Raw genomic sequence first — 71,782 nt, 5'->3', positions numbered from 1 at the left:
CTGGCTTTAGAGTCCGGCATTGAGAACTGGGGCAGGGTCCCTGCTCTTGGTTGTACCCCATCCTTCATTTCAGATCTGGCTGATGCAGTTATTGAAGCACTTCCGACGGCATCCCTTATTTCATCATCTGCAAATGATACAAGCAGTGAAACAGAGACCGACCCATTGCGGTATGTGATCAATTTGTTTTTCGGATCAATACTAGCCTTTTTGCTGCTTTTGACTCCCAAGTTTATCTCTGCATTTAGGAATTTTCTTGTCTAGCTGATGTGAGTATATGTAAAGTTTTCTCCAGAAAGGAAACCTGAATAATCTAATAATAATGCACAAAGCTGTCAGAGGAACAGAAATACATACAAAAAAGAGTTATACAAGAACAACAATTTTCATCTAATTTTTTTTTCTTTATTTTAATTTAATTTTTATCAACATTGCTTTGATGAGTTATTTTTTGAGTTCATTTCACTCTTGGCCATAAATGTTCGCACTTTATAATATTGTGTCTACAAATTTTTTTTGGTAACACAAAAGCCACTTAACTTTTTTCATGTTGTATGTGTGACCATAATACCTTGTTTTAAGGTGTTCTTCGCCGTCATGTCAGCAAATTTGCCGAAAACTGTATTAAAATAGGTCATTATGGCCACATGTGCAACCGAAGAAAAGTTAATGGTTTTTGTGTTACAAAAAAAATTTTGTGGTCATAGTGATATAAATTATAAACATTTGTGGTTATGAGTAAAATGAAATTGTTATTTTTGTCACATGCTTCTCGAGGATATTGTATGTTTGTTATTACAACTGATTGAAGCAATGCTAGGAATTCTTTAATGATGTGTATTTCTCTTTGCATGTTGGTTCATAAAACTTTAATTTATTTATTTTTTTATATTGCGGACACACTAAATAGTCGATCATGTTTTGGGAGAAAGTCGAACTTTCGGCTTCATGTATATTTTGTTTTACATGATTTATGAGACTATTAACTAGCCACCACTACTCAAATCCATATGGGTGTATTTATGGTTCAAATCCATATGGGTGTATTTATGGTTCAATGGTGTTCAAGTGAGTGTTAAATTATTTATGAATTGTGAATATTAATGAATTCTAATTTTGAAAGCCTATAATTAAGAATCATAATATTGATATTTTACACATGAGTAATGATATTTTTATAAAATAAGTTTACTGAATAGATTTTTCGAATGATGTGGATGTCAAGTCAATATGTCTATTGGTAGCTATATTATTTTATTTTTTTAAAATTAATTATTTATTATTTAAATTATAAATTTAAATCTTTGCAAGGAGTGGAGAGAATTAGAAGAGGAATAAAAATGAGAGGAGTGGGAATAAAAAAATGTATGTGATTGGTAAGGCACAAGAGAGTAATACATTGGAATGAGAAAAGTAAAAGAAAAAAAAAATGATAAGAAAATTTTTATATTTTTAATACAAGTTAATATGGAAAATTTGTTAGGTTTGATAATAACTTTTATAATAAATAATAATAATATTTTAATTATAAAATATTTTGATTATTGTTATTTGCATGCAACTAAATATTTCACCTTAATTATTATTTTTATAAAAAATATATTTTTTTAATTATTTTTTGAATTAGATTATTATCATTAATTATTAGTTATTATTATTTCACATTAATTATTAATTATTATTAAAATTATTTATTTAATTATTATTTAAACTGGATTATTATCTTTACTTATTTGTTATTATTATTTCACAATAATTATTATGTAAATTAAATTATTATTTTATTTATTAGTTATTATTATTTGACTTTAATCATTATTTATTATTAAAATTATCTATTTAATTATTGTTGAATTAAATTATTAATTATTAAATAAGGGGTAACTTTGATATCTCAGTGAGCAAAGAATGAATAATCCTCTCATTTTTTTGGAGTATTGCTCACTCTTCACTCATTAGTCACCTGTTCCTCTCTCACTTCCATACATTGTCATTCAAACAAGTTATTGAAATCACAAAAAAATGATTCCCATTCAATGGCTTAAGACCAAACATCTCTTATTGCTTAGTATTTAGGGTTTAAGTTAGGGTTAAGGGTTTAGTACTGAGGAGTGATGTATTGGGGGTCACTCTCTCTTTTGGTATTTACCCATGTTTGAATATGCATCAAATTACTTGGGAAAAACCAAAAACATAGGGAGGAGTAGATACCACCCAAACCCTTATATATGCCCGTGCCGTAGAGTTATAATTTGCCGAAATTTCACCCGTAAAAATTGTTGATCAATTTGCCATTCCCTTGCATATTTTTCAATATAATAATGGATTAACTTATTTTAAATTTTAATTATAAATATCTCAAATAAGTATTTTAAATGGATAATATTTATGATCGATTTAGAAATTTTTGTTCGTTCTTAATTTGATAATTAATTTTTATATGAAAATAATTAATCTGTTGTTGAGATATATCTCAAGTAATAAATATTTCAATTTAATAATATTTACAATGAATTAAAATATTTTATCAGTTGTTAAATTGATAATTATATATTATATAAAAAATTATTAAACTTTAATTATAAATATCTCAAATAATAAATATTTCAAATGGATAATATTTGTAATGAATTTATAAATTTTATTATTTTTAAATTGATAATTATTTTTTATTTAAAATTGAAGTGTTTTTTTAAACAAAAATATTGTAGGGTGCAAAAATCATTTAATCACATCTTCCCTTCTTTGACTTTCTATTTAATATAAATGTATTAATATTAAAATAATTAATATCTAATTATAATAATCATATAACAATTATATTAAATAAATATTGAAATTTAATATAGATGTATAAATATTAACATAATTAATATCTAATTATAATAATCATTAATAACTATATTAAATAAATATTTATTTCAAATATAAGTCATAAAATAATTGATAAGTAATTTAAATAATTAATTATAATATTTAAAATTTATTTAAAATATCTATAAACAACAAAATTTGTTTCTTTATATTAAGGTCATAAAAGTAATTTTACATTATATCTTTTTATTATTTTTTCAATTCACAATAAATTACTTTTTTTTTTTCCTATTTCTAATGAATTGCCTCTCTAATAAAACATTTTTTTTTTATTACCATCCCCTACCCATTATTTCTCTTTTTATTAATAGAACGAAAGTAGTGTTTGGTTGGAAGGAATGTGAATAAGAATAGAGGAGGGTACAGGAGAAAATTTTAATATAATTACCTTTGTACCCTCTAATATTTTAATTAAATAATATATCTTAATTGTAAAATAAACAATTATTAGATGGCTCCAATTTCTATAAATTTTCGATGTATTTATTTTCTAAATAAAATTTTAAATTTATACATTTTAATTGATTAATACAATTTGATTATTTTTATTTAAAATAAATAAATTTCCAATATTAATTATTTTTAAATCATTAAAATTTTAATAAATCTAATATTTTAAAAATAAATACAAACCACAAAGAGATTTTTAATTTCCATCCAAAACATTATTCAGAAATTAAAAATTCCTCTAAAATACTAAATCCCCTCCCAAAAAAAATTTCGATTTCTCTTGCAATTCCAACTCTCCCAAACTAGGTAAAAAATTCACTTTTATGGGATTCATCTCTTTTTATTTTCGCATGGATTTAGAGTTTTGTTTATTTTACTGTACTCTCCCTCAATGTTGGTTGATAGCTATTCGTGAGTCGGCTCTCCTCCGCACATCAGGTAGAACTTTTTATACCTTAATCAAATTTTGTTCTATTTTGGCAGGTTTGATTCGTGCCAAGGCATGGATGCGTTGGGTTGCAGGGTTTCCAACACTAATCTCTCCGCATTTTGTCATCTATACTCAAAATTTTAAAAACATAAACTTTAAATACAAAACCCCCGTTTGGTTGGAGGGAATGGGAATATGGGGATGGGGATGAGGATGGGGAAGGGAATGGGGATGGGGATAAAAATAGTGAAAGAGATTGAGGATGAAAACAAAAGTAATGTTTGGTTGGAAGGAATGGGGACATGAATAGGAGAGGGTATAGAAATTTTTTTTAATAAAATTACTTTTATACCCTCTATTATTTTAATCAAATAATATATATTAAGTTATTGATGTATTTATTTTTGTACCTCCATAATAAAGATTATGTATATGAAATATTTTTAATTAAATATTTAACCTAAGTAATTGATGTATTTATAATTAAATATTTTTAAAATTTATAAATTTTAATTGAATAATATAATTTAAGTATTTTTACTTAAAATAAACAAATGTCCAATATTTATTTGTTAGGGGTATATTAGTAACTTTTTTACCAAGGTTTGTTCAAACCCACCGAAATGAGGGGAACCAACATGCTGGGTTTGAGGGGCATATATCCCCCCTCTTTCTTTTCCCATGCCATCTTGTACATGCCCAAACATGGGCTTGTACATGCCACAAGGAGTGATCCTCAAGGATTGGGGATCACTCCTTGCATCCAAACGGGGCTTAAATCCTAACCACTAAACCCTAGATAGTAAAATGCGAAATCCTAAACTCTAAACAATAAACTGCGAATTACTATATAGGGTATAGGGAAGGAGGTTTCAAGTTTAACGTTTACGATTAAGGGTTCGGATAATAAAGAAAAATTAATTTTTTTAAATAGAGAAAGAATGACGTGGATACTGAATACGACATCTATTAATAAGCCTATCTATCAAGACTAAATATCATTACTGTAATTATAATAATAACAGTTTAATATATTATTACTATTACTATTATTATTACTAGACGATTTCCCCGGCTTCGCATCGGAGATTTTAAAAATTTTGTGAGGAGTTTTGAGGCAATATCATATATAAAATAATACAATTAAACAACTCTTACCATGAAAACTATTTTATATTTTGGATTTCAAAAGTTTTATGGGCATTTATTACATAAATAATTAGGTGTAATTAATGTTTTTCAATTATTAATATTATAAGTAATATAAATAAAAGCTTAAATATTATTAAAAAATTAAAATTGTTTCTTGAAACGTTCTCAAAGTAGATTATACATATAATATGTATAGATTTTATTATTATCCATATATATATATTTTAAAAGGGTGCTCGGTTAAAATCTATATTTTTATCCGCAATAATAATAATAATAATAATAATAATAATAATAATAATTTATTATTATTATTATTTCAGAAATATTTTTTATTATCCTCAAAAATCATAATCAGAATAACAAACCCTAATAAGCTTAATCCTTCAGAACTTCAACACTGAATCATGGCGAAGGAGAAGAAGCCGCAATCCTCCAATGTCCAGAGAGAGAACACAACTGCCAATGCCATGGAGGATGATGACCTAATGGCCTCACCCAAAGAGGTTTGAGTTTGATATCGCTTTTTTGATCACCTTGTAAACCTTAATTTCTCTTTCTCTCACTCTCTTTTTGGTATTGAAGGAAGAGGAGATCGAACGGGTTCTTGCTGATATCCCTCTTGGAGAACTTCAGAAGGCACGGGCTGATGGATCCCATGCTCCTCGATCGAAGGCTCACATCAAAAGGCAGCAGAAGCCTGGGCGTGCTCATAAGAACATGTTTGTTTATTTATTTTCTTGGTTGATTTGAGATGATTGATTTGTTTCTTGGTTTTATTTTTTGTTTTTATTTATTTGTTGTGAATTTGAAGGCCAATGGAGATGAGCAGCAAAGTGCCTGTTGCAAAGTTTAGGGAGGTCATTCAAACTCCCAAAAAAGTGGGTTTTTCCTGATTTGTGTGTGTGTGTTTTAATTTCTTGGTAATTGTTTCCATTTTTATTACAAAGTAATGAAGAAAACGCTCAAAAAAGTGGGGTTTTTTTTCTGATTTGTGTGTGTGTGTGTTTTTTTTAATTTCTTGGTAATTGTTTCCATTTTTATTACAAAGAAATGAAGAAAAAGGGTTACTAGGACGAATTGCAATAGAAATTTTATTTTTCATTTTGGTTAGTTTCTTATATTTCTTTTGTGAACCGTTGTCACCTATCAAGTGTTTGGTTTGCTTTTCATGGCAGGTTACACGAGATCCCCGGTTTGAATCTTTATGTGGAACTCTTGACACAAATGGGTATGTCTAGCTTTCTTATCATTGTGATATATTTTTTTGCTGTAAATGTGCATATAAATGTAAATGTGTCACACTGTTGTTTATGAAATTTGATATTAGTTTTATGCTTTGTACACAATGTGCCGCGTATTTAATCTATAGTTGTTTATGTTTGGTCTATAATTTGTTTATGTTACGGATGACAAATGGGTTGGCCTATAATTTATTTATGTCTTGCTTAATTATGTTTTTATATTTGTATCAAGTGGTGGCCCTTCCTCATTTGAATGTGTTTTTCCACCATAAATTCTTATTGTTGTTAACCAGGAAAAATGAATTGTCAAATAGAACTGTAGCGAATTGAATAGAGAGTGGGATAAGATGAATAGCTCTAGGTTTGCGCCAGCTTGAGTTTTGATATAATTATACAGCCATGGGTAGTTCTGTGAACACTAAAATATTCAAGTAGGCTATGACCTTATGGTGGAAAGGTGGAATGCATTAAAGTGGTATATTTATATTTGTTTGTTTTAAACCTTGAAAGATATTAAATTTGAGGGTTTGAACTGACATTTGGGTACAGGAGCTAGTTATGTGCATTTGTGTTGGTCCAAATAAATAAATAAATAAATAAATAAATAAATAAATAAAGCTTAAAATGCCTTTGTCATGGTCTTTCTTTGTTTTTTTTAAAAGATACTGTAGTATTGGGCTCGGATGAGAGCCGTGAGGGATTAAGTCACTCCTGTGTTTTCTAAATATCTTTATTTTATTTTTTTATTTTTTTGCTAAGGTCATCTATTTGAAAGGCGGTATATGTGGCATTTTTTTGGGCTAAAGTTCTATATCTCAAGAATTTTTATCATGTTTCCATCTTAAATTTGAAAAATAAGAGCATCTGCTGTTTTCATTGCGAAACATTAGACTAATCGCTGTTGGGTTATAGGCTTAAGTCATTTTATCTTTTACTTAAGCAAATGTTTTATTATTTGTCACATTCTAGGAAAGCTATCCTTTGGCAAGAAACAATGGGTCAGTATTTCCACAGCGTTAAAAGTATTCAATGGGAAAATCATTGTTTTGATTTTTCTATCATGTTGGGGATAAGTTGGATATGAATTTTTGCTTCCTTCAATCTAATAAAGCCTTTCTCTTTCTGGTGTTTGAGTTATTTGATTCGAGTGTCTTAGGTTCTCTAACATATTTTTAAATTGTCATTGACGCTGATGCTATTTTTCATTAGCAATAAGCTTTTATGCACCATTGGAAAGTGTATGACTGTATTCATTGCATTCTCCTGGAAATGCAGGTTTCACAAAAGATATGACTTCCTGTTTCAGGTTGAGCTTCCTGCAGAGAAGGAGGTTATTCCTATCCTATTTTGATGGTTATCTTTATATATCTTTAGCATTTAAGTTCTTCCATTGTTTTGCTATGTTGAATAACTTTTGTTAGTGTTACGCCTTGACAGAAACTTCATAAGTTAATTAAGAAGGAGAGAGACCCAACTGTCATGAAGGAATTAAAGGAACACCTTTGTTGGATTGTAAGTTGTTGCAAGCCGGAAGTAACATACCATTTTAATATTGTTTTTGTTTGTATGCCTTTTAATATGGTTTCTATGGAAAAATTGATTTTACTTTTTTATAACATGTAAGGCTATTTGACTTACTGAGCAATTGTAGTCTCTTCAGATCTATGAACCTGATTGTTAAGCTATTTCCTATATTAAAACATTGAAGAGAAAGACTGCATATTTCTTGTTTGTCTTTCAATGTCACATGTTCAAAAATATTGATTGGCATTGAATATTGAAAAAGCACACCATTCATTTTTAGGCAGTGCAATATAATTATATAAGAGTGAATAATTACTTATCATGGAATTAGGAGTACACTTGTACAACCTCTTCAGTTTATTTATTTGCGTAGCATACGATACAGTTTTTATCCTTACTATGGCTGTCATTGTTCTTATCCAATATGATACTCTAGTGTGAGATTTTCCATTTTAATAATTTGATCTTTTTCAAGAAATTGGGATTCTCATTTGATTGGAAAATCCACGTTCTTTTTTAACCTGTAGTTGGTCCAAAACCTGGAGAATGGTCTTTCTGTTTTAGGAGGTATATAAGTGTAAAATCAGAAATTGTTTAAGATTGTTGTTAACAAATATAAGAGTAAAACTACAAACAGTTTAAGGTTGATGTTGACAAATAGTTCACTAAAACTAAGGACCATTAAGTTTTGAGTTTAAAAAATTGTTGACTATTTGTAGTTTACTACAAGTATTATTTTTGTTGTTATCATGTTCTTGCTTACTTGATGTACAATATTGTTGATTCATCAATTGGTCTGTTCTTATTTGCCTTGCCTTGCATATTCAGGACAAGCAGTTGCAATCTGCACAACAGAAGAAAGTTGGATCTCGTGTCTTATCTGAACATATAAAGAAAGAAAAGGAAGCCGCAAAACAAGGGAAACGACCATATTACCTTAAAAAATGTTTGCTCGCTCATACCCTCACTTATTATTTTATCAGCTGATTATGATTATCCATGAACATGAAGCCTTCCTGTTTCTTCACTGTTGCAAGCATTTGCAGTTCCATTTAATGGTTTTTCATGTTCTTGTTGCAGCGGAAATCTGTCACGGGGAGCTAGTAAAGAAGTATGAGGGTTTAAAGGTTTGAACAAGCCCTAAAAAACATGAATCTGTATTAGCTATTTAAAACTATGTTTGCTGTGTGCTTCATTTTTGGGATTCATTAATTTATAGGCTGCTGGGAAGCTTGACTCCTTCATTGAGAAGAGGAGGAAGAGAAATGCTTTGAAAGATATCCGCTACATGCCATACCGGAGAACTAACAAAGATGTGTGATGGTATAGATGCTGAATGTATTGGTTCTGCATGGTGACCTTTCTTTCTCAATTAGAACGCAAATTCTTCCCTTATTTATTTATTTATTTTTCTTATGTATCTTAACAGTGACTTGTAATAGGAATCACAGAAGGTTCACTGAAAATTTCTAAGATGAATTATGAAGTATAATCATATCTTAACAGTGACATGTAATAGGAATCACAGAAGGTTCACTGAAAATTTCTAGGATGAATTATGAAGCATAATCATATATAACATCCCATTATGGATGTAGCTTCCCATAAGGCAATCTCCACAATGATTGCATAATTTCTTTCAACTGTAGAAACAGAACGCCAATTGTCATGCTTGTCTGGGGAGGTGGGTGAATGAAGCTTGTGTCCTTTTTGTTTAGATTTAGTGTCTGATGCATATTTTGTGGCAATTCACAGTGGTAAATGAGCTTGTAAAATTCAGTTGTTTTTTTTTTTTCTCAGGGTCTTAGTAAGAATGGAAACTTCAAGTAGTTACACAATGGGTTGTTGGATGAGTTTAAACTACTCTACTCTGTTGTAAAGCTAGCAGGATCACAAGGCATGCCTTTTGTCTTCTCGTACGTCATTTCCTCAGATGAATTCCTGACTTTTTGATGGAATTTTCCGTGTTAATGTTGTCAATTTTGCTGTTGAGATAGACTTGCCATGCAGCAGAAACTTTTTTTTCCAATCTGTACTGATTTCATTAATGTATCATATATTTTTTTCCTCATCTTTTTTTCTTGCCTTGCTTGATTACATCCTCTTCTACTGATGACTGACCTGAGCATCTCAGTATCCGACTGGTTTTTATTTCTATGGACTGTCGTAGGCCAAACAGTTATTTTAGGTGTGCATATATCCAAAACACAATGACTGATTGAATTGCTACAGTTCTTGAAACTTTTCCTCTCAAAAGTTCTTCATGCTTGCCATTGTATTGCTTGACAGGATAAGCTCATCTTCTCATTATTAGTATATGCCCTATTGCCCCTGCAGTCATATTTGTTGCATAATATGAATATTTTTTTTTCTTTTTTTTTGGTACATCAAGATCAACTGGCTCACTTAGTTGGCTGTTTACATCATGCTTTATGATACTTAATGAATAGTAATGATCAAGCATAATTATGCCACTGCCCTAAAAACATCCTTGCCACTATTTTATGCAAGCATGCCAATTATAATTCACTAGTCTGCTGTCCTTGCAGGTCTTTGAAGTTAACAATGTCTTTATACTAACAAGTTAGCTCTTAATCTTCGTATTATGGTTTGATCTTTTTTCTTCTTTTTTTTTTTTACTATTATGCATTGATCAGCGATTTCTGTTTAATTTTATCGACACAAGATGCTAATCTAACAGCATGGTGTAATGCACCTTTTGTGGGTAAAATTTTATTGAATGCTTGTATTGATTTCTGGATGTTCTGATGTTGGTTCAAAGTTTGAATATGTGTGTGTATTTTTTTCTTTTTCTCCATTTGACCAGTGCTTTGAACTTTGCATGGGTCCAGTTTGTGATCATTTTTATCATAACTTGTTTCTTGCTTTTGGTAAAAGCAAATGATACCAATTGAGTGCCATCCTGTCTTGCTCTCAAGCATCTTTGATAGTTAGATATAAACATGTATATATATCTGCTAATGAATTTCCCTTTTTTTCCATATATTTTTTTTTCTGATTGAATATACAAATGTATTTATATTTCAGGGATTAAATGTGCATTTTCATTTTGAATATTGAAGACAATATCAGTACTTCCATCATAATTGTTATTGTCCTCCCTTATGTGAGTCGGCAGAATTCCATGTATTATATCAACACATTAGAATATATTTTTCTTTGTTATTATTATTATTATTATTATTATTATTATTATTAGGAAAAGTTATTTATTAATCCTTGTAATTTTTCAAATATTCTTTCTGACATTTTAATTTCTCATGCAGTTTTTTTTTTAGTTTACTTATTTTTCAATTCTTGCATTAGTTTATTTTATTTAAAAATTCAATTTTGCCTCACTTACGAAATAAATTTGTTTTTATTAAATATATTTTTTATTTAACATTGTGTGTCTTTGTGTAATTATATATTTATTTTTGATGTTTAATATCTGAGTTTCTTGTTCAATATTTTGTATTTTTGTTTAAAATTGATGAGGTGTATTTTTGACAAAAGTATTAAAAAATAAACTGTCTGTTGTCAGAAAGGTTTTTTTGAAAATATAAAATAGTTTTTTTATCAAGTGGAAAATTGGAGATAATATGTTTAATAATAATAATAATAATTCCTTATTATTATTATTAGTATTATATTTTAAAGATAGCACAGCAATCACATGTTTTTTTTATAAAATATTATTATTATTATTTTATAAAGCTATTGGTGGTTGTGAAGCAAAGAGCCATGGCTAGTTTTGGTCCCTTAAACAATTTTTTTATTTGTTTTAGATTATTAAATTTAAGAGATGCGTTTGTTTTGGTCATACTGATTGGTAAGATTAATGTATTTAATGAGTTGCTTTATTTCTCTCATTGAATTATTTATAGTACCAAAATTAAAATCTCTGAAATTTTATATTAGTTCTCAAATCAATGTTTTCTAATTCTCACCGCGGTCACTGGAACGCTCACTCACCAAACTTTATAAAAGTACTTCCAAGGAAATGTTATATTTATAAACAAGTCCTTCCTTCACCTCTTCATTTAATAAAAAAAAATAATAATTAAAAAATATATATCATATATATTTTTAAAGATATATAATAATAAGGTGAGAAGATAAACAATACTTTGATTTCTTTATTTAGAATAATACTCCATGAACAAGACATTGGTTTCATATATATGATAAATATTTCTTTATATATATATATATATATTTAATTATAACTTTAGTTTGTCTCAACTTGTTCATATTATATACAATTATGTTTTAGTCTAATTCATGATGGAATATTTTAATACACTATTCTTATAATTATAATAATAATAATTATTATTATATTTTGGCGAGGAAAAGGATCGGCCTCATCATTCAGAAGGTTCACATTCCATTCATCGATGAATAAATTTTTATTATTAATTTAATAAAATATTGATTAAGACGAATACTACTATGAAACTTTAATAATAAATTAATTTTTAAAATATTCGAGCTTATTTGAATAAAAAAATGAGTTAAATACAATATTCAACAATTCAAGGGGGTTATTGCAAAAGAGACCCCACATTATAAACGAGATGTTTCGGTTCATCAATATCTAAAGATGTTTCGGTGAACCCGCGAGACATCGTATTATTGTTATCTCGGCTCAGCGGTAAGCTTACCGCCGCCTCGTCCCTCGTGAAATCTCGCGTATTCTGCGCTTTGGGGCAAAGCTCTCGCCTTTGGAGCAGAAACCCTAGCTGGTGGATCCCGCCGCGTCCGTCGCCGTTGCCGGATCTCACCGCCCGGCTCTTTGTCAGAGTCTTGCTGACCTCCCCGGGGATCTCCTCGCAGCTTGTGTAAGGTTTGGATTTTGATTCTTGTCTTTAATTGGTAACTGACCAAGATGGTAAACTAAGCAGAATCCTTCTAAATTTGCTGAAATTTGAAGATGTTTTGTTCTATGTTCTTGTTATAGCATGGATCTGTGGATTAATTTTGTTCTCAATCTCAATTCTTGCCCTATCTGTGAACCCTAATTGTAATCGCCCTTGTTTTGGTTCTCTTTTTTCCTTTTCTTTAGAATGAGGATGTGATGCTTGATGGCACAAGCCCTGTTTTTTCTTATTTTATAATTTCCGATTTTGCTTTTTCTATAATGTTGAATCATGTTCAAAGATCATGACTAGATTTTGAATGGAAAATTCTTTTTGTTGTTTTGGATATTTATAGAACCTAAAAGTAGCTAATTTAGCACTCCCTCGTTTTGATTCGTGTAAAAGAGAGATTTTTGGAGTAAACAGTAGGGTTTGGATTTCAAGGCCTTATCTTTCCGTGCTATGGGATAAACTGTGTTATATTATGATTTTTTGATTTCTGTGTTTAATTGTGCCTTGGAGTAGGGTTTTGGATGTTTTCTTTCTTTTTTTCGCAAGTGCAGGTGTAGGAGTCTGAATTAATTCTAAGTTTATACTTTGTGATGTGCTGTGGACTGATTTGCAGTTTTATGCTTTATTGAAATCAAAAGGGGGTGGGTGATCAGGTGCTTGAAGATATTCACCTCTTTCAACACCTTTGTAGATCATCTCTTTAGCACTTAACAAAGAGGTTGAACTGTGGATTTGGATCAGTTGTCTTTAGGCTTGTCTGGTAGCTCTGGCGCTGGAGAGCTATCTGGATTCTAGTTGCCAGCTGGGGCCCACCCCTTCGGTGGCCCAATCACGGGTCGCTGGTGGTGGAGGCCCGACCCTGTCATCCTCTAACTCTGGGATTTTCTTTCAAAGTGATGGCCAGAGCCCTGCTCCAGTGAGTTCCTTATCAGTTTCTTCTCGGTCAGGCCCTGTCCCTACTTGCGACATGAATCGCATGGTTCCCAACAGTGCAGCAAATTCCTCTGGTCCAAGTGTTGGCGCTAGTTCACTGGTCACTGATGCTAATTCTGCACTTTCAGGCGGCCCTCAATTGCAACGAAGTGCTAGCATTAATACAGAGTCCTACACACGTCTTCCTGCCTCGCCAATGTCCTTCTCATCGAATAACATCTCAGGTTCTCCTATGGATGGATCCTCCCTTGTGCAGCAGAGCTCACATCAGGAACCGATGCCAAAACAAGGGGCATCCAGTGTGACTTCTCAGTTGACTGGACAGGAGCATCTGGGAAACCTACTGCATGCCCAGAAGAAGCCGAGGATTGACATGAGGCAAGATGATGTTCACCAGCATGTCATCCAACAGTTGCTGCAGCGTCAAGACTCAATGCAGCTTCAGGGGCATCCCAGCCCACAATTGCAGGCCATGATTCAGCAGCAAAGGTTAGCACAGCGCCAACAACAGCAGCAACAGTTGTTGCAGTTCTTGCCACAGATGCAGCGTGCTCAGATCCAACAACACCAACAGCAAATGCGGAATACCTTTCAGCAGCAGGCATTCCTTGAGAAACAGCCTATTGAGAGTGGTATTTGTGCCCGGCGGCTAATGCAATACATATATCACCAACGCCACTGTCCACAGGTAATGAAGTTCTAACTGATGTTATCATTTCTATTTTGTTGGTGCTGATTTGTATAATGCTAATTTGTGATACACCATGTGAGTTATTGTAGGATGATTCTATATTATACTGGAGGAAAGTTGTGGTGCAATATTTTGCTCCCCGTGCCAGGAAAAGATGGTGTTTGTCTATGTATGATAATGTCGGCAATCATGCTGCCCTTGGTGCTTTTCCTCGTAGTTCTACGGTTAGTTTCTCTTCAGGAGATGTCTGAACTTATTAAAATATTGCTGGTTATATATATTCTATTTGAGATGTAATCCCTTGGCTTGTCTTCATTCCTAGAAATATATATATATATATATATATATATATATTTATATCCATCCTAATTCTTTTTAAGTTGCGTATGTGAATTTCTTGAAAACTTACTAAGAAACTTAAATTGTTATATCTTGTGCAGGAAGCTTGGCAATGTGGTATATGTGGTTCTAAATCTGGAAAAGGATTTGGTAGGCGGGCCTCCATTTTTAACTTTTTATTATATTTTTGTTTGGGTTATGAGTCATTATTAAAGTCTTTCACGTTCATTAACTCGATAACTTGTGGTTGCCTTAGACTAACCTACCTTTTGTGTGCCAGGCTTTGCTTTAAGTAAGGCCTGCTTATTCTGGAATGTATATTTTAAGGGGTTGCAAATTGTATGTTTATTTGGGAAATGCCATCATCAGGTATCTCAGGTTCCTAGAGTTTCATGTTCAAGTATTTTGGATTGAGAAGAAGATGCAAGAAGAGAAAGCTCGAAACATTAAAAATGGAAGTAATGTTCATGATGGCTATGCTGAATTAGGTGTTTTCTATTTGATATAGGATGGCATAGACAATCACACTTAGAGTGTCTGGGTGATCACATCCAGAAAATTTAAATGATCACACGCAGAAGAAAAAGGCAAAGGAAAATATATTTGTTCATTGATTTGATTTCCTTGTAGGATATGTTTCTCCTTTCTAAAGATATGGGATTTTACCTTACAAACTATCAGTAGGATAGATGTTATCTAAGCCAATGCTTGTGAAGATTTCCAGTCTTTTTCATAAAACTCAATTTAGAATTTAGAATACAATTTATAATGAGGTCACCGTATTTGGCAAATTCTTGAATTGCAAAAATCTGAAATGACCAAACTTCACTTTGACATTTAAACCCATGAAACCTAATTCTCAGACAAGTTGAGTTGAAACTATGTCAAATATTATTGTAGACAATAATCTTTATATTCTGCATCACTATTTCGATGAGAGAATACCTTATTACTTTCTCATGCCTTGTTACTGTATTTCAGACCAAAGTGGTATTTTCTCATAGCTGCAGTTTAATTGAGTGCTGCTGCTTGTTTGTGGTATCAGACAAGACAAACAAAGATGCACTTTCTTATAGTTAGGAGACATCTAGAATGTATATTCTAAGGGGTAAAAATATTATTTTTACCCCTTAAGAATTATCATTGGGAATCTTGAGGTTCCAATTCATCATATTCAAGTACTTCTGTTTTAAGAACAGGGTACAAGAAAAGAAAGTTCTTTTTGTGACATAAATATGAATGCCCATTTATGTCTGTTATCCTTAACCTTGGATTGGTTGAGGAAGGGTGACTATGTAAGTGGAAGTAACAATTTTGATGCTATATGAAATTATTTTGTCTGTTTCTTTGAGAGCATATCTTATTGCTATATTTCAAACTGCATTTCCTCATAGCTGGGCTGTTATCTGAGTGTGGTTGTTTCTTGTTTATTATATCAAACATGACAAATAATGAAGCACTTCTTATGTGAAGTCTCCTATTTTACCTCCTTTGTTATATATATTATATTTTCATCTTTTATGCGTCTCCATTTTTTGAACGTCATCACCTCCGTATCTGCTATCTATTCAGCGATACCATCATTGTCTAATGGCTGACACACACTACTAATTTTGCCATATGCACTGGAATTTATTTCCCTTAAACCTCTGAATTTAAGCTATTGTGAAGGACTGTACCAACTATTGTTTGGCTTTTCCCAGACTAATATAGCCATGATCATCAATGGGCATTTTTTTATTGCAGAGGCTACTTTTGAAGTTCTTCCAAGGCTTAATCAGATTAAGTTTGACCGTGGAGTCCTTGATGAGCTCCTTTTTGTTGACATGCCCCATGAGTACCGCCTGCCTTCCGGAGCCATGGTGTTGGAGTATGCGAAAGCTGTTCAAGAGACTGTATATGAGCAGCTACGAGTTGTTCGTGAGGGCCAACTCCGGATCATATTCTCTCAAGAACTTAAGGTATTTAATTCATTTTTTTGTTTGTCCATCTTTGCTGTTTTTCATGAGAGTGAGATCTTTTGTGACCTTTCTATCAGATATTATTATGGGAGTTTTGTGCTCGTCGGCATGAGGAATTTCTTCCACGTAGATTGGTTGCACCTCAGGTATACCTAGTTTCCATTTGTGTGATATGATAGGAATTATATGTTTTGTGTATTTTTCATGTCTATGTTGATGAATATACTTAGCAGATATGCATAGGCAATGAACTTAGATCTTCTTCAAAATTTTCTTTTATGCCATGTGGGATTAAAAAACATGATCAATATGTAAACTGATCTTTTTGGTGTTTCTGCAAGTGAATTTCCATTCAGTTTAACCTTATCATTGTTTGCTTTTTTTTTTTTTAGTGAAAAGGCCATGTGTCCCCATTATATCTGAATGTTAATTACTTTCATATAAAAGAAGTTATGGTTGTATTCACCTTCCTATTATGGAATATCAGAGGTTGTTGTCTGTAATTTATCAAATATCTTAACTTTACCTGTTGTAGAAATTATTTTGGTCAGCTGTTAATGAACTAATGCAACAAATTAACAGTTGATATTAGTATTCTGCTATATTGGAAAACAATACTTGGATGTTGACGCATGCCTTTGGACCTATTAGTTTGAATATTTTTGTTATTTCATATGGATTTGTATTTCAGTAAACACAATTTATAACTCATTTTGTGCCCATATATATATATATATATATATATATATATCAACATGCATGTTCTCACATTAATTATGTAGATTCAGCAAAGTGTTTTGTAGGGACAGAGGCCGAAGCTAGCCTCTTAGTCGGATTTTTTGTTAAAGCTTTATCGTGGTCAACTTTCTGATTTATTGTACTTTTTCTGACTGTATTTTCATGTGCTGACTTTCTATCATAGGCAACACTACCCTTATTCCAGATGTACATGAATAATATGGTTCACTGACTTATTTGATAATTTAACTCTGGGCACTATGCCTTGGTTTTTTTTATTAAACATGTCTGGGTTAAAGGCTGCTGTGATTTGAGTAACTTATTTTTATTTGATGTATATTGGCTGGCTCAGTAGGCAATTGTCCGTGCAATGGTATATTTAAGACTTGAAAATAGCTGCACATTTATCTCATATATAAATCTTTGGCATGCTTTTGGTTTTGGGATTGCTATGTACTTTCCAAGTCAAAGTCTGTGCCATAAGAAATATTGGATTATTATGCCATTTCTTTAGGGTGACTGCTAGATTATGCATTATGATTTTAATATAGAATTGATGATAAAGAGAATGTGCTCGGGAGTCTTCCAAATTTCCTATTTAGTCGTTTGTCGTAGGTTAGTCAACCGTTAGGTAAAGCTAGTGTTTTAGTTGCAAATGAGCACTCTATTTTGCATCCAATGCAAGCTCTGAGCTTTGACCTTGTATAGTCTGAGTTATTATTTTTATTCTTGATAATCTTGTGTTTTAGCTGACTGGATGCTGTTTTACTTTCCAGGTTAATCAACTGTTGCAGGTTGCACAGAAAATTCAGAGTACAGTTTCTGAAACTGGATCTACAGGGGTTTCATCCCAAGAAATGCAAAAAGCTAGCTGCGACATGTGGGTGAACTGACTAAATACTGTTTTCACCATCATAGAAGTTTTTGTCATTCTTGTGCTTGTTAAATTTTTTTTTAATGCCAATGCCAATGTTGTAAAACAAACTAGTAATTTCTGAGGAAGTGATGGGTGTTATATAGAAAAAGTGAGAAATGTCATGCCACCTTGCTACAATAGGTCTTGGTGATGAGTAGGTGGTGTTGCTGATCTCAACTCCACAATTGGGATACTGAACACTTAAGTACACCTTTCTTGACAAGACTTCTACTCAGTATAAGGCTAGACTTGGTGATTAAAATGATTTTTGATCATCCTTCAGCATGGCGCATATTAAAAAATTATTGCGGTTAGAAAATAATTTCAGTTTTGAAAATGATATTGCAGTTTCTTGTGGCAGGATGATTTTATTGGATGTTTAGGCATCTCTTTAGAAGCTATGATTGCATTGTTATGGGTTTTCAAAGAAGTCAGCCCATTACTATAATGCTATGATACTTTTAAAGCCCGTCTATTTTCTTACATTGAGTACAGCAACAAGGTAAGCCAATTTTATATTTGCTCATGACCTTTAAGGTGAATAGTGACAGTAGCTATCTGGCAATTTGGTACAGATACACTTGAAATTGTATCAATATATGCGTTAGTTCAGATTGTATTATGATTGCATATTGATTATTTGGCTATGCATTGGTGTACAACTAATTGATCTCATATTTTAATCTTGGTTGAGGACCTATGCCATGGTCTGCATTTTCACGTAAGTTGGAATTTAGGCTGGAGAATGAGGGCAATAACCTATGACATTTTATCAAAAGCTTTCAGGATTGTTTGTACTGTGCTATATGTAGTTGTAAATGGAAAAGTAGGTGTGGTGTTCAATGTATTCCTCTAAAACTGTACACCATGCTTTTGATTGAATGATTTACTTGTTAAGCTTTAAAACGGTTTATGTTTGCATGCACTTCATGTACTGTCTATTTATGTCTCTGCTTTGAACTTGGCATGGTTATTAACCTATGTTGTTTATATAAATCTGTGTTTCCAACCTACATTAATGTCATTCACTTGCATTTGTCAGGTTTGTTACAGCAGGTCGTCAGCTGGCAAGAAGCATTGAGTTACAGTCTTTGAATGACTTGGGATTTTCCAAAAGATATGTGCGATGTTTGCAGGCATGTGATTGTACTGGCACTATTAAATTTTCTATCAATATCTAGTTAGGGCCTCCATATGTTTAACATTTCTTTGCGGTTTTCATCATTGCTATGATTATATTTGTCATAGATTGCTGAGGTGGTCAGTAGCATGAAAGACTTGATCGAATTTAGCCAAGAACACAAGACTGGACCAATAGGTACCATTTTATCATGAATTTTTAATTCTTAATATTTATTAGACACTGGTCTGATATACTATTTTATATGTTGCTTTCGTTGAAACTTGGTTGTTCCGAACCGCATTCATTGATCTTTGATAGAGATATCACATCGTTACAGAATCCATGGGTTCTGATTCTTGATGATTTGGCTTTGCAGAAAGTTTGAAGAATTATGCTCGGCAAGCTTCAGCTAAGCACCAATCACAAAAAATGCAAGAGATAGAACAACTTGTGAATGCTCAATGTCTTCCAGCTGATCAGAATGCCCTGAACAAAATCTTGGCTAATCATCCGGGGCTAACCACGCATTTGAACAACTGCCACTCTGGAAATCGAATCTTGAATAACAATGCTCAGGCTGCCGTATCACTGAATAGCTACCAGAACTTGCTGAGGAACTCCATAAATCCAAACCAAAACACAATTCAGACTGATGCGTCATGTTCCATGGGCGGTCCTACCCAGGCGCCGCAAGTGCAATTCCCTGGCCCCATGACTTCGATCCTATCGAACCCTTCTGTCAACAGTTTATCAGGGCCTCAGCAACAGCAGCAGCCGCAGCCGCAGCCGCCACAACTGACTGGTCTCCCCCAGCAGAATAACATGCCGTCCTCTCAGGCAAATCAAAATTTGCAGCAACATGTAATTCAACAGATGCTGCAAGATATTATGAACAACAACCGGGGAATGCCGCAGCAATCCCTTGGGGGACCTAATGTTATAGGGAATGTAGCAGCTGATGTCATTGGTGCTCCTGGAAACTTGACACCCAGGATGAATAACACAGGGCCAGCGAGAAGTGGGTCAATGCTGGGGAATGTCACAGCCGGCATGCCGAACCATCCCTTAGGTGCAGGCCCGACCAGGAGCAATAGCTTTAAATCGGTGACAAACACTAGTGCAATCAGCGGTAACAGCTTTAATTCGAGGCAAGACTTACCTCAGAACTTGCATCTGCCGGAACTGGACCACGACATCGCCCAGGAATTTGCAGACAACGGGATCTTCAACGGTGAGCCAACTGACATGGGTTATGACTGGAAGATGTGAAAAAATTTATTATATAGGATAGACTTTCCCTGATTTCCTAAAGTATCAGCATAGTATCGTAATTGTATAGAATGTTCGAATTGGTGTCTCGGTTTATCGTCTCTCAAAATGTATGTCTTGCTTTATTATAAGTTACCCAAGGCTGGCAGTTTTTGAGCTTTGCCATTTCTAACTGTATTTCACTATCCGCCTGCTGAACAAAACAAGATCAATGAACATCTCTGTTCTCTCCCTTGGTTCATTGTTTTCAGCTGATTGATTTGATACTCACTGGTTTGAGTTTGCTATTTAGGGTTTTGCAATTGTTATGTAGTAGTTAAACACTAACAATACTCTCACATAGGAATTGCAAAACAAGCACATAAACTTTGTTCTTGATATTTCAGTAAATCAGAATGACATCAAAACATGATTGCAAACCAAACAGACAAACAAACATTCATTGGAACAATTTCTAAAAAACTAAGGAATTTTAAAATCTAATAGCAATGTCATACTCATACAATTGTGTGTTCCCAATCCCCAAATCCTAGAAAACAGCTTCAAAATTAGGGCAATACTATATATTACACAGGAGGAGAAAAACAAACAGAGACCAAACACTCCCCCCTCCTTAATCTAAAATCCAAAGGAAAGGAATTGCACAGAGTGCTCTCATGCTCCATGGCTGGTGCCTGGGGGAGAGAATGCAAAGTTGAAAAAAGAACTCCTATATAATCTTCTATTGGTTTTGTTGATTCAACAACTGCAAACTATTTGTACATCCGGGGATACTTTTCCTGTCTAAAGCCTTTCGGACATATTAGCACAGAGTCGACACAAAGACCGCCTTTTGTATGTGTGCAATCAATCTGTATCATTGAAAACTTGACCTTGGTCGGCACATCAGAGTTTCCAACGGTGAAATCTCCAACATGGTAATGTACCCAGTTCCCGGGACTATCTATATAGCATTGGGATATTGCGTGCTGATCATCGGATGTTGTGAGCTGGAACTTCACAGGCTTTTTGTTCCATCCATGGATGTGTTCGGGGCTGATTGATCGGCGTCCTAGCCACTTGGAGATCCGGCCAAGATGCACGCGGAAGAAGACACTGTAAGTCCCCTTTGGGAAACAAAACTCAATCTCTCCACCAACCTCAAACCACCAAATCTGCTGAAGATATGCAACATTCTGGAATCTGACAAAAAAAAAACAACACAATTTCTATGAAGCTTAAGACACAACATTGAGTTTCTGAAACCTTATTAAGACAATGTTCTTTTGCATTGAAACATAAATTATCTTAAACACATTATACTAAAAGGAGTTTCATTCCAAAAAAAAAATGATCTAGTCTCAAGAAGAAAAAGAGCAAACAATTTTGGATGTTTGATTGGGATGGCCATTTTCATAGACACATGGAAGAATCAAGGTCTATTATCACTTGTACTATATAAACTGACCATAATTAAATTAATTTGAATCTCACAGATAGTGATTTAGCACTAATCAAATACATGGAATTTAACATAGCAAGAACCAAATATTGCAACCAAATCTTCTAATCCCACAACAGATGAAGCAACATGAATAAAAATATAAGTGATTTAAGAACAATCAAATCCAAGATTGAATATATTCCATCAACAACTATCTTTAAAAGAAAAGTTAAAGCCAAGAATGGAAAAATACCGAGATTCTTCGGTAGGAATGTAATTCCAGTATCTCCTATCATCTATCCCTGTGATAGAAAAAGCCTTTGAAGAGATCAACAAGCATATAGAACCACTATTCTTCTCCAACCAAAGCTCCTGCAACTCATCAATCAAATTCAACTAATCAGCAAATAGATTTGTACTAAATGACTATAAAAATAAATAAAAGCATTATCCAACATTAACCGAATCAAGATCATCATCAATAATTTCACTATCAAATATCACCCACCATTTCCACTCAATATATATGTATATAAATATATATAGACTGAAATTAAGTAAAACATAATTTATAATGGAAAACAGTCATAGAACCAAAAAACAATCAATCCAGAAGTCCAAATTGATCTTCAGTATACTACAAAACCCCAAAAAGTTCCCAACTTTTCCCAAACCCAATCAATCCAAACGAATCAGTTCATCCTCAATCAACCAAAAAAAACCCAAAAAAATTTCCTCTTAATTTCTAGTTTTAAAAAAAATCAACTTTTTTCCAAAAATCCAAGCAATCCAACCAAAAGAATCCATCCTCAGTCTACCACAAAATCTTATTAAAAAACAAAAAAAAAAAAACAAAAAAAGCTCAATTCTAGGACAAAAATCCCAAAATTGAATCAGCCAAAAAACCCTACCTTAGCACCAGCATCAAACCGATTAGGTCGAGAGAGCCTCGCATAGATCTCTCTCTTGCTCAAACCCCCACGAAAATCCCTCTCTCCCAACACTCTCTCTATAAGATACTCATAGTTCCCCGGCAGCTTCTTCTCCCACACAAGATCTGCCGCCGCCGCTGCTCGAAAAACCCTACTAAGTTTCCCCAACCTACAAATCTCCGGCACATCCAACAACGCCAGCACCTCAGCCACACACCCTTCCGGCAAATCCCCAAAACCCGTACTCTTCCGTCCAGTTTCCACCCCCATCCCCATCATACTCGAAACCCCAACTCCCATCCCAATCTTCAACCAGAACCAAAACCCTAACCCTAACAAACCCCCCCAAAAAAAAAAACAACACCTTTCCCCAAAAATCTAGAATACAAAGAAGCGGTAAAGTGTGAGAGTCTTGGAGAAGAGCAGGAGCGCAAGCCGAAGTCGGAGGCTACCGCGGCATCGTGTAGCGAACGATGAATGCATCAAGGAAGCTGTAAGGACACCATCCATTCGCTCCAAGCTCGCGATTTCTCCAACTTTCTTCTCCTTCTTCTCTACGATCTCTGGTAACAAGGAATGGAGACGATGGAGGAGAATAAAAATGGCGGAAAAGTTTTGAACCTTCCCATAATGCCCCTGCTTGTTGTTCCAAAAACGCGGGTTCTTTTCACACTTTTCCCATTTCCCAAAATGCCCCTCAATATTTTCCGCCACCAATTTATGTATCTTATTTTTATTTTTGTAATTATTTCGAGAATGACAATTATGTTTTTTTTAATTAAAAAATAATAATTATTCTTTAAAATTCCTAGTGATATAAATATGAAATTAAAAACAATAAATATATATATATATATATATATATATATATATTTACATAAATGTATTTATATCTTTGTCTCTCTTCTCTTGTTCTTTTTTTATAATTTGCCAATGTTCTTACACAAATGACTTATCTTGATATATAAATATAAAACAGTTTATTAATAATAATTATATTTTAAAGTTAACAAATACTTTATTCATTCTGGAATTTAAGTCATAAGGATTATAAAAATAACATTAAATTTTTAAAAATTTAAAATAAAAATGAACTAAATAATATTTTTTTAGAATCATACTTTTTTTTTGGACTATGAATTTATGAATATGGCTATTTTAATTTATATAATTTAAAAATTTTTAAAAAATGTAAACTCGAAGAAAATAAATAAATAGTGCTTTAGTTTTATAAAACAACAACTATTTTTTAAAAACAAATATATATATATATATATATATATATATATATATATATATATATATATAAATAATCAAACATATTAAACAACAGTAATTCTGCATAATTTCATGTGTAATTATTAATCATTAGATCATTGGGTTGGCTTAATTGATGATGAATATAAGGTGAGTTGTGGACTAATTAATGTTTTCATTAATAAAGTTCTCATTAATTACATTTATTTGAACAGAAAAAAAAAAAGCCTTTGATCATTCACATATTTATTAGTGTGTTTATGTCGTCATAGTTTTTTTCCTCAAAATTTTAAAATTTAATATAATATATTTTTTTATTAGAACTTACTCTCTCCAAATCCATGTTTTTTTTTTATTTGTCATTTTCTAATATTAAAAAATATTTATTATTTTTTTAAAAATTGCCTTAAACACTCTTTTCAATTTTCTTCAAACTAACTGATTTTTTTATAAAAATTTATAAAATAACTAAATTTTTTGATATGTGAGATTTAGTTAACCACAACAGATAAAAAAGGAACGAAGGGAGTATTTCAATTGCTAAATTGAGTTGAGGATATATAATGTAATAAATTTGAAAGTTCATATTTTAATAATTTGAAAGTCCATAATATAACATTAATCAAATAATTTGACTGATTTTGTTTCACAATAATTATTAAATATTTTTTTAATTGTAGTTATTAAAGTTAAATAAAAAGGAAAAATGTCAATTCATGAGTTCTTTAAAATGAAATTAGAAATTCAAAGAAAAGTTTCATAAGAATGAATACTAATATTTCATGGAATAACTAGTCCACATTTTCCTTTCATCAACTTGAAATAGAATTTAAATAAATAAATATTTAAATAAAAGTCATGAAAGCTATTGTTGGGACCTTTTATTTAAAAAATCTACTGTTAGTTACATATCTTATAAATTTTAATTCTATAAAAATTAATAAATAAGTTTTTGTTTATAAATTTTATTTAAATTACTATTTTATTCAATTAGTCAATGAGTCAATTTTATAATTTTATATAATCAAAGATTTTTTCAGAATTTTCAATTCCTTCATTGCATTGAACAAGGGCTAATATGTCATTTCACTTTTACGAGGAGAATCTCATACAAATATCAAACACTTTTTTCTATAGAATCGAAGGGTTTTTTTTTGTTTGAAATAATTAGAAAATTAGTTTTATTTTTCTCCATGCCCTAATTATTTCGAATTTATTATTTTAGCATAACTAGTAGTTCAATTCCTTCATTGCCCTAACACAAGGACTGAAAGGTCATTTTACTTTTACAAGGAGAAATATCCTTTAATTTATGACCTTTTCTATTCTTCTTTGATATTTCAATTAAAAAGGGTATATTATTTTTCTTTTTAATTTAAATTTAATTTTTTTCTTCCTTTTCTAGGCATCACTTTCGGCAAATAAAACTTTTTTACCAACTCATCCATCTTATAAATATATATATATATATATATATATATATATATGTATATATAACAAAGTAATAATAAACAAGATCCAAAAAAGTGAATGAGTGGTTGATAAAGTGATTAAGACTTTAAGTAACAATGTCATCAATAATATTAATAATTCATTAAATATATTCATTGTGAAAGGCATGACATTTTTTTTTTAACAAAAGAAAATCATATGTTTGAACACAATCACTTCAAGAAACTTTCCTTGTTTGGCCATAATAATGCACACCCATTGTGCAACACCAAAGAACAGAAATTGGGGTCACTTTCACTTTCCATTTTTTTTTAATTAAATTTTTTTAATTTTTATTAATAAAAATTGGGTCCACTTTCAATTCCAATTCCCACTATCAAATTAAAAATAAAATAAAATAAGGCAAAAAGTCTAAGTACTAAAAATTATGATGTTATTTTGTCATTTTTGGGGTCCTCCATTGCATGGCTATGAATTGTTCTAATCTTCATAGTCTACTCCGCAGAGAGTGGATCCTAGTCAGCAAAGCCATGGAATTTATCCTATTTTTGCCACGTGGCACGCTGGTATTGTGCCAACTAGGATTGAAAAAGAGAGCGGGATTAATTAATAAACTATTTGGTTGTAATTAATTATCAGGAACTTAATTATATATATACATATATGTTACTTTGGATAATCACTAGTTAAAAGAAGTCAAGTTGCAATTAAAGATTGATTTAATTTATATTTATTATCTTGTATATGAGTCATTAATCATATTTAAGCTTTTAATTCAATAGTTAATTGAAACTCAATTTAAACTTTTCATAATTAATAATTAACTTAATTTTATTTAGAGAAGAGTGATTTTTGTACAAGTGAACAACTCTCATAGGCATTGAAGTACCCTATTTAAAAGGTATGCGAGGGCATTGAGATGCCATGCACCTTCATCTTATGCGACGGGAGCTTATGTCTTGATTGTAAATAGTGAAACCTACGACACCATCATGCTCGATGCGTTTCAATCTTAGACATTGAGCTTCTTGTATGTAATACTTTTCATGATGGGGCCGATACAGTTAGACCAAAGATATTTTGGCTTAAGGGGGAGACGCAACTTAATTTCGTAAATTTTGATTATTTTATAATACACGGTTTATAAAAATAATTATAATAATATGAGATAAACTACTTATTGGTTTTTCATATCATATCATTTAATGTAAATCAGATCGAGTATTAAACAAATTATACCAGGAGGAAAACATATAGATTATTAATTTAAAGAACGATACAAAAATGTACTCTCTCATTGGAAAAAAATAAATTTTGATTGAATTCCATAACATATGGTGATGATATATAATTATATTATAGCTAACATGATCAAATAATTGTAAACACTGAATTATGAGTTAACTATAACTAAATAACCTTGATTATTTGATTAATTTAGTGAGTAAGACAATGACCCTCCAACATCCAAATTTCATAGACAAGGACCACAACATTACTTATCTATCTATGGATTTGTAATTAATTAATTTTTTTAATTATTATGGGGGAAAAATATTAATTAACTAATGAATAACCCTTAAATCTTATTTTTCAGTTTTTATTTAAATCACTTATTTTTTTTCTTTTTTGTTTAAGTTGTTAAACTTCCAATAATTATCCTTAATTATATCTCGAAACCGAATTTTCAATAATTATATATAATTATATAAGTTATTCCAAATCTGTTAATATGAATGTAAGTTTCATGCTTAATTTTATTTCAATTAATTACACATTATTCCAATCATCGAATGAACACCACTTAATTCCATTTCTATATATATATATATATATATATAGTTCTAAAATAGTGATTTTTAAATAAAATAAAAATATAAAAAAAAATTCTAAAACCTAACCCTAAAAATTATTAACAATATGCCTTAGTCTTCATGTGGGAATCATTTTAAAGTACATGCATGATCAAATAGATCATGACTTGATGCATGGTGTATTGATGAACACTAATGAATAAAAAAAAAAAATCTCACAAAATATCTCAAGCTCATGTAACATCAATATATACCAAACTCTACCACTTGGTTCCATTTGGCACTTATCTCACAGTCCCTAGTAATAATGAAGATCAAGTTTTGAATAATTCTTTTTTGATAAATGGACAAGCCATGCACCCTCACTTTGTGCGGCTTGAATTCAATATACTAAAAAAACACTTGTAGTCATGAATACACCTTTCTTGATTTACTTCATCTCACATGAAAACTTAATGACAACATTTGAAAGTTACACAATTTATAAAATATATTTGTGCTAATCTTATCTAGTAACCATCAATTCGTAAATTAAAACTTGTTCTTCAATTAATATCTTAATTATTTGTTTTTTTATAAAATAAAAAATCAAATAATTATCGAGATCTTAATTATTTGATTTGAAAGTTATAGAATATAAATATATATTACATTATTTTTATTTTTTATTCACATCATCGATCATATCCGGTGGTAAACTAAAACAAAGTTTGTTATTCAAATAATATAAAGTCATATATATATATAAAGTTTTAAGGACAAGGAAACTAATAAAGAGCTTTTCCTTTTCAAAACAAACCCATAGTCTTGAATACACCTTTCTTTATTTGCTATATATTTCAAAGTTGTAACCAATAACCAAATAGTATATTGGTAGTTGAGTTTTTGTTAAAACACTTCAGAAATTATGAGAGTTACGAGTGATGATATATATTTTTGGGAGTATGAGCAATAATTGTGTTCATGTGGTTCTAGCACCCACATATGTATGGATCTTACTTGTTCCACCGAAGTTTGTGCACACCTCTATTTTTTTTAACGGTCCAACCGCTCATTTGAAAAAAAAAATTATACAATTTGTGCTAATCTTAGTTGTAACAATCAATTCATAAATTAAAACTTGTACTTCAATTAATATCTTAATCATTTGATTTGAAAGTAATCAAATATATATTTTTTTACATTATTTTCATTTATCATTCATATCACGATCATATTTTCTATGACTATTGAATTATTATTAATTAGAACAAAATGGTTGATCATGTGTGATAATATTTGAGTTTTGATTATGTCTTTAATGTTATGCTGTTTTACTCACTGTGCTTAAATTATACTTTTAATAAAAAAAAAACTAAGTATATTTTATAGAATTTCTTTAACTCTAATGAGATAATATATTATGAAAAAAATTAAAATAATATAAAATCCTAACCACTAGATATTTCTAACATACATCAAATATAAGTAACATCTCCATCTAATGTCAACTTAATTTATGTGTCAAATCTCATAGAATTAATAAAAAAAAACTATAATGCATATATATATATATGAAGAGGGAGTAGTGGCATGAATGATCTTCATAGCATTCCTCAATAACTTATAAATATATATAAATATATAATTAACAAGTTGATAATTACTTGTTTGGCAAACCAAGAACAAAGATCACATGCATGTGAACAGCTTGGTAGCCAATTTCTTGGACACTCATGCAAAGCAAAAAGGGATGACAAACGTGTGAATATATATATATATATATATATATATAATGAAGGAAAATGGCATCATAATAAACAAAATATATTATTAGAGTTGTCATATTGTTCAAAGATCTTGTGTGTACTGGGATTTGATTTTTTTTTTTTTCTTTCAATTTTTTAAAAACATATAAAATAAAACTTAAGTCTTCATGTCAAAAGTTCTATTTTCTTTGGGCTCTGTTTTCTAATTAAAGTGGGGATCACCATGTGCATGCCAGTGTCATTAATTAACCTTGCCTTTGAATTCTAAACATCTTCTTCCCATGTGACTGCTTGAATAATAAGTTGTTAGAGAATAATAAGTTGTTAGAGTTTATGTTATTTTTGCATTATATATATATATATATATATATATATATATATTTATGGTAGTAGTCCAACCGTTGTTTGTGGGTTTATTTTGGATTTTTCATGTAAATATATGTGTTTATACTTTATTTTACTTGTTGTTGTTCATTATTATTTTTTTCATAAATGATATTATTTGGTGAAATTGGGAAGAATAGAACAAACATCATGTGTATATATATACACACACCTTATGTTTGACAGTAGTTAAATTGAGAAAGAGAGACAAGGCTCTCCAAAGAAATGGGTATGCAAATTATTATAATAATAATAATATAATATTTATATATTTAATGTATATTTGATGGTTGAAATATTATAATTATTTATATATATCTTGAAAAAAAAACAAAAAAAAAAAGAATTTGAGTTTTATGCTAGTCTCCATGAAATGAGTTCATTATTAAATAAAAAATTATAAATATTTTAATTAACAAAAAAATCTCTATATATTTTTGAACAAATTTTAAAAGTAGTTATTTAAAGTTAAAAACATTTTTTTCCTATTTTTAATAATAAATCATAATGCTTTTGTGAAGATTTATTTAAGAAATGGCCCATAAATTTGGGAAGTCTGGTCATCAATGGCAATATATATAAATATAGACAAACATGGCTTATTTTTCATGTAAATATATGTGCCCATGGCCCAGTTTAGAAGCCCAACCTCTGAAATGGGAGATAAATAAATAAAAAGAAAATATAGACAAACATAATTACTGAATTAGAGCAAGATATAAATAGTGTAAATTACAATATATATATAAGGAAGAGTTTACATACCTACAAGGTTGGAACTACAAGATTGAAAGTAAGTAGGCATGCAAATATAATCGATCAAAACTACAACATTTAGATGTCAAAATATAGTAGAGTTTGTAAAATACAAGATTTCCGAAATACAAATATTAGAGTTTACAATACCGATAAAAATAAGAACTTTACACTATGATACATATGTTACTTGACAAATTTAGCTAATTTATTATAGTACTCCTGATGTGAAAGAAAAATTACAATAAACTTATGAGCTTGACAATCCAACAATTAACCCATAAAAAATATTCTGGGATCATATAGAATCTAAAAAATTCAAAATAAAAACAAATCATAAAACATAGTATAATATTTATAATAACATAATTCATAAAAACACAAATTATTATAAAGTCAAAAATGTGTCTCACACTTTTCTATGGCGAAAATAAAATATCAGAGGTCATTTGTTTAAATCCGATGACCTAAATCAGAATTACAAGGATCATTTGTTTACTCTCGGTGACCATAGCCAGAATATAAGAGGCATTTATATCGACACTATAGTCTCTCATCATATTTAGTGTTTAACTCCCAATGACAAAGTTAGTGCATATTTAATTGGAGACTAAACGGATTTATGTCACAATAACTTTTTGTCAAAAACAAAAAAAAATATTAGAATTTGAGAACAAGGATTTGCAGAGTAATCAGTTAAGTAACAAATCTGATGTTAATATTATCCCATTTTATTATATAAAATAATTCAATTATATTAAAAGCAATTAATAAATTTAATATTTTACAAATTAACAAATATAATCCAAAATTTAAGAATTAATGTTTGAACGAAAGAATAATAATTCAGAAAAATTAATTAATATATAATAATAGAAAATGAATGAAAATCTAATTAATAATAAACTATTACATAAGCAAACTAAATTAGAAATATATTTTAATAAATACACGAATCATACTCGCTGGTAATCGAGCATTATATATTTATATATACTCATTTATATATAATATTATTTACCTGAAAATCTCCAAACTCTAATCACACACTCAAACACCAAAAATCAATCGTCCTTGAAAGTCTCTAAAACAACATAAACATTAAATTAAACCTTAACTCTTAATGTACCCAATACACACACATCATTAGTTTAAGTACAAAATCATTGATGCTAGACACTACATAGGCCTCCACTTTCTTACTTTGATATTAATATAAAGAATCCCAGGTGTCTATCACACCCCCACAACCCAATCAAAGAGGATAAATTTTTAACACGTAACTCTTTAATAGTCATCACCAACTTTTTTATACACATAAATGAATGGATAAGCTAATAACAAATGTTCATTTGAACACTTAGTTATATAATGTTTTAGAAATTCTAAACTAATGTCCTGTAATGAAAGGGTAAATTAAAAATTAACCTTTATTGTTCCGAAAGCAAGTAACTCTCATATATATATATACACACACACACACAAAAGCATAACATGGTTGCATGCATGGTGGTATGGTACTGTCTGCACATTGAGAGCTTTGACCAGTCCACAATCTATGACAATATAAGCGAGTATTCTTTGCTTATTCTTCTTAACTAGAAGGTTAAAAACTAAAAGAAATAATAAGGGATGATCATATATATACACACACACACGCGTAATTTAAACAAGGCATGAAAGACGCCCAACCAGAGAACAGGGCAGCCCTTGGATCGAACATGGAGCTTCTATGGTCAAATCAATTTATACTACTAAACCTAACTGTTGGGTACTGGGCTCCCTTCCTATGTAGAAAAAAGCCCAAATGGTCCAAGCCCATCAGGGTTCACTTTATTAAGTGTTTTTCATCATATTAGGGTTAAGAGAGTGAAAAAAAATCTGGAGAGAGAGCAGCTGCAAAGATAAAAACGGCAGATTTTCGCAAAGTTTGAATTTGACAGGGGCAGCAACTTCAAGCTTGTGTTTGGAGGGACAAACGATTTCCGATTGAGCTGAAATTTTGTGGACACGTTCAAGACTTGCAAAGCTTGATTTCCACCAGACGGTTTTGTGATTTGGTTTCTCCTAACTTGAGATATGAGGGTCAGAATAAAAGTTGCAGAATATTGCTTTTGTTTCCAATATAGCTTGTTTTAGCTATTGTTTTGGTCAAGTTGTATTTTTCTGATTTGTGCTCGTTTTTGAGACTCTTTTGTACCCTAAATTTGATCATAGTGGAGCTTGGTTTGGTCAAGATTGATCAGTGGTTTTTCACCCTTGATTTAAGAGTTTTCCACGTAAAAATTTGGTGTCTTGTGTGATTACAATTTTGTTATATTTAGGTTACTATCCTTCATCTAGCAAGCTTGGGGATTGTTTATTTATTTTCAATCTATTGAGATTGTTGCTTAATTCCAATCAATAACTTTATAAAACCATCCATATATACATCAGCCACAAAATCATGATCTTTTCACCAAATAGTTTCCTCACATTTATCTCACTCTTTAAACACGTACAGTACCGGATCACTCTACACATGCATGCATCAATGCATGTATTGCTGTGTGTTGTTAATTTGTATTGTTTACAGGCAATTCAATGCATGCATCTTAATCAAATTCTTCTATTTGTGCTAGTCATGGCCAATGTAATGTATGCATGCATTCACTGTATAGCATGGCTCAGAGTTAACATAAATAAACATAAGGGACAAAATGAACTAGCTAGATAAAAATATGTTTCAAAGCTACAATGTAACTCACAAGGATCACCACCAAAGATCCAAAATAAAAAACTAGAGGTTAACTTAAAAACTTCTTACAATCATCACACACACGGGATGAAAAGTGAAAACCACTCCACCTCGCGACCCACTCTATAAAAGCTGAAATGGGAAAATGATGAGGAGTTCTAGGTCCTTAATTGCTCATAAGATCAAGATTAAAGTCTTTGTAATCTTTTTCATTTAATTATAAATTCAAAAAATAATAATAATAGAAAAGCTTATATGTGATGCTTGATTGAGGAATGAAACTGTGATGTGAAGAGAATCTTTTGAAATATTAGATTAAAGATAAAATTTTATGAGTTTATCAAATTTTAAAATGATTAATATCCATCAAAAATTAATATTTTATTTTTTTTAAAATGATAATAATAATTAAAAAAATTAAATATATTTATTTAAAAATTAAATTTAGGAAAAATTTATAAAGCAAACACAAGCCATGTGATGCATTTGGCTTAGAATAATGAGTCAACTTTGAATTACTTAATATTTAACATTATTTCAATTAATATTTGATATTTAGTGATGATTAACGTTGATTGATTAATTAAAGTTTATAACAAAATCCATTGGAGTTTGTCCAAATGGTCGAAAGCTCAGTCGCTTAAGTAGACCCCTTGGGAGATAAAGGAGATATCTACCCTGATGTATGACTTTCTAGTAAGTACTTCATCTTATAGTACTGGTTTAGAACCCATAATATTAGAAATTACCAAACAAAGATAAGATTGAGATATGCATTTAACGAAACCAAAATGCTCTTCCAATGTATCTCTTACCCTTGGTGCTAGTTTGTATATAATTCTTTCTATCAAAAAATTACTCTAAAGTAGATTATCCTCTAAAGTACGAATTAGAATTAATTATATATGATTCAAATGCTAATGTTATAGACTATATTTAAATCAATTTAATTTTAAATTACCATAAAAATAATTTACATCCCTCTTAGATTTAAACTAACATATACTATAAGGAAATTGCAGTTTACAAATATTGTTTTTCGTTTCTAATCCATTGCTAAATTGAAATAGCAACTGATTAGAAATGAAATTTTTCTATTTCTAAAATATGTGCTGCTAATTTATTACACACGAAATAACAATCCGTTTCAGACATTAGTAACGGATTTGTAACGGAAACAATTTTGATACCAATTTTTGAAAATAGCAATGGAAAATATTTCGTTTCAATTTCAGACATTAGCAACGGATTTGTAACGACAAAAATTCCGTTTCCAATTTTTGAAAATAGCAACGAAAACTATTCTATTTCAAAAGCGTTGCTACATTCTGCAACATAATTTATTTCGGTGTTAATCTTTTTTAGAATGTAACAACTGATTTGCAACGGAATAATTGTCATTCTAGAATGTAGAGACGGATTTGTAATGGAATATATTTTGTTTTAAATTTGCTTTTTTATTAGAGGAAGCAGCCATGCATTGTTCATCTATGTTAGCTTCTCTCTAACTCTGGAGTGCTTGTCGAAAAGCAATGTACCGCCAGAGTGCTTGTTGAAGGGATCAATTCCGTCAATGGCGACAGAAAATGTTGCTAGGGTCCATAGTGAGAGATGGAGATAAGAGAAGCAATGTAACCAAATGAATTTTTCTTTAAAGTTTAAACCTAAAAGATATATGTTAACAGATCCGGATCTGTTTGATTAACAGATTCGGATTTGTGTGAACACAAACGGATCTTGGATTCATTTGTGTTATTCAAATGGATATTTGCTCCGTTTGTGAAATTGCAATTTAATAATATTATTAAATATAGTTTATAATATATACATTTTAATTTTTTAAATTCATTCCATCAAAAAATAAATAATATATTTAATAATTTTATATATTGTAAATTTATTTTCAAATGACTAACAAAAGCATAATTATAATTCTAATTTTAAATCTAATTTAAAGTTTTTTAATGAATTTTTTAAGCACTTTTCTTTTAATTTTAAAAAATAAATTTGAATTGAGTTGAAAATAAAAAAAAGGGGTTTAAAATAAATGGGTAGTGTTAGTGCAAATACACTTTAATTGGAATGATTTGACACCAAGACAAGGTGACGTGACAACCTTTGTGAAGTGGTATAATTGATGACATGGCAAGGCATGGTGACACAACAATGAGTCTTGGATTGGAGGCAAATATCTTGAAGATCTTAGTGAAGCTATTTTGGTATGTGTTACAACTTGAAGGTAAAATCATATCAAGACCATATTTAGAGATATTTGATTGGAGACTATATATGGATGTAACTTACTTGAAGAAATACTTATCAATGGTATGACTGAAGACTATTGAAGGTATGATTTGAAGAACTTTAATAAGTATGATTGAAGACTATTAAGGGTATGATTGGAGACATGCCTATAGTTGGTATGATTGGCATGATTGATTAAAGATCTTTCTTGGGAAGATTTGAAGGCCAAATTTGGGTAAATTGAAGATCAAGTTTGGAAAGTTTCTTGAAGACGCACAAAAACGTGTGCCCCTTACCAGGGGATTGCGTGGTGAGGAACTGAGGAGGTAGGCTTATTGCTGGTAGTTGGGATCTGGAGATCGGGCTACACCGACTCAGACTAAATGTGACCAGGAGGTTGATGGGTATTGAGGTCATTCGCAATGTAACTACAACTCAGTCAAGTCACAGTCAGGGCCATGTCGCAAGTTGTGTTACAACAGGAGTTGCAACAACTAATTTTGGAAGGTTCTAAAGTTAGTAGCCACAGAGATTCTAAAAAAGATATGGATTATATTTGGGACATTGAGGCATCTATATAAATTACCTTGCTCTTAGATTGGGGTGACATCGGAGTGTAAGAAAGTGTGTACACTAGACAATCTAGAGAGGGTAGTGATCTTTATTTGTGAGTGTGAGTGATAAAGTGTTTGTAATCATTTATTTTCACCTCTTTTAGTGATTGTTTATCTTCGGACTTGACCCCCAGACGTAGGCCAGTGGACACCGAACTGGGTTACAAATTTCGTGTGTCTCTTTTTGTTTGGTTTGTGCGAGTTCTTTATGAGTGTTTGAGTGTTCTCTAAACTACATATTTTGTTTTTGAAATTCATTCTATCAGAAAGAATTAATATATTTTATAAATTTTAAATATTTTAAATTTACTATTAATAATTATAAATTAATATTTCATGAGAATATTTAAGAAAATTTGTAATTACCAAAATTTATTCAAAAAAAAATTCATCCAATTAAAAAATAATCAAATTCCCAATATGTTACAAATAGATCGAGAGATCCGTTTCTAAAATTACAAACAGACTCAAATCCGTTTGTAATATAGATATATATATAATTTTTTAAAATAAAATTGGTAGTTTTACCTATTTTATTTTTGAAATTCATTCTATAAAAAAGAAATAATATATTGTATAAATTTATATATTTTAAATTTATTATTAATAATTATAAATTCATAATTCATAAGTATATTAATGAAAATTTGTAATTATCAAAATTTATTCCAAAAAATAATTTCATCCAAATAAAATATAATCAAATTTTTATCCCGACAAATCTGTTTGTATATCATGCAATGTTATTAACGGAAACAGATCAAATCCGTTTGTGTACAAACAGATCCTTGTTTCCGTTTGGAATGTTACAAATCTGTTTGTAATATTCCAAACGGATATAGGGGATCATTTGGTACATTTACCAACGTATTTTTGTATGTAATTTTTATTTTTAAATATATATTTTTTTATTTTTTTTTTAATTTTTTTATCTTGAAATAATCAATACATTTTCAAAATTTAAATATTGTAAATTTTTGGAAAAACTTATTATGACTATTTTTATATTTAAGTTATTGTCATATCTATTTTTAAGAATATTATTGGTCTTGAGCAATTAAAAAATTCCCAAATAATTTTTATCCTACAAAATATACTCATAAAGGGAATTGATAATCTATAATAATTTTTTTTATTTTGTTTTATTTTATTTTTTTTTTTGAGAAAGGCGACAAACACCAAGACCCAGGGACGTGCACGTGTGGGGAGCAAAGCTCAACACCGACCCACATGCCCTCACCTTGCGTAGGCTATGAGATTCGATCCCGGATCCTCCCGATGCCAATTGGCGTTGGCAATCTATAACAATTATATTTAAAAGGAGTTAATATATATTTATAAAATTTATTTAAAAATTATTTTTTTCAAAAATACAATTAAAAATATTGTAACCACTTAAGTTGATTCACCAAACAAAAATGTTTTATAAAAAATATAATCAAAATTTAAATCTATTGATGTAATATTTATTAAATCCTATTCTTATAAATAAGTATCTCTATAATATATTTTTTTAATAAATATTATAAATATACATAAAAGTTATTTATTATTTGTCCAAATCATCTTAAACTATTTTTTTAATAAAATATAAATTAAGCAACTTTCATTTGTACTTTACAAACGAAATTCTGTAGATTAGCAACCTATGTCATTTACATTTCAAATCTTGAAACCGTTGTAAATTTCATTTGTAAAACTGAAATGAACAGGTAATCCATTACGAATCGGTTGCTAACTAAAAATTGAGAAAATCCATTACTAAATTTTTATTTCTAATTGAGCAGTTTCTTGTAGTGATAAATTCTAAAAATTCATTTGATCAAAATATCTAAAAACAAACTGTACACACACGTACATACGTGTGTGTATTCCTTGTTAATATGTAACCGAATATTCAACGACACTTGCAAGAATGTGGTGTGATATTCATGGGTGGACTCCAACATGAGTTTACCCATGAATAGTTTGGCATCAAGACAAAACCACCTTCCACTTTATTAGTACACAATAGCTTCCGGCTTCTTCCAACGCTGCAATGGCCATGATAGTCAAGTGGTCAACCTCCTTGACCTTCTTCGAACTACACAATCCTCATGTCTCATGTATCACACCTTATCAAACAACTTGACCATTTAAATTTTTTTCAAACTTTTATTCAAGTGACATGGGGATGGCCAAGTGGACAGGTCTGCACAGATCATATTAGGGGTGTGTATAAATATAAAATTAATATTTTAACATATATGTACTTTCATCATGCGTGAGTTAAAATAAAATTTGTCTTTTTAGTAAAAACACGAACACTCTATACATGCAATCCGATGTCAATAGACTAAGAAATTATTGGCTTTAACCATCAAACTCTCTCATTTATTTTCTATTATTAAATTTATTTTTGTATTTTATAATGAACAAACAAACCGTAAAAATTAACAATTGAAATTAAGGGTTCAAAATCATTTTTAATGCAATTTACAATTCAAGGCCAGGTTAGTATTGCAAAGCCATGCTAACCTGTAATGACTTTCTTGAAAAACATAAAAAGCGGGTTTTTTCTTTTCTTTTCTTTATTATTATTATTATTATTATTATTATTATTATTATTATTATTAAGTTTTCAATAGCCGCTATAATTATTAGCTTTGAAAACATTGTGGAATTTTACTTATAGTTATGAATTTTATATAAAAATGTTAGAACTTAGACTGGATATATGTTTTTTAAATTTGAAATCAATGTTAAATTAAATATTTTTTAATACTAAACAAATTGTTTTATTATGGCTTTATTTTTTCTTAAACAACTTTATTTTTTATATTTTTTGATATAAAATATTTAAGTTCACACTAAATTAGCCTATATTTAATGTTTTATCAAGCATTATTTTTTTATATGATAATTAATTATATAAAATTGAATATATGCACTCAAGTGTATCTTTTGCATCCAAATATTAGATATAATCAACATTTGTTTAAGTGAATTTATATATTCTTCTGTATTTTGACCTTTCTTAATAGCTGTTTTATTTCTTTATTTTTGGACTATTAATTGTATGTTAATCTATAATATAATATTTATATCATAAATTTTCTACTGTGTAATTTATTTTTATAATCCTAATCATTTATTAAAAAATATATAGAGATTATTAAGTACATAATTAATCTTTTTAAAAATTTTAAAAAAAATCTGAAGCAACAAAAATACTGGTTCTTAAAAAGCATAAAGCCAAAACCTCAAACCATTCCCACAGTGACACACCCTTTTAGATCTATGTTTAGAAAAGAAAAAAAAAATCATATATATATATATATATATATATATATATATAAAGTTAACAAAACTCTCTTAAATTCTATTAAAAAAAAACAGCGAGTTAACAACCCAAAATACAACTAAATAAATGCAAGGCAAACTACCAACCTTATCTCAATCTCATAAATGTTGAAAATTATAGGATTTTTTTAATGTTAAAGTTAGTATTTTTTGTACCATCATTGCATTTATTATTATTATTATTATTATTATTATTATTATTATTATTATTATTATTATTATTATTATTATTGCATCAAACTCTGAACTATTGAGTTAAAAGCAAAATAAAATACTAACACTTTTTTTAGAGAGAATTTTGAATAAAACATGATTAAGATTAAAACTTTTTATTTTGAGTAGAGAAAAATAAAATAAAAATATCAACTACCCCATAGTAAAGGTCGTATAAAATACTAAATCTTCTGTTAGAGCCTTAGAGGGATGGTGATCACTGTAATATTTAAAAGAATAAAACACTAAACAAATAAAATGCCCACTCTCTCAACCAGTAGTGGTCCTTATATTACTATTATATATATCCAACATGTGCAATGAAAAACTTTAATTTGTACCACTAATTTAGCACAATTTCCTCTTCTCTTCCTACTACTAGTAACAAGACCACATCTCCTTCATGGAGAATGTCACGGACCTCGCTGTCACCCCTCAGCTGCTCATGCTGCTCTAAGCTATCATGACAGAATATAATGGCAAGTATTCTTATAGAGAACTACTACAACTATTATCTTTGCATCATCCTCATCCTCATGCATGTAACTCACTCCACTCTTGCACACTTCGCTCGCTCATCCATGTGTTAATATCTTATTTTACTTATTATTAATTGTTCGTTATTTTTATTCATAAATGATACTATAAGGTGATATCGGGCATAATGAACAAACATTATGTGTGTATACATATATATACATATATATATACACACACGTACACCTTATGTTTAGTAGTAGTTATATAAAGAAAGAGAGATAAGGTTCTCCAAGAAAATTGGCATGGAAATTATTATAATATGACAATACGTTGTGCAGAGGATTTGTAGAGAAGATAAAAATAAAAGAGAAAAAAAATAGAAAAAAGAGAAAGATATAAAGAGGAAGAGAAAGAGAGAGAGAGAGAGAGAGAGAGAGAGAGAGAGAGAGAGGGGGCGTTCACTTTGACGTAAGTGGGAGGAAGTGGGGGGAAGTGGACTGACTTCCCCCACTTCTAATGTTCTTTTACACTGAAGTGGGAGAAGTGACACTTCCCCCACTTCAGACTGAAGTGGGTTTTAGTTTAAAACCCACTTCAGAATTTTTGAAGCTGAAGTGGGGGAAGTGAGCCACATATAAAAGGCCACTTCACCCCACTTTCACACCACTTTGAAAGTCACGGAAGACCCTAAAAATTTCTCAGCTATCACTTGGCACAGCCCCGATCCCATTGCTTGCTCTCGTCGCCTCCTCCTCCCATTGGCCGGAACCCCAACCCCAATCCCATCACTTTTCTCCGGTCGCCTCCTCCTCCAGTCGCCTCCTCCGACATCTTTTCCATTTCCGTCAACCATCCTGATTGTTGCTCCGATCGAGAAGCTGCTGGGAAGAAGACATCTTTCTGAAAAGGTGGGTTACTTTTGAGTTATTTTTGAGTTTGTGTGGATTTGGTTTTTGTTTTAGGTTTTTTTACTGATGATGAAATGAATCCGGGTGAAATGTTTGTTTCGTGATCTGTGACACAGATTACTGGATAATGTGAGGTGTGAATGTAAGATTTCTCTCTTCTTTCATACTTTTCATCCATTTTGTTATTTTTTTTTTAATACTGCAAGCTAAATAGTTGACATAAATGTATTATACATGTTCACATAAACTAAAGTCTAATGTTTAAGTTAATACTCTAATCTTGATGCACGGCATTAATTTAATGAGGAAGTTGGCATAATAAACACTTGTTTATTTAATCCATTTCTCTCTTCTTCATTTTCTTAAATTTTTATCTAACACTTGTAAACCATTTTCTAGTCTTAGAACAATGAAAATAGTAGAGAACAACCAATATGAATCAATGAAAAAAAACCATTCCTTCGATTTTATTGGCTTATTATATCATACTATAATTGTAGTTAATTTTTACAAATGCAACAATGTTGCAGGCCAAGCTTGGACTAATTCGGATGTCTTCATTCTCAAGCAATTATATATATATAAATATATATAAATATATATAAACATTAATCTATAAGGGTTTCATTTTAATAATAGTCTTGTTTTCATTGTCTATGATGGCAAACAATGTGATGAAGAACTTGTTCAGTCCCTATGTACATACATTCACTATGTTTAATCTCATGGACCAACTCATACCACTATATGAACACCATATCATTCAAAGTGATTGTATGATTTACTTAAATTAATAGAGTATCTACACTGTGCTTTTCACTTTTGACCTTGTAAGATGGTCAACATCTTTTGGAGCAAGTCCCAGTTGACCGAAAAAATATGGTATTTAATGCAAAAAAATATTTCTTAGTTCTTGATATTTTTTTAAAGTTTTGTTCTTTCTTTAATAGCATTTCTGATTTAAATTTGAAATAAAAAAAATAAATCACATTAACTAAACGCTTTTGCGAAAGAACACTATCCAATGCATTTTTCATTCTCTATTCATTATGAAATTGAAAACTTCAATTTTGTTGGGTTCCATTGCTTTCCATGAAGATGTTGACAACCTGCAGAACATCTTAAACTTGTCTCATTACTCTTCTTTTGTTGCCACACTTTCAATGTTCTGGCTCCACATGCCACAACCTCCAAAGGTTACACTTTCAATGTTCTGGCTCCACATGCCACAACCTCCAAAGGTTATGATGACAATGAGATGGAAATGGTATTTGAGAAATTAATGGGGGACAAAAGACAAGCTGAGAATTTTTACTTGAGGAAGCTATCCCTTCGCAAAAGATGGCTAGATAATTTTATTGCTTCTATGAAAGATGATAGTCCATGAGGGGTCATCACATTAGGTATGTGATTTTAATTTTTATCAAAATACTTAATGTTCATTTGTTAGTGTCTTTGCCTTATCCTTATTGTAATTTTTTTTTTCATGAATCAGGTTGTTATTTGGTTGGATGGTGGACGTTAATCTTTTATGTTGGTATAGATGTTGTTTTGTTGTGTGGGTGGTTATTGTGTTTGTGTTATGAACCAAGAATTTGTGTGGATGGTTAGAGACCATTATTATTTTCTTATGTCATGACTATGTATTTGCAAGAGTTTGTATGGATGTTGTTTTCTTGTGTGGGTGGTTATTGTGTTTGTGTTATGAACCAAGAATTTGTGTGGATGGTTAGAGACCATTGTTATTTTCTTATGTCATGATTATGTATTTGCAAGAGTTTGTATGGATGTTGTTTTTTTGTGTGGGTGGTTATTGTGTTTGTGTTATGAACCAAGAATGTGTGGATTTGACAAATTTAAATGTCTTAGGAATTTGACAAATTTAAATGTCTTGTAATTCAATGGATTTGCTTAAGTGAATTTGATGTCGTATTTCAAAAAATCCATAATAATGCATTTAATTTACTAATTAATTAAAATTAATGTAAAAAATTTTGTTCAAGTTTAGGGATTACAACCTAAATTTGTGGATTACAAAAATAAAAATAAATAATCAAAAGACTTTTGAATAATAATTATAATTTTGTAAAATTATTAAATTATTGAAGTTTATGTAAAAATATTAAAATTTATTTTTTTTAATTATTTTTTTCACTTCCGTCACTTACGTAGAAAGAAACACCTTTCGGAAGTCCATGCTGAAGTGACACCACTTCATGCAAAATGAACACAAGAAGTGGAGAAGTGAGCACTTCCATGAAGTGGCACTTCCTTTAAAATGAACATCAGAAGTGGGGGAAGTCATATGACTTCTTCCACTTCAAGAAAGTGGCACTTCCTACCACTTCCTCACTTTCCACCATTTCCCCCCACTTACGACAAAGTGAACGCCCCCTAATAGTAACAAGAAATAGTGGCTGAGGGGTCTGTATTGTTTGACAAACATTGTTTATGTCATTGTTCACACTAATGAATGATTGGAGTTAAATTTAAATCCAACAACTAATATATGATTGTCTGTAGAGTTGTTATTTGTGGGCGTTCCTCGTAGACAAGTCCGGTCCTCTTATAATATATTTAGTATTTACATATTTAATGTTTATTTGATAGTCAAAATATTATAATTATTTATATATATTGATAAAAAATTGAGCTTGCCTCCATCAAATGAGTTCGTTATTAAATAACAAATATTATAAATATATTAATCAATAAAATGGCTCTATATATTTTTGAAATTTTTTTAAAAGTAGTTATATAAAATAAAAAAATGATTTTTATTTTTTTAAAAATAAATAATAATACTTTTGTCACGCCCCGAACCCGGTCTGGCCGGACCCGACACGCGTACAAACGGCCACAGACCCACAAGGTGTGAGCCTCATAGGCCTGCAAGGCCTCAGAATCTGATTCAGGACAAGCAAATCTATAATAACCCAACAGTGTTATAGGATTACAGACTCTATAAAGTACACAATACCAGGATACAGAAGTCCAAAATACAAAATACAAGAATACAGGGATAGACAATGACAATAACTCAAAATTTACAACAAATAACACAGCATCTACAAACAATCTTTTAAGATCCACGCTGGTCTAATACTCTTGATCTGAAAAAGGATTCAAAACAAATCCATGAGCTTACTATCTCAGTAAGTAATCCAAAAATTATTTTACAACAACAGGGTTTAAAAATCTTGAATTCAAATGCCGAGAACTAATCTTTTTAACTCAGACTGAAAAGAGTTTACATATAAATAGCCCATTAGGGGTATAATTCTCAAATATTGCCGTTAACCAAAATATTGCAAGTAAAAGAATTATCAGTTTTCAAAACTGTCAAACAGAGATATAGTAAATCATCATATATGAGCATAGGTCTCCAAAGCATAGTTAGACTAAGCCAGAAATTTCAGAGGTATGTTTCAATTATACCGGATTTTCAGAATATTACAAGTTTTCGAAATACAAATTTTAAATAACTTATAGAGTATGATATTCTAATAACAGGATATATCCAAATATGTCATTCACCAACAATTTAAATATTCTAATAAAAAAATATTTCCAAATATAATTTACCGGAATTTAAACCCAGAAATACGATATAAAAAATACAGAAATTTCAAGGCAGGACAAATATTTGTGTTTTTGCAGAAAATCAATATCAAAAGTCAAAGCAGAGATTAACAGGTTTCAGTGTATGTCTCCAAATTCACTTTAAATGCCAAAGGTCATTTGTTTATCCTCAGTGACAGACCCGAGCCAAAATAACAAAAATCATTTATTTATCCTCGGTGACCCGAGACTGAATACCAGGTGGCCGTTGATTATTTCACCGAACGGACACGGTGCGAAACTGCAGTTTTATTTTTCCAAAATTACTTGTCGACAAGGTCAGGGTTTAACCCCCCACTGACAGGGTTGCATATCGTTCATTTGGAGACCAAAACATTCAGATACAAAATATTTGCAGAGTACATGTTCAGAAATTTCTAAAAGTTCTCAAGTTCATATATATATATATTTAGAAATACTAATAAATATCAAAATCTCACTTTAGGGAAAATAAATCGATAACCATAAATGAAATATAAAAATTTAAGCACATGAAGCATTTAAAATTATTCAAAACACTAGCTCCTTCAAAACTAAATTAAAAGATTAAATAAATAAATAAATAATGGAATTAACTAAGTCAATCCAAAAGATAGCAGAATCATTAACACATGCCTACAAACAAACGAATTTTATAAATGTTGGAGTAATCATTTGAATGTAATCACACATTTAGTATAAATAATAAATTAATAACCAAGTTAAAATGAATAACAATCATTTAATTAGCATTACACCAATGTAGATTTACCAAGTCAACAACTAAATAAAAATAATTAATTAAAGAAAATACCTCAAAATACATATTCCAAATAAATAATTTCAATATTAACAAAATAACAGATATTCAAAATAAAATAACAAAATACTAGATAATTATTTTACCGAATAAAATAATTTCTCAAATACTGAAAATACGGAGTTATTGGTAGATTACTTACCTAGTATTGCCTAAGTGCAAAATGAGATCCAAGACCACTCCCTAAAACGATCCTAAAACCCAATGATTTACCAAAGTTTAGAACAAAATCACTTTAATCACAAGTTTAAACACTAACCAAATATTTCTTTTACATTCTCTAGAGAGAGAAACTAAACTAAATAAAGAAACTAGAAAAATAATTGTCTTGCATGTATTCTAGCAGGAACTCACCCATGAAATTAAATACATCTCAAAGGCTTAACCAATTAACATGATTAAAATTAAAGTGATCCAATGCTTAACCTCCAATCATTTGACATTTGCCTTGAACTAATATTTATCTTGATGAGAAATCTCCACCATCCAATCTAAACAGATTCCACTACAATGCTTCCCTCATTCTCTTAAACTATCACTACTAATATCACAAGAAATATACATTGCTTTTAGCTTTGCAATATCATTCCACCAACTTAACAAATGCTATACAACTAGACCTTTAGTAACTACTTATACATATCCAACATGAAAATAAAAAGAATTTCAAAAGAAGGATGAGGGATGTAGTCAACATAAATTTTCCTATACTAAAAACACTAATGTGCACCAGCTGAAACCTAAATAAGCTTGGAAGAATACATGTATAACAATAGATCATCAAACTTTCACACTAATCCTTCTATGGAGCTATACACAATCATGAAGTTCACAACATCTCATGGCAAGCTAAACAAAGATAGAAGTCCAACAACCATAAGAAAATCCATGCACTAAAGACATACAAAAACTTATCCAAGCATGGTTAGGGACTTACTTCGATGGCCGGAAAAGAGAGAAGTGAAGAGAGGCGAAAAGAGAAACCATATGAAATCCAAGCTCCAAAACCTCCTAGAGCTAGCAACCACCACCACCAATAATAGAAAGAAGAAGAAGCAAATGGAGAGAAGAAAACAATAAAGTTAAATGGCTTGGTTATCAAAGGCATAGATGATTACTTTGGAAGAGTGATAAGATGGGGCGAAGAAAACTTGCAACTACGACTACAAGGTTCAGCACCGGAGGTTTGCCAGAAGTTGCCGGAGGAGATCACAACTCTCTCTCTCTCTCTCTCTCTCTCTCTAAAAGGATAGAAGAAAGAATGCTAAAGGCTCGGGCTCCATTGTCAATAACAAGATGGCAACAAGGACAAATTTAAGACAAGCTTCATGAAATTATGCAAAAGTTTGCATAATTTTGGCCAGGAATCCGTGGCTCTCATGGTTTTTACAAATGAATGAGGACAAGGAAGCTGGGGCCCACAATTTTCATGAAGATATATTTGAAAAAAAAACAACCCTTAATGTTAGGAAGTCTGGTCATCAATAATATGAGAGACCATGGTCCATGTTAGAAGCGCAATCTCTAACATGGAAGATTAATAAATAAAAAGAAATGGAGACAAATATAATTATTTAATTAGAGCAAGAATCAATCACATCTTTATCAATTGGCACCGGATCCCTATGTAAGGTGTTCATATTTTTACCGAAGAGACGGTTCGAACCCTCAACTTACAGTCACACAAAATGAAGGCACAAATGTATTTATATATCAATTTCATACCTATGTACACTCTAGTACATAACATGCCCATATTTTGTTAAAAAAAAAATAGAGTAAGATATAAATAGTGTAAATCACATTATATATATACACACAAAGAGGCAATAGATAGTCCTCATTCATAAATAAATTAACTTACCATCATATGTTTTATTTATAGAAAAAAAATAAACTAGAGCTTTCAAGTGAGTGTGAAATGATAAATATATATATATATATATATATATATCTTTTTTATCTTATTCGAAATTAAAAAAAAACTATATATATACTGGATTTGAGAATTTTTTAAATATTGGATTAGAAGTAAAATTTTTATGCAAGGTTACCAAACTTTAAATTAATTAATTTTTAAACAAATTTATTTAAAAATTTAAATCTCGAGAAAGAAATTATAAAGCAAACACAAGCCTTGGGAGTTGGGATGCATTTGGCTTAGAATAACGGCTCAACTTTGAGTTACCTAATATTTTATGTTATTTCAATTAAAACTTGATATTTATAAATAAATAAAGTTGATTGATTAATTAAAGTTTAGAAAAAAAACCAATAAAATTGATCCAAGTGGTAAACGTTTAGCCACTTAAGCAAACTTCTTGAGAGATATCTATCCTCTTATATGGCTTACTTTGACTTATGATTGAGATCTATATTTAAATAAATCAAAATATTCTTCAAATTTATCTCGTATATATCTATAGTGCTAGTCTATTTATATATATATATATATATATATATATATATATATATATATATATATATATATATATATATATATATATAATTTTGTCTATCAAAGAATTGACTCCACTTATAGACCATTATTCTAAACATCAATTGAAATTAACATATGATTTAACGTTATGGACCATTGTATTTATTTAAATCTACTTAATTTTAAATTATTATAAAAATAATTTAAATTTAAATTTCTATTAGGATATCGGTGAATAAAAAATTTAATATATATATATATATATATATAATATACCTTGGCTGAATGTAACCTAATATTCAATTACATTGTGACACATGCATGAATGTGCATGGTGTGATATTCATGGGGGGCCTTCAACATGAGTTTTATCGCTATTAATGCAAAACCCTTATTAAGATTTAATATTACACAAAACTTGACCTCAGCCTACTTCCAACAACACGATTGTCAAGGTCAAGCCAATCAAATAATGACAAAACCTGCTTGACCTTCTTCCGCCACACAATCCTTATGTCATGTATCACACCTTATCAAACAACTTCACCATTAAACTTTTTCTCATTTTGCTGAGATATTGCTAAGCCATGCCAAGATATATATATGGTAATGCATTTGTGTTCCCATTATATATATCTGAATTAGGTTCAAAGTTTTATTTATTTATTTATTTACGAGATATGGACAAATTAATTAAATCAAAGACATACACAGCATATATGCAGATTAATTGTGTCTTCATATTTGAGCTTAGGTTTAAATCCCTTTTTTTGGTAATGACACAAATATTTTAACTACGTAAGGATCTCAGTATCAATAAGCCAAGAAGTCATTGGTCTTGATTAGCATATTTAAATTCTCATTTATTTTCAATTTATTTTTTATTATTAACTTTATTTTTTATTTTATAATAAAAATTTAAACCGATAAAATTAACAATTTAAGATTATGCTAGTATAATAATATTGTAAAGGCATGATTTGATTTTTTTATATTTTGCGAAGGAAAAATGGTAACAATTTTCTGGAAAAACATAAAGAGCTGGTTAACCTAATTATGTTTTTCTCAATAGCCACTATAATTATTAGCTTTTAAAAAATTACGGAATTTTACTTGTAGTTACTTATAAATTTTTTATGAAAATTAGAATGGATTAAATTGAAGCATTGTATTTTAAAATATAGTATTTATTTGAAATATGAAATCAATGTTAAAACAATTTTTTTAAGTGGAAATTGCCAAAAAAACCCTTTAAGTTTGTAAAATTGCCAAAAACACTCATTAGTTTTGCTAGATCCCTAAAAAAACCCCCTTCTTTTAAAACTCTATGTTTTTCAAACCCCCGAAACCCCATAGCGGATGTGAGCGGAGTGAGTTTCAAATTTTATGGGACGAAAATGCCCTTGCATGGGGAGTCGTGGTGCATGACCATCTCGGCGATTTGAGAGGAAGTGGGGTGGTTTTTCAGTAGGGGTAACCCGAGAGCAATTTATTGGAGTCGTTTACTTGCTATTTCTCAACTCGCGTCTTGACTCTTCCATTTCAGTACGTCTCGAAAGTTGTCTCTGCGTGAAAGCCTCTGAATTCTGACTTTTTCCTTTCCACCGGTATCTCAAAGGAGAAGTCCCCCGCGCAACTAGTTGGCATTTCATCAGTTTGCAATCTCATCTATTGAGTATGGTTTTATGTTAATTGTTCTGTTACAAAGAAATATTTTTCGGTTTTGTTTTGTGTTCCTGTTTTTGTTGGAAGATATTGAAGTCTGCAGGGGATTTCTCATTTTGGGGTTTTTGTTAGTCTGCAGGGAGATTTCTCAGCTAGGGTTTTGTTTTTGTTTTTGCATTTTAGATCAGTATACACTATCGAAAAAAAGTTTTTTTCGATTGTTATGATTTAGTGTAATATTTATAATGTACATTTCCCTTTCATTTGATATGGTTGCGGTTTACTAAATGAGGGTTGACGTTTAAGAAATGAGATGTTACGAGTTTAAGTTTTTGTTGTCATTGTTTAAGTATTATCGTCTCTGTTTAATAAAATTTGGGTCTATGTTTAACATTTGATATCTACGTTTAATAAGCGAGAGGTTCACAGATTTAAAAACCTTAAATTTAGCGACTTAAACTTTTTGTGAATCTTGCGTGTTGAATGTGTTGTTATTGTCATGCAGCGTGTGATTATGGCGGTCGACCCTAGTTAATAGGGCGATGCTATTTGAGCACGGTAGTGGAGACTTTTAGTGAATTGAAAAAAATAACATGACCCTCGACACGGGAGATTATTCGACGACACCGTTTGCGTGTTATCGGTGGAAGCTATATACCAAGAGAGGGCCTTCTTGATTCTCTTTTGCGAAAGATGCGATGGTGGCATCAATAAATTCGAGGATCGGGGAAAGCCGGTGAGTTTCGAGACCTCGAGATGTGGCCCTCGTTCTTGGTCTGCGTTGCGATGGCGGCCGTGATGGTCTTCAGAAGAAGAACCCGGTCGGCGTTCGAAGGGAGGTATCTATCGAAAAACCTACGAGAGCAGAGACCCCATCAAGAGCACTCGGTGTAACTTGTTCGACGAGAGGGAGAAAAAAGATAATTTTTGTCAAACTCACGATGGTGTACCTCGTGGGTACGATCCTCTTCCCAAATACGTCATGCTCGGTTCGAGCCGGATCGTTGATTATGTCGATGATTTACCGACCGTGGGGCGTCGCGTAGGGTGCGGGAGACGGCGCACGAAGTGGCTTATGGAGGATATTCCTAGCGGCAGCTCGAGTGCAGAGATAGATGCTTGCCGGGAAGAAGACCAACACGAGAGTACGTTAAGGGGTTTGCTAGGGTCGGGTGTAGCGTGCGGTTTTACTGAGCTTCCCCGGAGCAGGGGAAGAAAGTCCGTTTCGGCGAGATCGAGGATCTTGTGCTACGGTGAAAGTACTTCAGGGAAGCAGCGACGGTAAAAACCGACTTGTCATCGCTTCGATGGAAAAAGAGGTAATAAATCATGACATGATGTTTAACATAAGTCTTTAATGTTTAAACATTTTTATTTCGCGTTTAACTTTAATATTTACCGTTTAAGCATTATTACATCTTGGTTTAAATATTTTGTTCTCCGTTTAATTATATTCTATAACGTTTAAATATATAAACACTCTGTTTTAAATATAGTTTTTATAGTTTAAAATGAATGATTTATTTGAAATTGTTTGGTTTACATATGTTAGTTTTCTGAAAGTGGTTCGGCGAATCTTTGAAGAAAAGAAATATTTGTTGGGGCCAACCGGCGGACGGATGCTATTGCTCGAACCCACTTGCTCGGGCGGGGATGAGGCGGCCTACTATCGTGCTGCGATGGGCGCCGTTCTCCTACTTCCGACCCACCAGCGCCGCGCATTCCTCGGCCAGGAGAGCCTCCCCTACCCGGCGGTTGCAGACAACCCCCTACCAGCGACAGCGAGCGGTCCCCGACCAGTGGCGGCCCCGTCCGAGCGCCGTGGCCCGCCCACCGGCGACATTAGGCGAAGATGTCACGCAACTCTTATGCGGGCGTACGGAATATTGATGACCCAGAGTTTCTTCGACATCGCTCGTGTTGAAGGGCTGGAAGGGCGTTCGCGGCGGTTGCAATCATTCCAAAGCTGAAGCACCCGGGGACGAGCAGGCGTCGGGAATGTGGCAGCGACGACATCATCGGGAAGGTCGTTCAAAGGCGGCCACATTCGAAGAGACTTGCGAAAAAGAGGAGAACAATCGCCTCTCTCCTCGCACGGTGACGATGAAACAATAGCAACACCATCGTGGTGATCTTTGATTCTTGAGTCATCGCCGTTAATGACATGGCCATGACGGGGGAGGACATCGTAGATGATGTAGGCATTCTCGCTGATTGAGAAGGTCGATTAACTCTCTTCTTGATGAAAACCTCGACCCGGTGGGCCGACTGCAGAGATGACGGTATCAAAGATGGACAGCAATCCACGAAGATCGAGAACAAGTTAAGGGTGTGTCTCAGATGATGATGTTGTCAAGGCCACGGTTGAGAAGATCGTTGAATCTGTTGACGTGGCCGTGGCGGTGGCAGGCGATACCCGCATCAAGCGTGACACAATCCCACCACAACAAGAACCATGTAAGGATGTGTGCCGGTTGATCTTTGTCGCCGTCGTCCCGCATCGAAGCCGGACACAATCCCCGCAACAAGAACAACCATGTAAGGATATATGCTGCGGTTGATCGTTGTCGCCATCGTCCCGCATCGAAGGAAGATGATCTCTGAAGACCCCGACCGAACAGCGAGAGAGATGATCGAGGCCAATCAAAAATGGGACGAGACGGCTCGGAAAGATTTTTATTCGAAGAAGAAGAAATGGGTTGGCTGTCGCGTCTTAACAAATATGAGCGAGGAGTTGATGAGGATCTTCCTCAGCGCTCTATGGGACGAGGTAAGTTTAAAGTTTTTATGATATTGTTTAAAGGTTTTTGTTATAGTGTTTAACTGATTTTCTAATAGTGTTTAATGCCCTTATGTTATCATTTACTTTGTCTACTTAACGTTTAATTATATATAATATCATGTAACAATTGATAATATCATTTAAATATTTACGATATGGTCTTATTATATCTATTATCGTTTAACCTCAGCACTGTCGTGTGGAGGAATGACAGTTGTGAGCACCACTCGCGACAAATTATACCTGTTGCTTGAGGGGAAGGAGATGGTCACTGATGATGTGATGGGCGCTTTTCTTATTCATAATACAAAAAGTCGGCTGAGCGAAAGAGCCATATCCTTACAAGAGCGCCTCCATCACCGAGACCGCTTCTTGCTGTTTATGTCAAAGCGAGGACGGCGCACATGAAACAATTATGGCTATGGTCGGGGGATGCTTTGTCGCTAACCCTGCGTGAAGTTCAAATTATCATCCTCCCGATAATCATGAATGGCCACTTCCATGTCAGTCAGTCACAGACGATGATAAACAAGAATACAGGCGTTATTCTTCATGTCAGGAGTACGATAAGGGACGCGTTGGACATGGTAAGTTCTTTAATTATGTCCGATTAATATACGTTTGGTATTTAATTGGTATTCTAATCTCGACTTGCATATCTCGGCGGTGGAATCTATTCGACAATTGTATCGATATGGAGTTCGGCGAGTCGGCGACGACAAAAGTACTCGCTCGTGCGACTTGAAACCCCACGCCAAAAAACAAGGAAGCGTCGATTGCGCGCGTCTACGTCATGCGGTTTATCGAGCAATTACTTTGGGGTGAGAGTTACGACTACACGAGACAGAGCGTTCCTTACCTCGAGTTAGGGTATGTTACCCGCATACTTAAGGAGGGAAGGGCGGCCGGGTGTCCATGACAAAGGGTGGTCGTCACAAGCGGGTTAAATTTTGGTTTTGAAGAACATGTCCTGTATATCTCAATATCAATTTTGTTTTCGAGTGTAAACCTGGACAAATTCAATTCATTGTTTTTGTTTTCGAAGAACATGACTTGTATATGTAAATGTAAATTTTTGTTTGTTTTTGAATTGTAAAAGCGGGGTTAAATTCCATTCGAGTTTCATTTCATTGTTTAATTTACGTTCTAATTGTGTACATTTCACTTTCATTGTTTAAATATACTATATATCGTTTAAACATCGGATTGAAATATTTCAACTTACTGATGTATCCGTTTAAAAATAACAATGTCTACTGTTTAAATACATTTTAATTCGGGTTAAAGAGTAAAGAGTTTAAATATGGAAAGTTGCCCATCAATACACTGATGTTTCACTGTCATCGATCGGCTTATTTACAATGCCTAGTCGTGACGGTTTCATTACAAGATCGATTGATTGTGGCCGGATCCATGGCGAGCTGCTGCAATGTAACTCGCGGATATCAAACGCTGCGACTCGATCCTCTTTCGTCTAGGCCGCCCTGGTGCTGCCTTCTCGTCACGGTGATGCAAGACGAAGCTCACGATTTCCGTCGAAGGCACTGTCATACGTCGGGTATGGGGAATATAGCTTCCCTTATCGCGCGATTTGTAATTGTCGACGGTGAAGTACCCGCTAATAAATCGGGTATGCGTTCGTATGTCATGCGCATTATTCTGCGCATGAGCGTGTTTTGCAAGGGATACCATAAACTTGCCACCTTCAAGCATGAACAAGTTACGTTGGCGAGATCTACGGAGTTCTGCTTGTTTCGGTCGATCGCCGTAGCGATCGTCGACCAACGGACCAACACGAAGATTTCGTTTGTCCTCAACAATGATCTCTACCTTCGAGATGTATGTCGGGCGTAAGTAGGTCTCCCCGTTTGTTAAAGCTACTCACGCGGGTTACATAACATCGCGCATCAACTTGAACCCTGGCAAATAAGGTTAAACAAAGACAGATGATGGTTAAATAATTCGTAAAACATGTTTGAACATTATTGTAAATATTTAAGCGAAAGGATTAATATTTAAAAGTCGAGATAAGTGTAATTAAACAAAGATTGAGAATGTTTAAAGGGTGACACTAAATGTTAAGTGTAAACCAACATTCGCGAGACCTTATGGAGTCGACCATTTTTACGTCATCGGTAAATGATGTAGCTTCCTTAATCCAAAGCATTGAACGACTCACTGACGTTTGAATACATCTCACCCCAGCGATCACCTCGAGCAGATAATTCGACCAATGTGCCATATCCGATTTATTAATCAGCCAGTGATGAGCTTCAGGTGATGTGGCTTGCAGTTTATTCATGGTATCATCGAAATCTTTAGCCGTGGATGCCCACGCAATGCGGAAATCATATAGACCCGGCCTCCTCCTCAATGCCTTCCCAAGTCGACGATTGGCTTTTATAAAATTGGCCTCAAATGTCGAAGGCAGTATGCATGTGGCGACGAAGGAAGACTCTCGCAATTGCGCTCACAAGGCCCTTGGACTGTCGACACGAAGGTAATTATCTCATGATAATCTCCATCCTCGTATAAGGCATCGCTCTAACTTAGATATGAACCAAGTCAATTGGCGTCGGGTCTCGTTGTCGACTATACCAGGCGGCGTGGAAAAACCATTGTTTCCATCTTTCCTGCATGGCACCGATGAGTGTAGCCCCGATATTTTTCCCAGGAGGTGTGTACCATCGAGAAGCAGCGACTGACTGCAAAGCCCTCTTGAATCCCATAATACATGCGGTGAAAGAAAAGAATGCACGTTTAAAAGCGATCACCGTCTCTTTCCACGATCGCTAGCTGCTGCAGGGTTGTCTCGACCGCCTTATCCACATACCAAAGCAAGCGATCGTGGGCCGGAGATGTCAGCTGCAGTCGAGGACCACCGGGCGTGCTCTTTTCCCAAACCAAGCACGCTTGTATGGTATGTGGACACCATGTTCCATGCAGCATGTCCTTTTGAATGTCGATGGCCTTGTCACGAGGGGCGGTCCTTTGAGCTTACGAATCACTCGATGCGCTAACCCGTTTTTGGGACGCTTTCGGATCGACGCTGAACCTATGCCTCCACTGCAAGTGTGTGAGCCGGGTTGATTGTCTTGATTAGAAAGTATTTTTGTTATACTCTTTTGATGCGTGAAGGCGCTGATGACGACCATCGGCAGCATTCCACGATCGCCCGATGTTTTTCGTTCTTTATGAATTTGAAGTCAAAAATTCCTTTTTGATTGCATGATTTGATACATCCACTGAAATGTTCGACACCGTCAAAAGCGTTGTCAAATATCAACGACGACACTTGAGATGATCGGCGAGGAAGGAAGACATCCAGCCGTCGAGGTCGCCCATGGGGATGAGCTAGAGCACTCATGAGAATCACGAATTCCTGCCATGACACTTGATCAAATGAAAAGATCAGATATGTTAAGCGGAGAATATAACGTTTAAGTGATAATGACAATATTTAAGCGTTAAATTAAATACTTAGCGGTTAACTAATAACGTAAAGCGACTAGTACAAGATGTTAACTAGTGACGGACATATTTAAACACTAATGACCCCGAAACAAGCTGGAACAATTAAAAGAGAAGGAACTTCTACGAGTAAAACTCGTTTTTCATTAGGATTCGACAATGGCACATTTTACGTCTCGACGACAAGATCAACTACGGCACATTTGAAGATGGAGTGCATGTGACACGTCCATGTGGAAGTCAACATCGTTTTCTATTGGGCAAACCGTTTTATATCCATCCGGTGTGATGAACTTAACCACGACAGTAGAAACTTGAGACCCCATCGCTCGAGATATCTCATTAACACCCGACTCCTAAGAAGTTTGAGCCGTGAACATTAAGACTCTTCCTCCCCAGTTGAATCTAGTAATACCACAAAAACTCTCCGATAATATATCGGCGAAAAACCAAATCGTACTAACCAAATGAAATGAAGAACAAAAATAAGCCGAAGAAGAAGAAGAAGAAGAAGAAGATGTAAACAACAAACATCGGTCGGATGAGGCAAACAAAAAGTGCATATATATATATCAACATCGCGATGAAGACCAAAAAGTGCATAGAGGTTAGACTAGACGTGATGTGATTGGGCGGTATTTTTCCCTCCATCAGAAGGGCAAAAAAGGAAAAATATATGCCATTGTCGCGATGAAGACGTATTGTCATCGCTCGACATGAGTATCTGTTTAACCGTCGAGTTTTTTTATGTTTAAAGCAGGATACATATAGTGTTTTAATATAACGATTACCCGGGTTTAAATAAAGTCTATATCATGTAAATAATACGTAAAACTTTTAAATATAGTGACTTAACTGTTTAAAATATATGTTATTGTTTAAATTGAATGCTTTCACTGACATCGCGTTGAAGATGGGTACCTCATGAGTCATCTGTTTAAACATCTTTACGTATTTTTCTTAAACACCGTTGTCGTTGTTTAAAGAGTAACTTGAGTATTGTTTAACTTTTTCTATTGTTTACTAATGACATTCTTTTGTTTCCCACATTGTTTTTACTAGGTCTCTGTTTTAAATTTCGGAAGTTCACATTCAAATAAAAACATTCGTTTACAACATTTACAAAAACATTTACAACATTTAAAAACATGTAAACATTTACAACATTTACAACATTTACAACATTTACAAGGACTTTGGACACTCACGACTCGACCCTCAGTATAGCGAAAACAAGTGTCCATGCATTCGAGATACTCACGGTTGCATAACATGCGCATCGACTTGAACACGCACAACGTCTGACATTAAAAAGGTTAAACAAACACATTCATGAAAGCGACTATTAATCAATGTGTCGTGGTCGGGACTTAAGCGAAGATCTTGTCGTTAAACACGAACGACATAGTTGTACACTGACGTAATGTTCTTAAACAGTAACAAAAAGTCTCAGTGATAAATATCAACCCGAGTCTTAAAGGATGTTTCACGACCTCCCTCCTCTACAAGAATCCTCCGCAATCACGCAATGCATTGAAAACTTTCTTTTTCTTACCCAAGTCGAAAAGCTCAGCAATTGCTTGCCCGTCGTCCATGCATTGGAGAATCCTCTGCGTTCGAGGCGATTATGCGAGCATTTCGGCTGAGCAAGAAAAGATAGTTTTAAGTGTTGCGTGATTACGGTCGATGATTCTCAAGATAAGGAAGGAGGTTCACGAAACATCCTTTCGAGATAGAGTGGTTGTCCGTGGGAAGAAGGAGGAAGAGGGAGGAGGAGGAGGAGGATGATGATGAGGGACGACGGCGAGTGGTTGATCCATGGGAAGGGTTCTTCCACGGTTATTTATGGTGTGAAGTCCACGAGCGGTGACTCTTCAGTCCAGAAAAAAATTAAAGCGCTGACGTGGACCGACATTGTGATTACTACGAGCGGGTGTTCGGATATTTATAGTTACTGGTGCATGAGAATTAATCTGATCATTAATTCTTATGCAGCGGGATCTAACTCTGCCACCACGCTGCCACTTGCCAACAATTCGAGATCAAAGCGAAAAAGATCACCAGTTTTACGTAAAGACTTTGATAATTTAAAGCGTTAATATGAAAAGTTATACATGTAAAGATAATGTTAAGCGGAGATGACAAGTATTAAGCGGATATGACAATTATTAAACATATTAGTAATATATTTAAAGCGGATAATAGTAAATAGTTAAACATTATTTAAAAATATACTAAAAAGATAACCATAAGCGAGGAAAAGAACTTTCTGACGAAATGAAGTCGTTTTCAAAGCGGAGCGACGATGGCACATGCTCTGCATCGACTGATAAAAATCGAATACTGACTCATTTGAAGATGAAGTACACTTGACCAATCGATGGAAATCAACTTCATTTTTACGTTGGAGAAAGCGAGTTTATATATTTGAGTATGATAAACTTCATGCAGACTACCACAAATGAAAGTCGCCGTAATAAACTCCTGTTGAATGGTCGGCTGATAGCACGAAGAGATTCTCACCGTATTCATGCAGCCGTGAGCGAAGTCGAACAACTCAAATGAGGAGAAATGAGGGAGAACAATAAGATATAATGCGACTCCCTATGCATTGTCTATCGAAACCAAGAAGCCAGCGAAAAGGTTGAGCATGATGTGATTTAGCGCTTTTCCTTTCCTACCATTTTCAAGGCCAAAAATGGGATTTCACAACGTGGACCCGATTTGAAGTGAGCAGTGAGGGGTAATAGGGAAGTTAAAGCACTAACGGAAGGGTTGTCAGGGGTGTGTAAAAGTAGGAGGGGGTTTTTGGGAAGTTTGGAAAATTACGAGGGGGTGAACAGTAATTTTCCCTTCTTTTTCCAAATGTTTTTACTCAAATATTATATCCACCCAATAAAAATAGACTGTATTGACCCTCACTTAAATTCATTTTTATTTAAAGAAAGAAAAATTATATCCAAAAGGTGCCTCCTCCTCCAAAAATAAAAATAAAAATTTAAATTAAAAAAATAAAAAATAAAAACAAGAAGAACAGAGTGAAACAGAGCTCGAATGGCGCTTCCAATCTCAAATGGCGGAATGAAAACCATTGCAAGATCGCATTTTGATCCATTCCAAGACAGCAAAACCCCACCTTTCGGTTCCCAGTGCTATCTCCTCCTCCATTGGTGATCTACACTGCCGTTCCATTCCCATAGGTTCTTCGTAGGATTGCCACGGCAATGCTTCTTCGGGTGTCGCCGAGCATGAGGAGCATCACCATCGCAGGTGGCCGTAATGGATTTCCAGAGCCCCGCCGCCCCTTCGTCCACCCACACCATCTTCCATTCCATTATCGCGCTCGCATTCCTGTTGCGCTTTGTCTTCATCCTTGCTGCCGTTGTCAAGCTCGAGGGCGTCAACAAGTGCTCCTCTTTTGGTGTGTTCTCTTTTTCATTTTGAATTTTTTAATTGAGTTGCTTATTTGATTTGGACTAAGATTTCTAGGAATTTCCATGGTTTCCTTGTTGCCGTATAGACGATAGTGATAATTGATTTCTTATGTTTCTTGATTTCTAGGTATTATGTTGGGATTGCATTGTGGATTTTGTTTGTTTGTTTGTTTGTGACATAGTTTGATCTGATTTTAATATTGTTCATACTTTTGAACAGATAGTAAGGATTTAGAACTGCATTTTTTTTTTTCCAATTCCTGAAATTAGAATCATTGTGTCATTGACCTATGCACTAAGATATGAAATCTATATTGTGGAGAAGTTTTTGATGTTCATCTTAATGTAGATAACATACTCAATGCTGCCCAATAAACAATGATTAATGTCTTGCTTTATGGTTGTGCTTGTGTTGTGTTACAATTCTTGAGCTCCTTATCTTGCTCTAGATTTTGAGAAGTCGTGGTAATAGTTTCTTCAGATTGTTTGGGAAGGCGACTAGGACCAAAATTTCTCAGTGAAGGGACTGTTGATTCGATGGTAATTTGGTTTTATAGTATTATACTCAATGTTTTAGAAATTCGACAAGAAAATATAAGTTTGGTAATTCTTATTTGTTTCCTTGATTTTATTTGTGCAGGGGGCTTGTAAAAAGATCTGTATAAGGTTCTAGTTCAAGTAAATTTTTGAAGAAATTCCTGCTGGAGTGAAGTTGCCACAAGAATGAAGGACAATAAATTTGATGCTAAGACCTTTGCTATAACATTAAAAAAGCCAAGGTTTGAAATTAAGTCTATCCTCTTCTGCGTTTTTTTATGTTGCCGCATCAGGATACTTTTGTATTCATGGATAACCATTCCCCAAAAAATAAATTTTTTTTTTTTTCTGAACTCTCATGTGCAGATGGAAATTATGGATGAGGAGGTAAAAAGATGTAGGCTGGCAGAACAATTATACAAGCATTTTGCTGCAAGTGCCATTCCAAAAGGCATCCATTGTCTCTCATTGTGCTTGACCGATGAGTACTCATCCAATGCGCATGCAAGGAAACAATTGCCAAGCCTTGAATTGTTACCTTTGCTCTCTGATAACCCATATATAAACATTTCATTCTAGCCACAGCTAACATCCTTGCAGCTTCCGTTGTTGCTACGTCAGCTGTGACAGCTTCTCGAAAACCTGAGAATGTAGTTTTTCATGTCATCACTGATAAGAAGATGTATCCCGGTATGCATTCTTGGTTTGCTCTTAATCCTCCTTAACCTGTCATTGTGGAAGTGAAAGGTGTGCACCAGTTTGACTGGTTGACAAGAGAAAATGTACCAGTTCTTGAGGCTGTGGAGAACCACCATAGTGTTAGGAAGCACTATCATGGAAATCATGACATGGGGACTGCTCTTAGTGACAATCCAAGGGTGTTTGCTTCCCAGTTGCAGGCGTGGAGCCCAAAGTACATTTCTTTGCTTAATCATCTCAGGGTTTACCTGCCTGAGGTAAATAGATTCTGCCTCCATTCCGAAATTTTAGTGAGTGTTGCAAGATAGTTAAAATCATGAAAACTTGAATGATCATGAAAAGATAAATATAATGTGTGAATTGAGCCATGTAAGTTGAGATTTTGGCATTCCAGGCAGTATAGGCTTGATTGTAATGTGAAATCAAATCACCTGTTATATTTGGTCAAATTAGCAAGATTTTGTTTTGATGCTTGTGTCTTAAGCATTGCTGAATAGTTCTTGTATAAACTTTGCTTCATGTTTGTATTTATTTTCTGCTGGTTGAGAAATCAGATTTGCTGACTGATGGTAACTCTTTGCCTATTTAACTTGTTTAAACAGCTCTTTCCAGATCTCAACAAAGTAGTCTTCCTTGATGATGATGTGGCTGTTCTGCGTGATTTATCACCTCTCTGAGCAATCGATCTTGAGGAAAGGTAAATGGGGCTGTGGAAACTTGTAGAGGTGAAGATAAATGGGTCATGTCTAAGCGCTTTAAAACCTATTTTGACTTCTCTCATCCCTTAATTGCCGATAATTTAGACCTTGATGAGTGTGCATGGGCATATGGGATGAACATCTTTGATTTGAATGCATGGAGAAAGACATCAATTAGAGACACATATCATTACTGGGTTAAGAAGGTATTGCAGAATCCATACAAGTGTTTGTCACACATGCTTGCTTCTGTTCATCGAAAAATTACTACTTTCTTGCAGAATCTCAAGTTGAATTTGACACTGTGGAAGCTTGGAACGCTGCCACCAGCTTTGATAGCATTCAGGGGAAATGTTAAACACATTGATCTGTCTTGGCATATGCTTGGATTGGGCTATCAGGAGAAGTCTGATCTTAATAGTGCGAGGAAGGCTGCTGTAATCCACTTCAACGGCCAGAGTAAACCATGGTTAGAAATTGATTTTAAGCATCTCCAACACTTTTGGACAAAGCATGTAAACTACTCCCATAGTTTCGTAAAGAACTGTGATATCTTGGAGCCTTAATATTAGACTGGAAAGTCAGGAGATTATATAGAACAAGTGTTCAAGAGTAGCATTTATTTATGCAGCTCAAAGCACAGCATTCATTCAGGATATAGATAGATTTAGTGATTAACCACATCAAGCTCTGCTTTAGACGGATTGCACTATTCAGTTGCAGGGAAGATTCTTTCCGGTTTTGTTTCATAATAGCATGTGTCAACTGGGCATTTTTTATGCTTGAATTACTGTGATTCCTGTCATACGGTTTGAGGCAAGAAGAAGGCTAGGACTGATAATTTTATTTCATTGAACCTTGTAGTTTTTTTTTTAACTGTAATTAGAGATGCTGTAAAATGTACAGATAAATTCTATTTCTATGGGAATGCTTGTTCTGTTGATCTTGAGGAGATCTGTTCTGTTGTCTGCTTCTCTTCATTGTTATTGATTTATTTTGGCAAAACAACAGGATGAAAGCATCAAAGTTGTAATCTTTCATCTGAAGCTGTGTCATTACTGACGAAATCTGCAGGCAAATACAACATTGAACAATGCTTATTTTTTTTATTTTACTTTTTGCATCAAAGTTGTAGTCTTTCATCTGAAGCTGTGTTATTACTGACGAAATCTGCAGGCAGGTACAACATTGAACAATGCTTAAATTTTTATTTTATTTTTTACTTTTTATGAATGCAGTTGATCTAGAATCTTTATTTATTGGCTGCATTGACTCAATACAGAAACCAAGTTCATGTAGGAAAAGTCTTGGACAGTGAAGGAGGAAGGAACATTTCTGTGAACCTTCCAAATGGAATCATTTACCAAATATGAGGTAATCTCTCTGTTTTTATTTCCTATGTTTACTTTGACCAAATTATACTGTGGTTTTCCAATTACTAATGTTGAATAAATTAATGCTTGTTCTTAGAAAGTATAAACCTTCTTGGAAGGGAAGTCAACAAACAAAAATGTCATTTTTGAGGGGAATTCCCAGAGAGATGGAAAGATTGCGAAAATTAATCCAGATAAAACATACAAAAGGGGAAAGAGAAAGGAGGCTATGGAGGTGACGTTGCGAATGAATTATCAAGTATTGTTTATGATCCCGAGGTTCAAAAGGACGGCCATGGGCAGATAGAAATGGAAGCTGCAATTGGGGGCTGGATCCATTTGACCACCGCTCTACATGGTGGCTTTGAATCCTCCTAGACTCTTCTTTAATCCTTCTGGAGAGCAGTTGGCTTCTATAGAGTCTCCATCTTTCTGTGGGTTTTGTTGAGGATTTGAGAGGAAAAGGTTGGAATTTGAGGTGGTTTGTGTGGAAAAGGTCAGATTTTGAAGTGCTCTTTTATTGTTTGAATTGAGATTTGTGTGGTTTGGCAGGAAAAGGTGGGAATTTGAGGAAGAACTAGAGATTTTGGTTGTTCTGTTGCAGAAAGTTGTGATTTTTATGGTTTCTAATTCTCCCTTGTTCTAAAAGATTGGCCCTTTATTTGTTCATTTTTTTTTCCTGTTTGTAAAAATTCCAAGAAGGTTTGAAGAATCATTTGGTTCTAGAGGTTGAGTTGTCCTTGGGAGATGTCTGGTGTTCAGGAACAAGTAGAGATCAAATTCAGATTGCATGATGGATCAGATATTGGCCCCAGAAAGTATCCTGCTGCTACAAGAGTTGCAACACTAAAGGAAAGCATTCTTGCTCAATGGCCAAAAGGTTTCTATTTCTCATGTTATTTCTCTTTCTCTTCTCTGAATCTATTTGTTGGGTGATTTTGCAGTTATGTATTTGTGTAGATTGGTTATTCTGGTTTCATTTCTTCAATAGTTTACCCATTTTTCAGAAAATTGAATTGAATGCATCTCCATGTCTAGCCAAATTAAAATGATGTCATAGCCTTGATGTTTTCCTTGCTTTTTTGGATCAATTGATCTATATCTTGTATCATTTGTGATGAAGGAATTGCTCATTTATAAACACAGTTCATGATGAAAAAAAAAATCATTGTTAAGATCTTTCTGATATTGATTCTGATGTTTAATGAATGATCTGATCATACAATCTATCTATTTATCTGTCTATATATATATATGTATTTCTTTCTAGTGAATTACATGCCTTTAAATATTCATTAGTCTTCGATGTTCACTGAAGATTTGTCTTCAGTTCTAATCATTCTTTCATAGCTTAGAACCTTGGCAAGACGCTGAAAATACGAGATTGTTTCATCGACACAAAGATTTTCGCATTCTAGTGTATAATTGACCTCTAAACATTTATGTTCACCAAAGAATTATCCTAAATTTCAATCATTCTTGTATGGTGAAGAAACTTAAAAACACATTGAAAAACACAACAAACTAATGGTACAATATATGGTTGCTCATTGACACATTTCTGAAAATTCTACATCAATGCAGAGAAGGAGAATGGACCGAGGACCGTGAACGATCTTAAACTCATCAATGCTGGAAAGATCTTGGAGAACAACAACACATTGGGAGAGTGCAAGAGCCCGATATGCGATTTATCGGGAGGTATAACCACAATGCATGTCGTCGTCCGGCCTCCATCTTCAGAAAAATTGACTGGTATGTATCACAATGTCAATAAAACATCTCTGAAACTTTGTCTAAATTGTTCTTAAAATCAAAATTCTCCATTTCTTTTTTCTTGTAGAAAAGAAATCTGTTAATCAACCTCCAAAGTCAACATGTGGGTGTGTTATACTGTGATTTACTCCTCTTTTTGGTGAACAATTTTCTTGTGTTCATTCATTGGAAATGTTTTTGCTCTGTATATAGTAATACTCTGTTATCTTTTCTTATTTGCAATTGATTAACAATTAGTCCTTGCAAAAGTTTGTCTTCCACAGAGGATTATTTTGGGAGAAAGTCATTTTTGCATGAACTAATTGTTACATTTTCCATGTACTAATTTATATCTTAAACTGAATGATTATTAGAAATTTGTGAAGCAGATGTTTATCAGCTATTTCTCTTATAGTCCCCCTCTGCAGAAAAAATATTTTTCAGTGACTAATGAAACTATTCTTAGCACCAAGATAAAAGAAAGACACAGAAAGGTTTGTGTAAAATTTGAATTCTCAAAACAATTATTAAAAAAATTCAGGTTGCATGAGTTGCACAACCAAAAACCAAAATATAACAAAGAAATTCAAAAAACAAAACAAAACTAAACTAAACTAAGAATCACAAGCAGGAGCTCTGAACTCCTTGAGTTTGATGAAGGCAATGGAAGAAGGAGCAACATGAAAAGGAGAAGAAGCATCAGCAATAAATGGAAACATTTCTGGTATCTCTCCATCACTTGTTAGATTCAATGGAACTCCATTAAGAAGCATCACTGTGCTCTTCAGATCATCATTCATGGCTGTCAAATGATACTCTTCTCTCTCTCCAGTCATCATCTCTTCTGCATACTTTTCCAACCTTGGAGGATATAAGTTCATATCACTGGCAATCTTTATATCAATTCCAGTTGAATTTGATAGATTAATCAACAGCATTGTCACTCCAACCTGCACTTAAAATTCATCAGTTAATAATCAATGTTCTCTAATTCAAATTTTAAATTCCAGTTATTGTTGTTGTTGTTGTTTAACCTTGTCTCTTGAGCAATGAGTGTAAGCTCTTAAGAATGGAGAGCCACTGTGAGTAGTTTCAAGTACTCCAGTTCCCATCAATCTATGAAACAGCAAAGCACTGACAGGAAAAGCAGAAAAAAAGTTTAATTAGATGAGCTCATTCATAAAACTTTTATCTTGAAATCATGAAGTTTTAAGTGCTTGTTTGTTTGATTTTTTTTACTTGTAGTAATCAGGGTTGGGGATGAAGTTGGTGGTGTTGAGGATTGCATAGTTTCCTCCGATGAGAGCTTGCCGGCAAAAGGCCTTGTGATTCAATGATGAAGTCATTCCAAGTTCATTCAAGTACCTGTTCGACATCGAAAAATATTCATTATATTGATCTTATTTTACAACATAATTAAAGTTGTGATTTTTTCAAGCATAGATTTACCAGAAACCATTGACAAAAGCATGAGAAACTAATCGGCCACCGCTGTTATATGCGCCGCCGGATTCACCAACCCAAGCAGAAGCCCAAGGGCCGAATTTCTTGAGTGTTTGCTCGACATCACTGTAAGTTTGAGCGATCGTCGATAGAACATACGGATCTTGCATCTTTTCGAATAGTGTTGGATCGACGCCTAATGATAATTATGAGGAAAAATTGTTATAGCTCACACTCTTTTTTTTTTCCGAAGAATTTAAAGTGGATTCAATGAATTACCTGCGCCGAGGTGGTAGTTGTGATGAGTTGCAACATCAACAACACCGAGGCCGGATGCTTTGAACATATCTGCGAACCATTCAGGATCGAAGAAGCCTCCCGGTGCTAAAATCTTCGGCATTTCTGATGTTTTATTGTATTTTTCATAGAGTTGAGTGATGATTTTCTTTAGAACAATCATATCTTTGCCATACTGAGTTCCTGTAACTCTTCCTGAAACTCCCTCAGCAGAAAGCTCATTTCCTAAAATGAAAATGATTAATGAATTATCTTGCATTAAAATTGAAAACAAATTAAGTTAATATTGTAGAACATACCAAGTTCCCAAGATTCAACCTTGTATCCTCTTGAGAGTGAGTAGTTGATTAAATCATGAGCATTGGTAGGATCCCAATCTCCGACGTAGAGATCTTTGCCGACTAATCTCCGGCCATTTAGTGCATTCAGACCGAAGGTCAGTACAGTTCTGCAACCAAACAACATGTACATACATATATTTATATAAATCAAAATCTGAAATTAATCAATGAAAAATGATCACACACACACACATATATATATATATATATATATAAGACAGTATAATTTTCTGCAACTGAAACACAAACACAAACACACACTCACTCACATATCAATCAAGTTTTCAAAAGAAAATGATCAGTATAGTTCTGTGACAAAATAGAACATATATATATATACATTGATCAATGAAGGATTATCATATATATACATATACATATACATGTACATACATTAAGTTTGGAAGTCAGTGTAGTTCTGCAACTGAAGAATATATATATATATATATATATAACAAAGGAATTCTGAAAGGAAATTAATTAATCAATGAAGAATGATGATGAAAAATATATATATATATATATATATATGAAGTAATATATATACCCAGTGTTATTGAAGAAGTGACTGAGTTGATCCCATCTTTCCATTGTTAGACATCCATCACCAAATCCAAACCTCCCATTCTGGTCCTTCTTGAGTTCTTGACATCTAGCAACGTCCTTTGAGTTACCAACTTTGTAAAATATCTGATCTTGGAGTGATCCACCCATCCTCAGTCTTACACTCTTGAAAGCTGCATCCATGATCAAGTTTCAATTTATTAACTTAATTTCTTGCATCAAAATATTGTTGAAGTCTAGTATTGATCAGAGGGACCCGGTGACACTAGGCTGCTGTGAGAACCTGGAGAATTGGGAGTGCTTTTGCTAGTGGACTGGATTGTGAAGCTGGGCAGATGTGCAGTCACAAGCTTTGTCTGTGCTGCATATGTTTTTATGTGAATGTTTTGTAGTACTTTCATTATGCTTTACTGTTAATTTGATGTAAGTTTGTATTAAGTGTATGGTTGTTCTGGCTGTGCTAATTGTGCTGCTCTACTGGCATGCACAACAGATGTTTGTATAATTGCCCAGTTTATCAATGAATGGATGGGTGAGTTTTTTTGCATTTGCTTTTCTATCTCTTCCTTTCATACACGAATCTGAAGTTGTTAAGTTGAGTGTCTGAGTGTTTGTTCTTTGAATTACAAGTCTTGTTCTTGATCCTATCAGTGGTATCAGAGATAGCTTCTTGAAATTCTAAGTTAAGAATGTCTTCCTCCTCTTCAGCAAAGGATTCAGATGTACCGTATTTCAAAGGTGAAAATTATAATCTCTGGGCATTAATGATGAAGACAATGTTCAGATCAAAAGACTTATGGAAGCTAGTAGAAAAAGGTTTCAGTGAAGAAGGAGATGCAACCAGAATTAATGACAGTCTTAAGAAGGATGCCAAGGCAATGTACTTGATTCAACGGGCTCTTGACTCCAGAATTCTGGTGAGGATTTCTGAAGCAAAGACAGCAAAGGAAGCTTGGGACATTTTAAAAACAGAATTTCAAGGAGACTCAGACAACTCCAACATTCAACTTCATGCACTACAAAGGGAATTTGATGCAGTTAAAATGAAGCAAGGTGAGTGTATTCAAGACTTTGTAAGCGTAGTTTTTGGATATTGTGTATCAAATTGCAGTGTCAAGCAAGATCTCCCTCAAAAAGGCAAGTGGTTTCTAAAATACTCGAAGTTTAACTCCTAGATTTTCACAAGCAATTCATTCAATCATTGAAGCTAAGGACCTGAACTCTATTACAGTCGAACAACTGAGTGGGTCACTGAAGAACCATGAAGCCATACTAAATCTAGAGGGTACACAACTCGAAGGAGAAAAGGCATTGCATGTTGGTCGTGGTTATGCGATCAAGGTCCCAACAGAGGTGGAAGAGGACGTGGCCGTTCCTTTTCAAGAGGAAGGGGACGAGGGCGCGGTAGAAGCTTTGAAGCTGGAATCGGTAGAAGTTTTGAAGCTGGCCGAATAGAGCCAGGACGAGGAGGAGAGTCAGGCAAACACTACAAGAATGTGCAATGCTTTGTCTGTAAGAAGTTCGGTCATGTTAAATCTCAATGTTGGTACAGAAATAAAGAAGCCAACATTGTAAAAGAAGAGAAAGTAAAAGGAAAGGAAGAAGAAGAAGAAGTTGCTTTCATGGCAATTGATGAAGAACTAAAGAAAACAGGAGGAACTTGGCTCATCGACAGCGGCTGTTCTCATCACATGTCAGGTGAAAAGAGTTTGTTTCAGTCTATTGAAGCTACTCCTAGTCGATCAATCACGGTTGGAGACGGAAAGGCTCTCAAAATTGAAGGAACAGGGAGTGTATCACTCTGTTCAAGCAGAGGAAAGGTTACCACTCTGAATAATGTACAATTTGTTCCGAATCTCGCTCACAATTTGTTGAGTGTTGGACAAATGATGGATGCTGGATATGATGTTGAATTCACTAAAGGAGTGTGCTACATCAAAGAAGCAGAATCCAAGACACAGGTGGCGCAAGTATGTATGACTACTCACAGACTCTTTCCCTTAGAAGCAGATGATGTTTTCTCTGCCTATTTGGCACAAGACGGAGACATGTCTGATCTCTGGCATAGGAGATACGGGCATATCAATCCAAAGAAATTAAAACTACTTTCCGACTTGCAATTGGTGGAAGGCTTGCCGAATATCACAAATGTACAACCATGTGAAGCTTGTTCACAAGGAAAGCAAACTCAGACTGTGTTTCCAAAAGGCCCAGCAAGGAGAGCTGCTGTTCCCTTGGAGCTTGTCCATGCAGATCTCGTCGGACCAATCAAAACTCCGTCCATAGGAGGTAATGTGTACTTTATCTTATTCACTGACGACTACTCAAGGTACAGCTGGGTGTACTTTATACAGAGGAAGCTGGAAACCTATCAAAAATTCAAGCATTTCAGATCGTTAGTGGAGAAACAAGTCTCTCTTCCAATTAAGGTGCTAAGAACTGATCGTGGGGGAGAATTCATGTCAAAAGAATTTGAAGATTACTGCATCGATGCTGGGATTCACCGTCAATGCTCTGCTTCCTCGGGACGCCGCAGAGAAAATGGCGCCGTCAAGCGCAAGAATCGCGATCACTACGGAGATGGCACGTACTCGCTAAAAGCAAATGAAGATGCCACCGAATATTAGGCGGAAGCGATCGCTATCACTGCTCTACATTCTCAATCGCTCGCTCTACTTTGATCCGTGAAGCTACTAGCACGCCATTAGAAGCATCGATCGGAGAAAAACCAAATGTAGAGCATTTCAAGGTTTTCGGGTGTCTCGCGATACATTCTAGTTGACTCTCAACAGAGAACCAAATTTGATTCCAGGTCACGAGCGGGAGTTTTCATTGGTTACAGCTGTAACTCAAGGGCCTATAAAATCATGGATCCAGATTCTGGGCGTGTACACGTCAGCAGGAATGTGCGCTTTTTTGAAGAAAAGCGATGGGATTGGCTGAACCAAGGTGACTCGGATGCCTTAAACTATGGGCCAGCACGTGATAAAAGCGTGACTCAAGTTAATATTGATCTTGTTCAATCTACACCGTTCGATCAAATTCGTGAACGGCTAGATGATCGTCTTCCACATCAGTCTTCTTCTTCAAATGAAGAAATGGTCGCCGGAGAAGATGGTGGCGCTCCGACAAGGTATCGAAAACTCACCGATATTTACAATTCTTGTTCTTTTGCACTTACAGCTGGAGACCCTGTCTTCTATGAAGACGCCGCAAAGAGCAAAGAATGGATTACAGCCATGGAAGAAGAGTTGGAGGCAATCAACAGAAATCAAACTTGGAGCTTGACCACACTACCAGAAGGGAAGAAAGAAATTGGTTTGAAATGGGTTTTTAAATCGAAATTCAAGCCCGATGGTACCTTATTGAAGAAGAAAGCTCGCATTGTAGCCAAAGGATACTCACAGAGAGAAGGGATAGATTTTGGAGAAATTTTCTCTCCAGTTGCTCGGATGGAAACTGTGAGGATTTTCTTATCCATTGGTGCTCAGAAGGAATGGATTATTTACCAACTTGATGTTAAATCTGCTTTCCTAAATGGAAAGCTCACTGAGGAGGTTTTTGTCTCTCAACCAGAAGGTTTTATTATCAGAGGCAAAGAAGACTATGTGTATCGGTTGCACAAAGCGTTATATGGTCTTCGACAAGCACCTAGAGCCTGGTACAGTCGAATTGACACTCATTTTATTCAATTGGGTTTTGTTCGCAGTTTAAATGAACCCACAGTTTATAGTAAGAAGGAAGGAGATAGCAGTGTTATCCTATTATGCCTGTATGTTGACGATATATTATATATGGGATCGTCTGAGAAGTTATTGTTAGAATTCAAAAGTTCAATGTTGAATTCCTTTGAAATGACTGATCTCGGACCAATGAGGTATTTTCTTGGTCTGGAAGTAGAGCAGAGGAAAGGGTCAATCTTTGTTTCCCAACAAAGGTACGCAGCTGATCTTCTTCACAAAACAGGGATGTTGAATTGTAATGCAATTGATACACCTATGAATTCAAATGAGAAACTACTTCTCTTTGACAACTCTGGTAGAGCAGATCCGTTGAGATATCGGAGCATTGTTGGGGGATTGCTATATTTATCTCACACCCGACCCGATATAACTTATGCTGTGTCTATAGCTTCGAGATTTATGCAGTCACCTAGCATGCATCATTTGGGAGCTGTGAAGAGAATCTTGCGATATATTAATGGTACAATTCATTATGGGATTCACTACAAAAGAAATGAAGATTTCAAGCTGCTCGGATATTCTGATAGTGACTGGAGTGGATCGCCGGATGACCGGAAAAGCACCACTGGTTGGGTGTTTTCACTTGGATCGGGGTCATTGCTTGAGCTCTAAAAAAGCAAGCTATTACTCGCTCTTTCAAGCACTCGAGCGGAGTATATTTCTCGATCGCAGAGACATGCGAGGTCAGTATGGTTAAGGCGCTTGCTGGAAGATTTTAATGAAAAACAGGGCACTCCAAGTGTTATTATTTGTGATAATCGATTCGCGATCGCTATCGCTAAAAACCCAATTCTCCATGGTCAGCACAAAACATATTGATACACGGTTTCATTTTATCCGTGACCTTATAAAGGATGATGCAATTGAAGTCAAGCAATGCAAGACTCGATGTTCGTGTAGTCGACATCTTCACTAAGCCGTTACCCGACTTAAATTTGAGATGCTCGAGAACCATGTTGCATGTGGGAGATATCTCCGATCAAGGGGAAGGTGTTGAAGTCTAGTATTGATCGAGAGGACCCGGTGACACTAGGGTCGCTGTGAGAACACCGGGAGAATTGGGAGTGCTTTTGCTAGTGGACTGGATTGTGAAGTCATGTGGGATGTGGATCACAAGCTTTATGCTCGTGCATATGTTTTTATGTGAATGTTTTTGTAGTACTTTCATTATGCTTTCTACTGTTAATTTGATGTAAGTTTGTATTAAGTGTATGGTTGTTACGTGCTAATTGTCGTTTCTACGCTTGGCATGCACAATGAGATGTTTATATAATTGCCCGAGTTTATCAATGAATGGA

At 33.3% G+C, this 71,782-nt stretch overlaps 6 protein-coding genes, 1 long non-coding RNA gene and 1 pseudogene across 13 annotated transcripts in view; 5 read left to right on the top strand and 3 right to left on the bottom strand.

Annotated features, from left to right (window-relative positions):
- LOC120272062 (ferrochelatase-1, chloroplastic) overlaps positions 1-394 on the top strand; it is a 7,270-nt gene extending 6,876 nt beyond the window's left edge. The window contains exon 10 of the mRNA XM_039278798.1: positions 1-394. This exon is cut by the window's left edge and continues 55 nt beyond it. Coding sequence (XP_039134732.1) covers positions 1-264 — 264 coding nt within the window. The 3' untranslated portion in view covers positions 265-394.
- A 4,873-nt stretch (positions 395-5,267) lies between these two features.
- Positions 5,268-10,841, top strand: LOC120272063 (ribosomal RNA processing protein 36 homolog). Of its 3 annotated transcripts, none has more exons than XR_005540116.1 (11): positions 5,268-5,412; positions 5,492-5,628; positions 5,721-5,787; positions 6,085-6,137; positions 7,426-7,480; positions 7,588-7,662; positions 8,503-8,620; positions 8,755-8,801; positions 8,894-9,028; positions 9,475-9,590; positions 10,723-10,841. XR_005540116.1 is itself a non-coding variant. In XM_039278799.1 (10 exons), the coding sequence occupies exons 1-9, from the start codon at positions 5,314-5,316 to the stop codon at positions 8,993-8,995; spliced, it is 753 nt and encodes a 250-aa protein (XP_039134733.1). In that variant the 5' UTR covers positions 5,268-5,313; the 3' UTR covers positions 8,996-9,028; positions 9,475-9,745. The 3 variants fall into 3 exon arrangements, 1 of the variants encoding a protein (XP_039134733.1); XR_005540115.1 differs by lacking the exon at positions 10,723-10,841 and adding an exon at positions 10,224-10,257; XM_039278799.1 differs by lacking the exon at positions 10,723-10,841 and having other exon boundaries at positions 9,475-9,745.
- A 1,447-nt stretch (positions 10,842-12,288) lies between these two features.
- Positions 12,289-20,751, top strand: LOC120271830 (probable transcriptional regulator SLK2). 4 transcript variants are annotated; one of them, XM_039278510.1, is made up of 10 exons: positions 12,289-12,518; positions 13,187-14,169; positions 14,262-14,396; positions 14,613-14,661; positions 16,258-16,472; positions 16,550-16,618; positions 17,987-18,090; positions 19,169-19,262; positions 19,375-19,444; positions 19,626-20,751. In XM_039278510.1, exons 2-10 carry the CDS (start codon positions 13,516-13,518, stop codon positions 20,516-20,518), a joined length of 2,283 nt encoding a protein of 760 aa, XP_039134444.1. In that variant the 5' UTR covers positions 12,289-12,518; positions 13,187-13,515; the 3' UTR covers positions 20,519-20,751. The 4 variants fall into 4 exon arrangements, with proteins under 4 accessions (XP_039134444.1, XP_039134443.1, XP_039134441.1 ...); XM_039278509.1 differs by having other exon boundaries at positions 13,162-14,169; XM_039278507.1 differs by having other exon boundaries at positions 12,289-12,523.
- Positions 20,752-21,045: 294 nt separating this feature from the next.
- Positions 21,046-23,465, bottom strand: LOC120272647 (F-box protein PP2-A13-like). The gene is made up of 3 exons (XM_039279519.1): positions 22,853-23,465; positions 22,195-22,313; positions 21,046-21,700 (listed from the first exon to the last, which is right to left on the bottom strand). Exons 1-3 carry the CDS (start codon positions 23,171-23,173, stop codon positions 21,271-21,273), a joined length of 870 nt encoding a protein of 289 aa, XP_039135453.1. The 5' UTR covers positions 23,174-23,465; the 3' UTR covers positions 21,046-21,270.
- A 20,267-nt stretch (positions 23,466-43,732) lies between these two features.
- LOC120272558 lies at positions 43,733-46,571 on the bottom strand. The gene is made up of 2 exons (XR_005540215.1): positions 46,180-46,571; positions 43,733-43,935 (listed from the first exon to the last, which is right to left on the bottom strand). It is a non-coding gene; the product is annotated as an uncharacterized LOC120272558 (long non-coding RNA).
- A 12,253-nt stretch (positions 46,572-58,824) lies between these two features.
- LOC120272632 lies at positions 58,825-61,534 on the top strand (annotated as a pseudogene).
- Positions 61,535-62,286: 752 nt separating this feature from the next.
- LOC120271869 (membrane-anchored ubiquitin-fold protein 1-like) lies at positions 62,287-64,481 on the top strand. Of its 2 annotated transcripts, XM_039278542.1 has the most exons (5): positions 62,291-62,342; positions 62,439-62,806; positions 62,894-63,221; positions 63,926-64,096; positions 64,185-64,481. In XM_039278542.1, the coding sequence occupies exons 3-5, from the start codon at positions 63,089-63,091 to the stop codon at positions 64,238-64,240; spliced, it is 360 nt and encodes a 119-aa protein (XP_039134476.1). In that variant the 5' UTR covers positions 62,291-62,342; positions 62,439-62,806; positions 62,894-63,088; the 3' UTR covers positions 64,241-64,481. The 2 variants fall into 2 exon arrangements, with proteins under 2 accessions (XP_039134477.1, XP_039134476.1); XM_039278543.1 differs by having other exon boundaries at positions 62,287-62,342; positions 62,439-63,221; positions 64,190-64,481.
- A 215-nt stretch (positions 64,482-64,696) lies between these two features.
- Positions 64,697-67,774, bottom strand: LOC120272477 (heparanase-like protein 2). Its single transcript, XM_039279309.1, has 7 exons — positions 66,725-67,774; positions 66,136-66,284; positions 65,819-66,061; positions 65,546-65,735; positions 65,336-65,461; positions 65,131-65,230; positions 64,697-65,046 (listed from the first exon to the last, which is right to left on the bottom strand). Exons 1-7 carry the CDS (start codon positions 66,922-66,924, stop codon positions 64,711-64,713), a joined length of 1,344 nt encoding a protein of 447 aa, XP_039135243.1. The 5' UTR covers positions 66,925-67,774; the 3' UTR covers positions 64,697-64,710.
- Positions 67,775-71,782: the final 4,008 nt, after the last annotated feature.

Source organism: Dioscorea cayenensis, chromosome 11, assembly GCF_009730915.1.
Source record: "Dioscorea cayenensis subsp. rotundata cultivar TDr96_F1 chromosome 11, TDr96_F1_v2_PseudoChromosome.rev07_lg8_w22 25.fasta, whole genome shotgun sequence".
Classification (NCBI taxonomy): domain Eukaryota; kingdom Viridiplantae; phylum Streptophyta; class Magnoliopsida; order Dioscoreales; family Dioscoreaceae; genus Dioscorea; species Dioscorea cayenensis.
The sequence above is the reverse complement of the archived record's forward strand: the minus strand, read 5'-3'. Positions and strand labels throughout refer to the sequence as shown.

Coding starts and splice junctions, on each gene's coding strand:
- LOC120272477 (XM_039279309.1), bottom strand. CDS start 66,924: ATGGATGCAGCTTTCAAGAGTGTAAGACTGAGGATGGGTGGATCACTC. Junction 65,231..65,335: donor CCCAACCCTGATTACTACAA/GTAAAAAAAATC, acceptor TTTTCCTGTCAG/TGCTTTGCTGTTTCATAGAT. Junction 65,047..65,130: donor CTCATTGCTCAAGAGACAAG/GTTAAACAACAA, acceptor TTTTAAGTGCAG/GTTGGAGTGACAATGCTGTT.
- LOC120272647 (XM_039279519.1), bottom strand. CDS start 23,173: ATGGGAGTTGGGGTTTCGAGTATGATGGGGATGGGGGTGGAAACTGGA. Junction 22,314..22,852: donor GGTTTGATGCTGGTGCTAAG/GTAGGGTTTTTT, acceptor GATGAGTTGCAG/GAGCTTTGGTTGGAGAAGAA. Junction 21,701..22,194: donor ATTCCTACCGAAGAATCTCG/GTATTTTTCCAT, acceptor TTTTTTTGTCAG/ATTCCAGAATGTTGCATATC.
- LOC120271869 (XM_039278542.1), top strand. CDS start 63,089: ATGTCTGGTGTTCAGGAACAAGTAGAGATCAAATTCAGATTGCATGAT. Junction 63,222..63,925: donor TCTTGCTCAATGGCCAAAAG/GTTTCTATTTCT, acceptor ACATCAATGCAG/AGAAGGAGAATGGACCGAGG. Junction 64,097..64,184: donor ATCTTCAGAAAAATTGACTG/GTATGTATCACA, acceptor TTTTTCTTGTAG/AAAAGAAATCTGTTAATCAA.
- LOC120272063 (XM_039278799.1), top strand. CDS start 5,314: ATGGCGAAGGAGAAGAAGCCGCAATCCTCCAATGTCCAGAGAGAGAAC. Junction 7,481..7,587: donor AGCTTCCTGCAGAGAAGGAG/GTTATTCCTATC, acceptor ACGCCTTGACAG/AAACTTCATAAGTTAATTAA. Junction 7,663..8,502: donor AGGAACACCTTTGTTGGATT/GTAAGTTGTTGC, acceptor TTGCATATTCAG/GACAAGCAGTTGCAATCTGC.
- LOC120271830 (XM_039278510.1), top strand. CDS start 13,516: ATGAATCGCATGGTTCCCAACAGTGCAGCAAATTCCTCTGGTCCAAGT. Junction 16,473..16,549: donor TATTCTCTCAAGAACTTAAG/GTATTTAATTCA, acceptor CCTTTCTATCAG/ATATTATTATGGGAGTTTTG. Junction 16,619..17,986: donor GTAGATTGGTTGCACCTCAG/GTATACCTAGTT, acceptor TTTACTTTCCAG/GTTAATCAACTGTTGCAGGT.